This window comes from Vigna unguiculata, chromosome 9, assembly GCF_004118075.2.
Source record: "Vigna unguiculata cultivar IT97K-499-35 chromosome 9, ASM411807v1, whole genome shotgun sequence".
In the NCBI taxonomy this organism is placed as follows: domain Eukaryota; kingdom Viridiplantae; phylum Streptophyta; class Magnoliopsida; order Fabales; family Fabaceae; genus Vigna; species Vigna unguiculata.
In genome coordinates this window covers 28,057,318-28,129,406 of record NC_040287.1, presented here as the reverse complement: position 1 = coordinate 28,129,406, position 72,089 = coordinate 28,057,318, and the positions used below count along the sequence as shown (strand labels likewise).

Here is a 72,089-nt window from a genome sequence, read left to right as displayed (position 1 = left end):
TTAAAGATTGATTTAATTAGGATTTGTGATTATTGGATTTATTGAGTAAGTTTGGTAAAAGTGGCGTAAAAATTTATTTTAGTTGCATAAAATATTATTGGATATTCTAACGTTTGTTAATGCAGCTAGAATTTATTTTTGGTCAATTAATAGTGTGATTTTAAAATATTCAAAGTTACAAAAAATAAGTCCAAAATTAAGAAATTCTGAAAAAGAATAAATCAGGAGCTAAATGCACCCCCAGATTTTATTTGCACACTCCTGCAAAGTGGACCACCAAAAACCCTGTTCTGCACCCCCAGTTTTCACTAAGTTGCACCCCTCCTACCACTTAAACTCAACTCAACCAGATCATGCCATGTGGCAATCCCCACCTCTTAAAATTAGCCAACCAGAGCAAGCCACGTGGCAACAATCCTTGCACTAACAAGCTGTCCAATGGAAGGCTGCCACGTCATCATCTTCATCTCCCAAAACAGAAACCCTAATTTTCCTCAAACCCTAGCCGCCACCATCAACCTCCACGGCAGCCGCCGCCATTTCCGGCCACCACGATTCTGCAGCACCATCTTCTCGCCACCATGGACCAATCTCGACGGTAGCAGGTTCACGCACCAGCAGCCACGGCAACCACCGTCAGCTCGCCGCAGTTCCGTCACCACTGCACCACCTGTCACGGTCGCGTTCCACCGCACCTGCTCCAGCCTCGAATCCACCTTCAGATTCACGGCCACCGTGAGTTCTCCGTTCGCGCACTTGTAGCGAACACCACCGCGAGGAGGCACTCCACACCACACTTCATGTGCTGAACCACCGCGCCACTGTGACGCTCCTGCAACCATTCGCGAATCCAGATTCTGCGAGCAGCGCCGCCTCCATGTTCTCCGCGCAGCCATGAGCGAGAATGAGTCATAACAGTAGCGGAAACCGCAGCCACCGCAGCAACGCAACCACGTCGGAAAACACTGCTGAACCACCATGGAAGCACCTGCAGGAATCACGAAGCTGGCACGCAAACGCAACAGCAGCCAAGTCGTCGGAGCAGCCGCACCGTCACGAGGGAGGGAGAAGAGTGTGAGAGTGAAACCCTAATTCTGGAAAGAGACTCTCTGCGCCACGTGTCAGCATCTGATAGGACAGTCAAACTGGTCAACTGGTCAACTCTGGTCAAATGGTCAAAGTCAGCAGTCAACTCTGGTCAAAACTGCAAATATGGTTAAATGAGAGGGGCAGAATTGGAAATTGGACAGCAATTAAGTTGCTAATTAATTAAATAAAAATAAAAGATTTTAGCAACTGACAGATAAAGCCCAAAGTCCAGTGGAAGCCTATATAAAGAGACTTAAGGGAGCAGAAGCGGGACGACTTACAACTTACAGCTTAGACACTTAGAACTCTCTGGTTTTGGCAGATACCGTCTCCACCACATCTCTCATTCTTTCTTTTATTTTCTTTCCTTCATATCATCATGTATTCCATCAAAGCCATGGAGGGCTAAGCTTTTAGGGTTGATTCCACTGTAATTTCTTAACTGGACTCTGAGGTTAGATGAATTTATATGTTTTGTTATTTTGATTATTGTTGTGGTTTTTGTTTATCTATGTCCTTTGCTTCTTAATCGAATAGAAAATAATGATTTTAAATCTACATGCATGCTAATCATATGAGTTAAAAGGTTTTTAAATTAAATTGAGACTTTACTTTGATTTTGTTTAGAAACTTTCATTTGATTAAATAAGTTTTTGCCAATAATTGAGACTTTAATTTGATTAGAGGTAATTACTTTAACTAAAATTAGTCAAGACTGTATTTTGATTAATTAAGTTTTCTATTTGGTGAAGAAACAAAGGAATAGACATGATTAGGCATAGTAAAATTAATTGAGACTGTACTTTGATTGAATTTACTATGGACAATCTAACAATTCTCACTTTTAATTGAGACTGTACTTTGATTAAAAGTGAGGATGCCAACAAATGAATTGAGTCTTTACATTGATTGATTTGTAAAACAACAACAATAATTAATTTAACAATAATCTCTAGATAACCAATGAAGAATCTTATTTAGAAAAAGCAGTGGAATTGACCTATTTACTATTATTGTGTTTACAATCTTCCGTGTCATTTTCTTTGCACATCAAAATCCCCCTATTTTTATAGTTGCTAGTTTTAATTGCATTTTTAAGAATCAAATATTTGAGATCAATTCCGTATTCGTTGTGAGACGACTCAGGGTTATCTTAACCCTAACTATTTTGTTCACTACTAACTGGCAATACTGAAGTTGCTAAAGTAGTGGTAATTTGATCGCCTAACGACAGCGATATCAAATTTGGCGCCGTTGCCGGGGAATACGGTTAGTATTTCTTTTATTTTGATTCTGTTTTTATTTATTTTATTTTATTTTATTATTTATTTATTTATTTATTTATTTATTTTACGCATATACGTTTAATATAGTTTGTTATTTTGTAGTCTCTAGTTTTCTTTTAATATATTCCAAGCAAAGTTCTATTTTTGTTTTGATTAAGAATTTCTTTTAAGAAATTTTTTGAGACTAGTTTGGAAAACTCTGTCTAGGAAACACTTGGTATTTAAGTTGTCCATTATGACGCACCTCTCTTACCTGGGAGTAGACCCAACGACATCTTAACTCATTTCTTTCTTGAAATCTTTCTCCAAAACAAGAATAGGAAGAAAAAAAAACACACAGGGAAACACTTTCAGGTGGACTGCTTAGTGCATGACTCGGGCCAATCCGGGTCAATTTTATCAACTTGATTCAGAACTTGAAAGGAACTTGCGTAAATCACGTAGGAGACTTGAACTCAGGTGTTCTACTGAAGGAGCACCATCATCATCTGAACCTACCACTGAAAGTGTACCGCTAGAATCACCTCCGGTGATTAACATATCTTCTGATCCATCACCTGAACCAGAAATTCAAGAAGATAGAATGGAAGAAAGAACAATAAGAGAATTGGCTTCACCAGATGCAGCAATTACACAAAACATGTGCATCCAATATCCAGATGGAGAATGTGAGCTTAAGTCTGGGTTAATCCATCTTTTACCCAAATTCCATGGATTAGCAGGAGAAGACCCATACCATCATTTGAAGGAATTTCATGTTGTTTGTTCATCCATGAGACCTACAACAGTGATAGAGGAACATATCAAGCTTAAGGCTTTTCCATTCTCATTGCAAGATGCCGCTAAGAATTGGTTATACTACCTTCCGCTAGGATCTATCAATACTTGGGAGACTTTGAAAAGATTATTTCTGGAAAAGTTTTTTCCAGCATCTAGAGTTGCTGCTATTCGCAAAGATATTTATGGGATAAGGCAACAAGAAAGAGAAAGTCTTCACGAGTATTGGGAAAGATTCAAAAAGTTATGTGCTTCATGTCCTCATCACCAAATAAACGAGCATCTCCTCATTCAGTACTTTTATGAGGGATTGAGTATCATGGATAGACAAATGATAGATGCTGCAAGTGGAGGGTCATTGGTGGACAAAACGCCAACAAATGCAAGACAATTGATTGAAACTATGGCGTCGAACCATCAACAATTTTCCACAAGGAGTAATTCTATAACTCTATTGAAGGGAACCCATGGAGTAGAAGCTTCATATGTTGCAGATCACAAGAAATTAGAAGGGAAGTTGGATGACTTAGCGGCCATGGTAAGAACCTTGACAGACTTACAGAAAAAGCCTATCCCTTCTACTTTATGTGGAATTTGTGCTTCTACTAATCATCCTACAGAGGCTTGTTCTATGTTAAAAGAGACAGGGACGTTAGACAATGAACAGCCTCAGACATATGCTGCAAACATTTATGGCAATAATAGACCACCTCAGCAGCAATACAACCATGATTTGTCCTCCAACAAGTACAACCCAGATTGGAAGGAATATCCCAGTCAGAAATGGGGAAATCAATAGCCTCAACACCAACAAGTCTATGTTCCACCTCAACAGAGGCAACAACCACAACCAGCTGCAACCTCTGGTGGTTCAAACATGGAAGCAATGATGAAAATGATGGTTGACATGATGAAGGGACAAATCAATGACTTGAAACAGACGATGGAAGCAACCAATCAAAACTTGCAGAACCAGATTGGACAAATGGCAAATGAGTTAAATCAGATGAAGTCTCAACAAGGCAACATTTTTTTTCTTTGAAATAGTTTCTCCTTTTCTTCTCACATTGCAACATTTAATTTCATGAGCTTTGCTTCTTCTTCTTTTAATTCTTGATATGACATGTATGGTTGGGTGCAGCGGGTTCCAATTGTTATAATAATAATGGACTTGATTTATTATAAAAAAGGTGTGCAGCCTCGTATGGGTTCTTTAATATCTCTCTTCATGAAATATTTTGGTTCAACCTTGTTTTCTCTTTTTGTTTGCAACCTTGCTTTTCTCTTTCCATTTTGCAGCCTTGCATTAAGTGTTCCATTCGTTTCCTCCATTTAAGCCTTGGGTGCAGGTTCGTTATTGAGTTTTTGAAAAGAAAGAAAAGCCATATTATTATTCTAAAACCATAATTTTCTCTTTCTTCTTTTGCCTATTTTTATTTTACGTAAACACATGGATGTTAGTGTTCTCTTTCTTCTCTCTTTCTTTTCCACTCTCTTTGTAAGATCCCTAGCTACCCCTCCCAGAGGCTGTCAGGTTTACTACAGCCCGATGCACCCCAACCCCTCACCCTTCTCCGTCCATTCATACTGGGTGGGTTGTTGCCAGTGGGGATCGAACCCCCAACCTGACCTTTAACACCTCTGGCACACCAGCAGATGCTACCAGTTGCGCTGCTGGTTCACCGTGTTTATATATATATATATATATATATATATATATATATATATATATATATATATATATATATATATATATATATATATATATATATATATATATATATATATATATATATATATATATATATATATATATGCCTTTAATGTTAAGGTGTGGAGCACCTTATTACTTATTCTTTATTTTCAAATTAATAAATTTTCATATGATGACAAATGATTTATGAATTTTTGGGTGTCAATGTATGAGATATCAAAACTTATAATAATGTCTACCATGACTTTATTTGAAAAGTTAAGTTTTATAATTGAATATTTTTTAAATATCTTATTTAAATCTTCAATGTTTTAATTATATTGCTACTTTTTATTTGAATATAAAAATTTACTATTTTAGAAAATCAAATATATTGAATTCTATTTTTTATTTTATTAAATAAGACAATTCAAATTTTTATAATTTTAATTTTCATGTTTAGGTAAAATATTTTAATTATAATTAGACATAAAATCATCATCAAAAGTTAAAAAATATCATGCATGTATTAAAAACAATAAAAATTCGGGTGAGATTCACAAAAAAAGAAAATAGTATTACTGATATTAATTCAGAAAATTCTCACAAACGTTAACTCAGATTAATTTCAACCTACGTCTATAGATAAATAATCTCAATATCATCATCAATTTGCATGGATAGAAAAGTAGTATTGATCTTGATTAAAAAAATAATCTTGTTTACATTAATAAAATAAAATAGTCATGTCAATATTATCAAAGAAAAGCTTATTTAATCTTGGTCCAGGCCTATATTTTAATGGCGTTAGTTGAGAAAAGAAAACTTTACTTTAATCAACAAAAAGTAAAAAAAAAAAAAAGTATATTTAATATCAGCTAAAAAGACAGGACTAATGTCAATAAAGATGAATCATAATTACTTACATTAACATAAAAAAATTTGTAATAAAAAGCAAAAAATATTCATACTTGACTTCAAAATATGGAAAAAACTTTATGAACAATTGAAAAACTAATATCGAATTATGACACTTCAAGTCAACAATATTTTAACCAAATTGGATTAACAATATTTCAATTGAGATCCGATAACAAAATTGAATATATAAAGAAAAAGTATATAAATATGAGTAAAGAAATGGTACTTTGAAATTTAAATTACAATATTTTTATTAAATTTTAAAATTATTTATTTTAAGTGCTCAAAATATTTTTAGCAAGTTTTTGAATATATTTAATTATATATTTAAGCATTATATTTTACATTAAAATAATTTATTTATTTTCATAAATATAAATTATTCTCTGCAAATTTTCACGTGCACAATTTTCAAGTCTATGAAATCAAACATTTATAAGATTTGGAAAAATAAAAATGAAAGAATGTCAATTTGTTGATCTAATTATAAAAACAAATATAGACAATCGCTTCCTTCTCCGGATACTACTGTAAAGTATATAAAGTATAAAGAAATTTTTGAATTCAATTACACCAAAGTTAAAGGGTCAATCTTGTTAACCTGTTATCCTCCAATAGCAGACTTATCATCTGTTTAAATAGTTTAAGTAAACTAATTCAGTAAAAATTTGGTTAATCACATAATAAAGTATTTTATTAATTTTTGTGATTAAAAATTCTTAGTGATTATAGTAATCAATTTAATATTAATATAAAAAAAATTATTAATTATTAAAATAATTATTATTATAAATAAAAATTATAATTGATCTTTAAATTGATCTATTAAATTTTTAAAATTAAAGAAAATTGGTCACTAAAAAAAGTTAGCTATAAAGATTTTGTTAGGAATTTGTTTCTAAATTAGTCTTTAATTAATTAGTGAATTTAGCGATCAATTATAATTTTTTATTCGTAATAATAACTAATAATTTCTTATTTTGTAATTGATATATAAATTCGTTATTATAGTGACTAATAACTTTTAGTCATTAAAATTGATCGTTAATGAGACATTTTCTTGTAATGAATTTGATGTAAAATAGAAATTTAGAAACTATAGATTTATCATTTATTACTTGACCAACTCATGTAAAATGAACCTAAGGATCCATGGTATCATTATTTAAGTCTCCTCATAAAATTTGTAATTTCCAAACTACCCATCATCAAAATTATAATAAAAAATCTTATACATCTTTTTTAATAGGTTAAAATACATTTTTGGTCCCAATTTTCGTTTGTCAAATAAGTCCTAATTTTTGTTTTGTATTCAAATAGGTTCCAATTTTCGTTAATTTTGTTCAATTGGGTCCTTTTTTGTTAACACCATTTGAATCATTACAGACCATAAACAGTGACTCCTATGCGTCACTTCGTGGTTTTTTTGAATTTTTTTGAATTATTTTTAAATTTTTTAAATTTTTTTTTTAAATGTCCATGTGTCAATCCAGTAGCGTGCCACGTGTCAAAGTCAATGTTCTATAATCAATTTGGTCCCTATATTTGTTATTTTTGTTCAATTTAGTTCCAATTTTGATTAAAATTGACCAATTTTGTCCCTATCGAAGATGTGACCAAATTTAATTTTTATATCAAAGTTATAAGGATGTGAATTTTAATATAAATATAAATATATTTAATAAAAATATGTGAATTTTAATATAAAAATTAAATTTGGTTTCAATTTGGAGAGGGACCAACTTGGTTCATGTTAACAAAAATTGGGACTAAATTGAACAAAAATAACAAATATAGGGACCAAATTAAATATAGAACATTGACTTTGACACGTGACACGTTGCTGGGTTGACATGTGGACATTTAAAAAAAATAAAAAAAAATTCAAAAAATTCAAAAAATTCAAAAAAAAAAACACAAAGTGACAAGTTACAGTCATTGTTCATGGCTGTTAATGATTTAAATAGTGTTAGTAAAAAAGGATGCAATTGAACAAAATTGAAGAAAATTGGGACCTATTTGAACACAAAACCAAAATTAGGACTTATTTGACAAAACTTGACGAAAATTAGAAAAAAAAAATATTTAAATCTTTTTAATATATTTTGAATTGAGTGTTTTGGAAGGTATTTCTGGATTTAGAAACATCTTTTGAAACACTCAAGTTAGAATTTATAATTTTTTTTTTCTAAATTGAGTATTTAGAAAAGTATTTTTAGAACTGAAAAATGTATTTAACAAATCTAATGTGAAATATAAAAATATTTTTTAATTAAGTATTTTGAAAGATATTTTCAAATTCATAGATGTAAAATATTCTACCTGAAAAATATTTTTATATCCCAATTTTTTTTTGGAATACATTTTCATATTAAAAAAATATCTTCTGAAATACTCTATCTAAAATATATGTAAAAAAAATATTTTCTGGATCAGTAAATCCATAACCTTCTTTTAAATGACAACCCAATAGATTGAAATAGGCTGAATCATGGACTTTTGGGCTTTCCTTTTGACTAAAAGAAACTATTTTTCAGAAAATAAAATCACAATATTTATTTGCTAAAATAGGCATTTGTTATACTTACCATTTTTTTTATCAAGGATTTTCTAATTTGTTGATTGTATTTGAAATATTGTAATCAATTTCACACTAGATCGGATATCTTATGCAATAATGGTACAAAGATTATTCCCAAAACATGTGTAAGGGTAAAAAATGGTATTAAAATTCCTTAACTTTCTATTGAGAAGTAGTTATATATGTATGAAACAATGGCCATAATAAATAACTCCAGATTTATGGTTATTCTGAGCTTATTTTATTCGATTTGGCATTTCTCCAACTTCGGTTTTGAATATCTAAAAATAGTTGCCATTTTCTTTTATATTCTTTAAGTTGTCATTATTAATGGATATTAATACATATTTTAAAAACTTAAATATAAGTATTATAATATATTGTTGCAAATGACATCAATTGAACTGTGACACTTGAGTTATAATGCTCTTAAGTAAAAAGTGTTGCACATTAATTAATGACTATAGTTTTTGACCTAATGGTAAACATTCAATCCTAATCGTGATGCTTAAGCGCTCAATCCTAACATATATTGCTTTAAATTAAAAAAAAAACACACACACACACATATATATATATATATATATATATATATAATATTTAATATTGATAACATAACAATTGTGTTTTTTTTAATACTATAAACTTTTAATATTATTTTTCTAACATTATTTAATTAGTACCAATATTTAATGATGTTCCAATTGGGATTAAATTGTTAAATGTTTTATCCACATGCTATGATTGGTTCAATCACATATTTTAATTTTTAAAAATCATAGTAACTCTTATATGGTCAATCAATTTTGTGTTCAGACCTCATGTTGCGACTACTTTTCGAGTGAAATTGAACTATTTAAGAATCAAACTGTATACCATAATCACAAGTAATTAAACTCACGATAAAACGTGTAACAACAACAATGTAACAAAGTGGCCTATTAGTTTAGTTGGTTAGAGCATTGTACTAATAACGTGAAGGTTGCAAGTTCAAAACCTACATGGACCAAATTTGATGCTTTTTATATGTTATTAAACACTTACAACATGTTATGTAATATATTAAGATTCAGCTTGAAAATATATAATTTTAAAAATTTGGCTAATCACTACAATAAAGTATTTTATTATTTTTTGTAATTAGAAATTCTTAGTGATTATAGTGACTAATTTAGATACCAATATATAAAATAAAAAATCATTGATTACTAAAATAATTACTATTATGAATAAAAAATTATAATTGGTCTCTAAATTGGTCTACTAAAGTTTTAAAACCAAAGAAAATTTGTAACTAAACATTAGCTACTAAATTTTTTGCTACCAAATTGTTTCTAAATTAGTATGTAATTATTTAGTGATCAATTATAACTTTTTATTCATAATAGTGACTAACACCTTTTAGTCACTAAAATTGATTGTCAATGAGACATTTTCTTATAGCGAATTTGATATAAAATAGAAATTTAGAAACTATAGATTTATCATTTATTACTTGACAGACTCATGTAAAATGAACCTAAGGATCCATGGTATCGTTATTTAAGTCTCCTCATAAAATCTGTAATTCCCGAACTACCCATTATCAAAATTATAATAAAAAATCTTATATTGTTATAAATTAATGATCATCCATTGATTTGATATAGTTACTCATATGATTGACATGATTGATACTCATATGATTCATTACTTTATGTAAATATTTGTATTAACTAGTTGATTTGTTTCATGAGTTACATGTTGTATTTATAAATAGGATTCTTCTTATCAGTAATAATACACAGAAAAGTTGCTCCCATTTTCTCATTCTCTAATCTTCCTTTACTTCTTCTTCTCTCTATTATTAGCTATATTTTATAACACGTTATCAACAAGATGCTCCAACCAACTGAGAGCTAGTGGAAGCTTTTTCTCTCTAAGGACAATGTTCTGCGTGTCTCAATCCAGGCTCTTTCTATTCTTTCTTCATTAACAATTTTATCTTATATTCTTATTCTTGTGATAAGAATTGTTTGACTTTATCAATTTTCATCTCCGTTTTATTATTATTTTTATTATGATGGTGATTATTATTATTATTATTATTATTACTACTATTATTTTATGTGCTAGTTCTAAATACGTGAAATGTTGTAAAATTTGAATTTGTGACATTTGATATTACAAGGAAGAATTACTTGTATTAAATTTTAAATGTTGAAAAACATTTAGATGCAATGGGTATTGGTGATACCATTAAAGAAACAAATAAAGCATCTAAGTGCTAAGACTTTGGCAAGTGTACCAAGTTGCGCAAGTAGTAACCGGTAAAACCGGGATATTGTTTCCCAAGAGACTCGTGTATACTAAATAATCATGCAATTAATAACTAATTTAAACTAAAGAATGAATCCATAATTTGAGTTTTTGTGCAAGAAAGTAAATATTGGATAAACAAGTAAAATGTGAACTTGGATAATTGAAACTCTATAAAATGGAAAAGACTAGAAATGCAATGGATTGATATTGTCGGGCTTAGATTTCATCAACTTCATTATCATGCATATAAAACACTAAAACTCTTCTCTATTAAATTACTAATATCAACTCACAAGTCTACTAAAACCCCAATCCCTTAGTTGAATGAGCCTATGTTTCCTTATTAAGAGTCAATTTCTTGAATCCCTAAGTAAGCAAACCCACTTTACAAACTAGGGTTTAAGACAACTAATGGGTCAAGCTTCATTCCTAAATACAAGTTCCATAAGGTATCTTGTTCCAATTCTAGGTTTTAAGAGATATTTTCCAATACCTAATGACCCAAATATCATGCGATGAATGGTTAAAACAAAGCAAGCATTAAATAAAGAAACAAAGATACTAGCAATTAATGGAAGAAGCATATATATATATATATATATATATATATATATATATATATATATATATATATATATATATATATATATATATATATATATATATATTCAAATAATTCACAAATACATGAAAATTTAGTGCCTACATCTAACCCCAACAAAATGGGTTTAGCTATCCATTGTCATGGAGAGCACAAGCTTACAAAATGAAGGTGGAAGAGGGAGGAGATACAGAGAGGAAGAAGAGATAGTTTCCACTAGCCCTAGCACACCTTCAAGTGCTCCAAAGCGTGTTGCTCGAGCTCCAAAACTTCCAAGATCTGTTTCCCTTGCGAAAACACAAAGAAATAGGACCAACTTGCCACATCAGCGAAAGTGGAGCTTGGCGGAAGCCTCCCATCGCCAAGCGCAAGCAAAGAAGGAGAAAGTGGAATCCTGCAGGAGTCATTCGGCGGTCCCCAGATGTCGCCAGGCGGTAGTTATCTAGAACACTCTGGCGCCTAGCGCTAAGCTATTCCTGCTAGGCATTGACTTCCTAGAATTAGACTAGCACCTGGCGCTCCTCTTGTACCACCAAGCAGTGGCTGTAACATCCCGTCAGGATATTATGAATTTAATAAAAATAAAAATAAAGAATTAATTACACAGTAATTAATAATGCCTCATTTCCCAAAACACAGGGAAATTTAAAACTTTTAACATCGTATAATAGAACATCGTCTCATAGCTCATAAAGTGAAATAATGTTCCAGAGTCTCTCAAAAGTTTACATATCATTTAAAAATCCAAAACTAATAAACATAGTAATAAAAATCCCATGATCATCCCCTCTCCGCAGCTAAGCCTCACCAGCTCCACCTGCATCATCACCTGCTCACGTGTACCGTGTACACGATCATCGCCAAACACAAGCAGATAGGGTGAGCAAACAGAAGAAACACATAAAAATGTACCAAACACACATATACATGTATAATAAATAAAACATTTTATCACTAACATAACTCTTCCTATATACCGCATGGCCACAACGATATATAATATCCTTTCCTTTCCCACAACGCTTGCTCCATTCCCATCACATGGCCACTACCATGTACATCGATACACCTCGTGAAAGACTCGTTAACTTCCCTCCACATGGCCACCACCATGTATAGTAAAGTATATCAGGGAACCTCGTCCAGTTCTTTCACACAGCCACAACCATGTTAGTAGTGTTCTACATCTTCTTTTAAGTATCTCAATGTGCCTTGCTGCCACACCTATCGGCCACAACCGATAGAGCACGTGCCAAAACCATGCTATGGATCACACACTGTAACGCCAGGTGGAGTTCCCAAATACGAACAGAGTCCGTAACGTCCCAAGACTACCAAACTCGTCAGTGACTCATTGAGGAGGGCAATCCATAAGGACCCATCCGTACTGGCCAAAACCAGCACACTCACACCGGCACACTTGCCAACCCGAGCCGCAACTCAAGGTCCCTCGTGTTCATCCGCTATCTCGAGCCACAACTCAAGGAAAGTCATTCCCGGCCATAACCCATAGAATGCCATGTGCTTAACCCCTATCCCGAGCCATAACTCAAGGATAGGTTCCGGGCCACAACCCATGGAACACCTGCAAGCCTACCAAGAAGACATTTTAAAAGCCATGTAGAACACCTCTCTCAAGTTTCATCTCATCTTATAAACACAGCAGGTACACCTTCCTTAAACGTACATCTTCACCCTTGCTTGCTTAAATTAAGAGCCTTTGTTTAACCACTCCAGCCCACCTCTCTTAAGCTAGGCCCCCAACCTACGCGAGCCTCCAGAACCACTACAGCCTACGTATTCTCGCTTAAGCGAGCTCATGCTCGCTTGGGCAAGACCCTCGTTCGCCTAGAATAAAAATGCCTCGTCTAGGCGACGAGTCCCACAAAACCACAAACCTTCCCTCGAGATCTCGCTTAGGCGAGAGGGTCTCGCCTGGGCGAGATGTACTCACGCTCAAAACAACAATGAACCTCGCCTGCGCGAGTTGTTCAATCAAACCACACAATTGCACACGATTTCTCGCTTAGGCGAGTCTCACTCGCCTAAGCGAGATGAACCCTCGCCCAAACCCTAAAACCCTCCGCCTGAGCGATGGCCACGAGAAGATAGAGGGTACGCGTCCCTACATATCTCGCCTGAGCGAGAATTGTAGGTTCTACACTGATTCACGCACACAAACATTTCATCCGCGACCCAAAAACACAACTCAACCAATACCATTTCATCCAGCACACCTTGATAAACATATGAGCATAATTGGACACGAAAATATGTCCCAACAACCCCATTTGTTTACATAATTACAGATGAGTCAATGTATAACCTCATTATTTTCATGCTTTTAAACAAGAATCCAATAAAACAGTACCAATCCACCCAAACCCCCAATTCATCACATGACTAACCCGAAAACCCATGGCAGAAAGGCATCAACTTCATACAATCAGATCAGAACATAATATTACGGGTTCAGCTCCCCTAACCTGAAATTTCCCTGCTTAAAAGTTGAGATTAAAAGGTTCCTGTGACCTCTAAGGACTGACTTTATCACCACTTCTTTATAGGTCTTAATACTTGGTTAATGAAAAAAAACGAGAATGTGATTAAACTTTGGATTTTAACAACTAATCTTTTTACAAAAAGAGTAAAATTTTGACTCACCAAGGTTCGAACCCATGACCTTCCCAATGCCAAATCAAAGCTAAACCACTAGGCCAACTTATGTTTCTTGCTAATGTACACAATTCAAGCATTATCTCATACAAAAACGTGGCCCAACATATTATTAAAACAATAATAACAAACACACATAGTTAGCATACATAAGACTTGAACCCAAGTGCTCTCACACAAACTAAGTACTCTCAACCACTTAAGCTAGCACTTTTCCACATCATACATAACAGAATTTAATTTCATAAATGCACTACCCTCCCGCATTAATTAATTAAATTCCGCAGATCTTACAGTGGCAGTTACTTCCTTTTTATAACATTTTTTATTTTCTCCTTGCCATTCCTGGCCACTCATTTGGTTGAGTTTTTGGAACAAAACTTCTAATTTATAAATAGACACAAAAAATTGGGATTAGTAGTATAATTAGATCAATGTAACCCAAAATGTATTTATTCACAAAAGAAAAGTAAAATTGAGGATTAAGTAGGTTAAAGGCTATGGAAGAGATGATTTTGCTAATAAAATGTAACTTAGATAATGGTAAAAATTAACATTATCATTGAGCAACTAATTTAATCCTGCAACAACAATATTTTGAAAAAAAAGATCTCACAAATATTATGAATTTATTTCATGCCTTTGTATGGCTAAACAAAGCAATGAATCTTTTGATAGAAAATCATGAGATCCACCCAATTGGTTCTGCTCCTTTCCCATGAGTGAATGCAACAATAAATGTTTTGAATTTATTTCATGTCTTTGTATGGTTGAACAAAGCAATGAGCTTTTGATAGAAAATCATGAAACATATCCAATTGGTTCTGCTCCATTCCCAGAAGTAAATGCAACAATATTTGATTTATATTTTCATGATCGTGATATTGATTATGGACATGGTTAAAGAAAATTTCAAAGACATACTTTGTCACTAGAAGTGACACAATAATGTGAAAAAGGGAAAAAGAAAATGTGAAAATATTGACAAATAAGATGAAAGTATATATTATCATTATGATGGTAAAGATCATTTGAGTTCTACTTGTCGTACATCAAAGCATCTTACAAATAACGAGAAGAACATAGAAACACAATATGCTTATGAAGATGGTGATTTTGATTATGGCCATATGGATGCTACTTATCTTGATAATATTATTTTCTTTGCTAAACCAAATGGAAGCATTGATCACCTCATTGATTATGAGAATGTTAAAAAAGGTTTTTCTCATATTGATATTTATGTTTATATGAAAAAAGAATGTTGGTAGTAACACTAATGATGAGGATATGTGTCTTATTGATAATGCAACAACTCATACAATCCTCAAAAGTGATAATTTTTCTCTTGTTTGGTAATGTGATAAGTCAATGTTAGTACTATTTATGGTACTATAAATATAATTGAAGCCTCTGAAAGAGCTATTGTACTTCTACCAAGAGGTACAAGATTGCATATTAAAAATGCATTTTATTCTCCTAAATCTAATATAAACTTATTATGTTTCAAGGATATTCATCTAAATGAATATCATATTAAGACAAAAAATGAAGGATATATTGAATATCTTTATATCACTCAAATTGAGTCAAATAAGAAAATTGTGTATCGGACAAATTATCAACCTTCCCTTATGGCTTGTACTACACATATATTAATGCAATTGAGACACATATCATTGTAAGCCAGAAGCTTACAAATAAATATGAATTTCTTGTTTGGCATGATCGGTTTGGTCATCCTTGATATATCATGATGCGAAAAATAGTTGAAAACTTATGTGGATATCCACTCAAGAGTTAAAAAATATGATTAACAAACTTCTTGACACCAATGAGTTCTCATGTACTATACGTTCACAAAGGAAAATTGATATTAAGACCATCACCAAAAAAAGTAGAAATGAGTCAATCTCATTTTCAGAATGAATACATGGTGATATTTGTGGTCCAATACACCCACCATGTGGATCATTTATATATTTCATGGTTTTAATTGATACATCAACTAGATGGTCACATATTTGTTTATTATCAACTTGCAATCAAGTATTTGCAAAATTATTAGTATAGTTAAGAGCTCACCTCCAGATTATCTTATTAAGAAAATTTGTTTTGATAATACTGGTGAAATTACATCTCATACTTCTCATGAGTATCGTATATCAATTGGAATTGAAGTTGAGCATCCAGTAACACATGTTTATACTTAAAATAGCCTTGTGATATCATTACTAAAACTTCTAGAATTGATTGCAAGACCATTACTTATGAGAGCTAATCTTCCAATGGCTACTTGGGGATATACAATTTTTCTTATTGCATTATTGATTCATATCAAGCCAACAAGTTATCATAAATACTCTATTATGTAGTTGGTTTTTGGTCAGTGACCTAATATTCTCATGTAATAATTTTTTGGTATGGTGTATATGTTCCAATTTCCCTACCAAAAGGGACTATGATGGGTCCTCAAAGACGATTGAGAATATATATTGGATATGATTCTCCCTCAATAATAAAATATCTTGAATTATCAATAGAAGACTTATTTATAGTTTGACTTTTTGACTGCCACTTTAATGAATAAGTTTTTCCAACAGTAAGGCGAGAAAGAAAACAATTGGAAAAGGATATTGGTTAGAATGAATTATCATTATCTTGTATTGATCCTCGTGCAAAAGAATGTGATCTAGAAGTTCAAAGGATAATTCACTTACAAAATTAGTCAATCAATTACCACATGTTCTTACTGACAAAAAGGGTAATCAAATCATATACAACAACTGCTAATGCTCCAAATATATTTAATATTAATTCACAACATGCTTGAAGCGTGGTAGGTCTGTTGGTTCCAAAGACACACTTAAAGCGTGGTAAGCATATTGGTTCCAAAGATAAAAAGTTCTCAAATGAGAAAATAAGCTAAAATGTTTATGACCTAATAAAAAATGTGAAAATCCCAAAAGGTTCTTTTGACATAATGATTCAGTTATAGAAGAACCTCAGGTACCTGAAATTGTTCAAAATGATGAGATCTTAATAAATTATGTCATGAATCATATAATATGGAACCAAAATGAAGTCAACATTGACGAAACTTTTACAAATAATATAGCGATGAATGCTATGAATGACAATGAGGACCAATAACCAATGATCATCGAAGATTGTCAACAGAGATTTGATTGGCCAAAATGAAAATATTCAAAGAAGCATAATTAGATTTGCTTGCTAAACAAAAGGTTTTTGGGCCTATAGTTCGCACACCTGAGGGTGTGAAACCCATTGGGTACATATGGATTTTTGCACAAAAACAAATTAAGAATGGTGAAATTATTAGATACAAAGCACAATTTGTTGCCCAAGGTTTTTCAGAAAAACCTAATATTGATTTGTGAAAAGACATATTCAATTGTATTGGATGCAACAACATTACAATATTTAATTATCCTAGTTGCACAACAAGGTCTGATCTAATGGATGATGTTACATCCTATTTGTATGGTTCTCTTGAGAATGATATTTATATGAAAATCCCTAGAGGATTTAATTTGTCCAACAAGGCAAATTCTAAAGATGGTTGTTCAATAAAATTGAACAAGACATTTTATTGATTAAAGCAAACAGGACATGTATGGTATAACTTTCTTATTGAGTACTTATTAAAAGAAAGATATAAAAATGATCCTCTTTATCCTTGTATTTATATGAAAATATTAGAAAATGAATTTGCCATAATTATTGTTTATGTAGATGACATAAACATCGTTGGAACTCTTAATGAGCTCCCAAAGGCAATTGATTGCTCAAAGAAAGAATTTGAGATGAATGATCTTTGAAGGGCAAAGTCTTGTTTGAAATTAGAAATTGAGTATTTAAATAAAGATGTTTTTATACATCAACAGACTTATATAATTAAAGTGCTTAAAATGTTCTAAATGGACAAGTCGTGTCCATTATGCACTCCAATAGTTATGAGATCGTTAGATGTTGATAAAGACTCTTCCTAAACCTCAAGAATATGATGAAGATCTTTTTGGTCCAGAAGTACTATATCTTAGTGTTATAAGAGCACTAATATATCTTGCTAATTATACTTGACGTGATATTGGATTTACTGTAAATTTGTTAAGCAAGATATAGTTCTTCATCTACAAGAAGATAATGGATTGGAGTAAAAAATATATCCTATTACCTTAAGGGTAATAAGAATATGGAATTATTTTATCCAAATGATTCAAAATTGGATCTAATGGATCATGCAGATGCATGTTATTTATTGTATTCTCACAATGTCACAATGGTTGATCATAAACAAGATATTTGTTCACATGTGGTAGCACAATAATTTCAGGAAAGAGACCATAATAGCAACATCGTCAAAATTATGCATAATTTTTAGCATTACATGAGGTAAGTCGTGAATATGTTTAGTTAAGGTCTATAATTCAACATGTGCGAAAAACTTGTAGTCTATCCTTGAGAAGAATGGAATCAAAAATCGTATATGAAGACAATAGTGTATTGTTCAATTGAAAGGATGATGTAGAGATCCAAAAGATTCGTTCATGCAAAAATCTAGCATATTTATTTATAAAATCTTTGTCAAGAAGAAATTTTGAGCAATTGGTTCACAAGATTGGACTTTGTAATCTTAATGATGTAAGTTTACATGAAGGAGAGAAATAGAAGATGTAAAGAACAACATTATATAGAATGGTGTACTTTTTTTCTTTCACTAGGTTTTTATCCCAAAGGGTTTTTCCTAGTAAGGTTTTATCCAAATACATTCTCTTATTAATGGACACCCAAGTGGAAGTGTTATGAATTAATGATCGTTCATTGATTTGATACAGTTACTCATATGATTGATATGATTGATAATCATATGAATCATTACTCTTTATGTAAATATTTGTATTAACTAGTTGATTTGTTTCCTTTATGAGTTACGTGTTGTATCTACAAATAGGACTCTTCTTATCAATAATAATACACAGAAAATTTGTTCCACATTCTCTCATTCTCTATTCTTCCTTTATACTTCTTCTTCTCTCCATTATTGGCTCTATTTTATAACATATACATCTTTTTTATTATTTTTTGAATTGAGTGTTTCAAAAGGTATTTCTGAATTTAGAAACACCTTCTGAAACACTCAAGTTAGAATGTTTAAAAAAAATTATTATAAATTAAGTATTTCAAAAAGTATTTCTAGAACTGAAAATGTATTTTGAAACATCTAATGTGAAATATAAAAATAATTTTAGATTGAGTATTTTGAAAGATATTTTCAAATTCATAGATGTAAAATATTCAACCAAAAAAATATTTTTATATCCCAATTTTTTTGTGTTGGAATAAATTTTCATATTAAAAGATATCTTGTGAAATACTCTATCTAAAATACATTTAAGAAAATATTTTCTAGATCAGTGAGTCTGGTACCTTCTTTTAAAAGACAACCCAGTGGATTGAAATGGGCCGAGACATGGACTTTTAGGCTCTCCTTTTGGCTACAAGAAACTATTTTTTTCAGAAAATAGAATCACAATATGTATTTGCTAAAATAGGTATTTGTTATACTTACTATTTTTTTCAAGGATTTTCTAATTTATTGAATGTGTTTGGAATATTGTAATCAATTCTACACTAGATCAGATATCTTATGCAATAATGGTACAAAGATTGTAAGGGTAAAAAATAGTATTAAATTCCTTAACTTTCTATAGGGAAATGGTTATATATATATATATATATATATATATATATATATATATATATATATATATATATATATATATATATATATATATATATATATATATATATATATATATATATATATGAAACAATGGCCATAATAAGTAACTCCAAATTCATGGGTATTCTAAGCTTATTTTATTGGATTTGACGTTTCTCCAACTTCGGTTCTGATTATCTAAAAGTAGTTGTCATTTTTTATATTCTTTTAGTTATCATTATTAATGGATGTTAATACATATTTTAAAAGCTTAAATATAAATATTATAATATATTGTTGCAGGTGAGATCAATTGAATCGTGGCACTTAAATTGTTACGCTTTTAAGTAAAAAGGGTTGCACTCTGACTAATGGTTATAGCTTTAGGCCTAATGGTAAGCACTCGGTCTTAATCGTGACGCTTAAGCGCTCAATCTTAACATATATTGGTTTAAATTTACACACGGACACACACATACATATATATTGGTTTAAAATATACATGTCTAACGTTGGTATTATATATTGATAAACTAACGATAAAAGGTGTAACAACAACAACATAACAAAGTGGCCTATTAGCTCAGTTGGTTAGAGCGTCGTGCTAATAACGCGAAGGTCGCAGGTTCGAGACCTACATGGGCCAAATGTGGTGAGCTTTTTATTTGGTAGGTAAATAAATTATTCCTCCATGTTATCTGTACCAAACGGAGAACCCCAATTTTGTTGCCATCCGCTTTTATTCTTAGTTAGTTGTTACGCAAAGGGTTTAGGGTTTCCTTGATTGGGTTACTTTCGTTCTTCGAGTGGTAGATTTTTTCATATTGGAGGTAAAGTTTCATCCTTTCACCATTTTTGTTTTGGAGTGGTTTTTTTTTCAGTTGTGTTTAGGATTTTTTTTCGAATCCCCTAATTTTTTGGAATCCTTTGTTGTGGTTTGGTTTGTGTTGATCAAAGTATATGGGGTTATTATTGGTAAGGTATATGACATTGTTATGGACCACAACTTGAAACTAGTTCCCACTCAATCTCAAGCCAGTTAAATAAGATGAGTGATCAATTCATCCAACAACAAACATAAACTAACTCACAAACATATAATGACAACATACTTTGATAAATAAAATAGTACCAATACAAGCGAGTTCCAAAGGATTACATCTTGGCTTTAACACTTAGAGAGATTTAGCTCCTCATACTAGATGAGAACATTACAACACATGAAAGAATCATCTCTTTTTTACCCTCAAATATCTACTAATTACAAGGGTAAATGTCTAAAAGAACTCTCTAGGAGTCTCTCAAAAGAAACTTACAAAAAGTTTGTCAAAACAAGGATGCAACTCTGTTTTTATAAACTATCCATAGCAGTGTTCAATAGTGCACTTATGGCTCCAAGATTTCCTCCCTAGGCGGGTTTCCTTCATGGCTCAGGCCTCATGCTTTGGTGCTGCAGCTCCTGAGATAACTTCCTAGAAAAGATATTTTCATGGCTTAGCCTCAGGTTAGTGCTTGAGGTTTCCTTTTTCAATGGGTATGCTAATGTGGCTCGAGCCTTAAATATGCGCTCAGCTGCACTAGTGTCAATTTTGCCTAGAATTGCTTGACATTCACTCATTTTCTTTATTTTTTTCATTTTGATTCTTTGTTGATACTGGAAAATGCAAAACAAGCTAAACTGGTGTGATTTATACAGAAACTCGTTGAAATAAAAACAAGATAACTAAGTGTCAAAATCATTTTAAATTTATCACATATTGGACACTTATCAAAGATTTAACGTTGCCTTTCTTTGGAGGTCGTCTGTAACATCCCTAGGGAATATTACTTATATAAAATAAATAAAAGGAAACGAATGTAAAACGTCGTAATAATTAATATTCGCAAAACGAGGGAAAATTCAAAATATTTAAACATCGTGCAAAAGTTTATAAAACATAAATAACAAGAGTATTACAAGTTCCAAAAATTCTTATTCATAATTGAAAACATAACAAAACATAGTAAAAATCTCCTAGCTCTAATCCCCAAGCTAGCCCTCACTCCGTCACCTGAGCATCCTCAGCATCACCTGTATCAACATCTGCTCCCGTGTAACAAATCAAACGATCACCGCCATACACAAACAGAAAGGGTGAGCTGATAAAAATAAAGATACCATATATATAATACACAAGAAAAGTCATACACCCATCTTATTCAATCTACTTAGTTCTTGACCAAGACCTTAACCCCAAGGCTTTTCAACCTTCAAATCACACAAATGGTTAGCCTTGGACTTGGGAATATGATGCTCGCATAAACCTGCCTGCTCGTGGTTCTGCTTCTACGAACCTCCCCGCTCGTAGTTCTACTCTACGAACCTCCCCGCTCATAGTCCTGCTCTACAGACATGCCCGCCCATAGTCCAACACATGTGATCCACCAGCCCCATACCTCCCCGCACGTGGCATCTCTCAAGTGTGAGCACGGAACATACGAACCTACCTCGCTCGTATCCCCACACGAGAGTAACTGGATATGAACCTCCCTACTCATATCATCACATGTTAACCACCATCCATGAACCTGCCCGCTCATGGCACAACATCTCCCGATCCAAGTATAGTATCGTTGCATTAAAACATAACACAGACAAACCATAGACAGCCACGTTACCGCCTGGCGCAACCTAAATGCAGTCAGGCGAAATCTGCCCAGACCGCTTGGCGGCACAAGCCTCGCCGCCAGGCGCCAAGTGAGTTTAGTGCCTTTGTGGCGGATCATACCTTACTGCCAGGCGCTGTGCAGTGCAGGGACATCTCTGGAGGTTCTATCGCCTGGCGTACCAACCTATGCCGCCAAACGCTATATCAGTAGCGAAATTCTACTAGTTTTTAGCACCCAATACAACTTGGTTTACTACTAGATCCCAGCATCCAACACTACATTCATCCACTCATACACACTATCTTGGCAATTCTACAATCCTCATATGGTTTAATTTTCTATTAATCATAATGATTAAGTCCCTCAATCAAGACCTATACAACCACCAATCCAATGCCTTACAATTAGATAGTTTATTACTTCTACTCTGCATTGATATTAACACTTTTTCCTCAATTACCTTCCTACTAAGTGATACTGTCATTGAGAATTCCACAATCTGCTATATTAAATATGTCCAGGTTCAAAACCTATAACTCATGCTCCACACTCAATCATCTCAACTAAGCGATTTATACTTAACCAATTATTTTCATAGCCTTTCCTTCTTCAGATGCTATACCCAATTCCATGTACCTCATCTATGTATATGAGCCACTAATGACACCCTAAGCCCATAATCATGTTCACAATTGTTCAATACACTTATACCAGAACTATGCTTCCAAACTTGAAACTTTTATTTGGAATTGTTATTCTCTCTTCCTTTCCTTAACATTCCTACCAACACACCATAACATAGTCCTACTTTCAAACTTTTGCCATTCAACTACTCAATTCTCATAGGTATATTGTTCCTTCTAGTGTCATCAATTAAATTCTAGTACCACTCACTCACCCTAGTTTCTCTCTCTTTTCCCACCACCAAAAACTCGCAAACCATGGCCTATGCTTTGCCATCGCCTGACGGCTAGTAAAACGCCGCCAAGCAGTGTATCAGAACTCAGCCTAAACCTAGGCTTCTCCATACCTGCGAGAATTTCAGTCCACTACCAGTATCCATACCTATTGCTAAACACACCCAGATGCGACAATACATATATAATAGACTACACTTCTGCTCATAATTCAATTCATAAAGTTTTCTTAACCTCTACCAGCGCGTATGATCATGGGTTATCAAGCTCGAGTGGGTCTAAAACTCTACCATATCCACAATTTTGATCAGTTTCATGTTAACATAGCACCCAATAGGGTTTACACGTATCGATTCTAGGAATCACATTGACTTCCCACACAAATAGCATCAAAACAATCCAAAGACCGCAAGCCCTGTCGCGCCGCCTGGCGGATATTCATCCATGTTAGGCGGTTTAAGCCAACAAAAACAAAAACAATGCACAAATTGATGAACCGCCTAGCGGCTCGGGCCTCACCACCAGGCGGTTTCTGGGCAGAAACCAAAAAACGTGAAAACAGCACAACGAGGGAATGGGTTCATGCAATAGGGTTCATTCAATGAAACAGTACGTAATATAGGATTCAAACATGCGAAAGTAGCTCCCCTTACCCGGACTTCCTTGCTCAATTCACGTTTGATGTGCCTCCTTAGCCAATAATCTCCCCTTCCTACCCATTTGGCTGCCTCTTGACAGCTAGGGTTCCTAAGGCCCTTTCAATTTCATGCCAAAGGAAAATTTGGCAAAAACAGAGTAAATTTTGTTCTTAGCAAGGTTTGAACCCACACCCCATCAATTAATAAGTCAAATGCACAACCAATTCAACCAATTCACAATTATGATAATTTTTATAATTTTAGGATTTCATTACCACGTCTAGCATTTAAGTATATCATCATGATAATGCACAAATTAAAATAACACACAATTGGCATACATAAGACTCAAATCCAAGTCCTTTCACACAATTAAGTACTCTCAACCACTTAAGCTAGTACTTTTCCACATTATAGCACTCCACATTAAATACCTTAAAGGCTTCTATTACCCCCGCATTTATTAAATAATTATTTAACTAAGTATTTAATTTTCTCGTGTCGTACATCTTCCTCTACCTAGATTTCTAATAGTTTGAATTGACTCGTCATCTCTTTTTAGTAGTAGAATTTTTCCCCTCTTCCACCACATTAACCCAAATAAAAGCTAATTTCAATTATTTGCAAGTCAAACTTCCTCAAACGTACAAGAATTAAGGATCATCTGAGAATTTGTATGGTGTGAATCATTTTATTATAAGTCTTAAGAATTATTTCTAATAAGAGTAGTATCTTTTAAAGAAGGCATACTAGCAAAGCAACCAGAATGCACTAACACATGACTAGTAGTAATATCAAGATTATACACAAGAGAATACCCATCCTTAACACTAAAGTAATGTCTGACTTTTTGAAAATTAAGTTTTGAAATTATGATTCTATAACTGAAAAGTTGTTCAAATATCTTATTCAAGTATTCAATATTTTAATTATAATGTTACTTTTTATTTGAATATAAAAGTTTACAAATTTTAGAAAATTCAAATATATTGAATTTATTTATTTTTTTAATTTTAATAATATATTTATTTATTTTTTAATTTTAATATTTGTTTAGATAAAATAATTTAATTATAAGTAGACATAAAATCATCACCAAAAGTTAAAAAAATATCATGCATGCATCAACAAAAATAAAAATTTGCGTGACATTCACAAAAATAAAATATCGATATTAATTAAGAAAAATCTCACAAACGTTAAGTCAAGAATAATTTCAACTTACGTTTATAGATAAATAATCTCAATAGCGTCATCAATTTGCATTGATAAAAAGTAGCATTGATCTTGATGAAAAAAATCTAGTTCACATAAAATAAAATAGTCATGTCAATATTATTAAAGAAAATCTTATTTAATCTTGGTCTATATTTTAATTGCGTTAGTTGAAACCTCAACTTAAATCAACAAAAAGTAAAAAAAAGTATATTTAATATCAGCTTAAAAGACATGACTAATGTTAATAAAGATGAATCACAATTACTTACATTAACACAAAAGTTTTGGTAATAGAAAGCAAAAAATATTCATATTTGACTTCAACATATGGAAAAATCTTATTGAACATCAATTGAAAAACTAAAACCGAATTGATGACACTTCAAGTCAACATATTTTAACTAAATTGGATTACAATATTTCAACTGAGATCCGATAAAAAATAATAACTCATGAATATATTAAAGAAAAGTATGAGGAAAGAAACAGTATTTTGAATTTTAAATTATAATATTTTTATTAAATTTAACTTTTTTTATTTTAAGTGCTCAAATTATTTTTTTATCAATTTTTTTGAATTTATTTAATAATATATATTTAAGCATTATATTTTACCTTAAAATATTTTAATTCTTTTCATAGATATAAACTATTCGCTGCAAATTTTCACGGACACAATTTTCATGTCTATGAAATCAAACATTTACAGGATTTGGAAAAAAAAAATGAAAGAATGTCAATTTGTTCATCAAATTAAAAAAATTGTTAAATATGTTTTTATCCCTTAATTTTAGTGAATTTTGGAATTAGTCAATTTCAAAACTTTAGACCAATTTAGTCACTCATCTTTCGAAATACGTAGATTTAGTCTTTTTAATCAAATTTTGTTAAATTTATTTGACATTTTAAACACGTTTTATAATAGTATTTAACTTAATATTAAAGCAAAAATGTGTCAAATATTATAAACAAATCAAGTACAATCTTAAAATACGTACGAAATATCAAATAAAGATAAATGATTAAATTGATCTAAAATTTTAAAATAGATTAATTCTAAAATTTACTAAAAGTTAAGAGACCAAAAGTATATTTAACCTTTGAAAAAACAAATATAATCAATCTTTTTGTTCTCGGGACACTACACTAAAGTACACGGTAAACTTTTGAATTCAATTACACCAAAGTTAAAGGGTCAATCTTGGTAACCTATTCTCCTCCGATAGCAGACTTATCATTTGTTGAATTGAAATAGTTTATGCTAGTGATTTGATGCTCCTATACTGCAATGCAATTGATCCTATGGAGTTACTGTGATTAGAAACAGAACTTTATTTCTAACCAAACTAATTCAGTAAAAATCTGGTTAATCATTACAATAAAATATTTTATTAACGATCGATTTTAGAGATTAAAATTCGTTAGTTATTATTCGTTAGTTATTATAGTAACTATTTAGATATTAATTTATAAAATAAAAAATTATTAATTATTAAAATAGTCAATCATTATGAATAAAAAATCATAATTTAGTTTGTAAAATTTAGCTACTAAAGTTTTAATAACGAAAGAAAATTAATCACTAAATATTAACTACTAAAGTTTTTACTACCAAAAAAATTAGTTTCTAAATTAGTTAATTAATTAACGACAAATATAGCGATCAATTATAACTTTTTATTCAGTAAAAATCTGGTTAATCATTACAATAAAATATTTCATTAACAATCGATTTTAGTGATTAAAATTCGTTAGTTATTATTCGTTAGTTATTATAGTAACTAATTTAGATATTAATTTATAAAATAAAAAATTATTAATTATTAAAATATTCATTATTACGAATAAAAAATCATAATTAGTTTGTAAAATTTAGCAACTAAAGTTTTAATAACGAAAGAAAATTGATCACTAAATATTAACTACTAAAATTTTTGCTACCAAAAGAATTAGTTTCTAAATTAGTTAATTAATTAACGACAAATATAGCGATCAATTATAACTTTTTATTCATAATGAATATTTTAATAATCAATAATTTTTATTTTATAAATTGATATTTAAATGGGTCATTATAGTAACTAACAATTTTTAGTCACTAAAATAGATATTTTTTATAATGAATTTGATATAAAATAGAAATTTAGAAACTATAAATTTATTATTTATTACTTGACCAACTCATGTAAAATGAACCTAATTAAGTCTCCTCAATGAAGCCAAATGGTGGTCAACAAAAATAGATGAGACGTTCTTGTCATCTAGGTTTTCAAAAATGCATGCATATGCTACTTACTTTTCAGATTGTTAGAAAATATCACACAATGGATTGAGAAAACTTGATTCTTAGCATTCAATGTTCACTAATAAATCTTTGCCTTCTACGAGAGGGAATCTACACTATTCTGCAAATTATCACAAGGGGAGAAAGGATTCATCACACTATCTTTTCAATCATGCATCATTTTCCTTTTTGTTAACTTTTCCATGCAATTATCAGATTGGAACTTAGGGTAGTGAATGCGAATTTATGTTATTTTGTCTTATAGTGTTTTATTGCAGGTATAGTCAACATGAGTATGAGACAAAGACCCTTCCCAAATTCCTAATTGTATCCGAAAGCCATCAACTAGCTATTTTATTTTTTGATTAAACATTCATTAAAAGAAGAGATATTGAAGAGAAAATACATATATATAGATTCTAGATAAGAAAAAACTATGAAGAATTCTTCATGTGAAACTTGAAATTTTGTAAAATGTAAAAGTGTTAGATCATAAACTGATCATCGAAAAAAATCTATTAAGATTGGTCAAGGATGGAAAAAGTTTTGTTATGATAATAACTTAAAAGGAGGATACCGTCTTCTGTTTCAAAGTGGGAGCCAAAAAATTACATAAACTTTAAAAGTTTTTGCTAATGAGTAAACATATTTTATTTTTGTTTTAAAATGTTGTTTGTAGTGATTTTTGGAATGTGCTTCTATTTACAAGAATGAAACAGAAGCACAAAAGTTCTGAACTTTCTGATATTTCCATTTTCATCTACAATTAAGTGTTGTTTATGTATATTTGACCTGTACTTATGTGTTCATTTATTTGATTCATTGATGCTTTCACTGGTATTTTATCACATTATGAAAAAACTTATGTATGTCATGGATTCATAAATTTAGTCCTACATTTTGAAATATTCATATACTTTTTTCAAGAAAAAAGCTATTTCAACATGGAAGTGGTTTTAAATGTGAAATATTCATATACTTTTTGGAGTACATTTTCATATTAAACTATTCTCACTATTAGCACACATTTTTTTAAAAACATATGAAAAAATAATTCATTAATTCAATAAAAGGCATATCATTTATACTTATATATATGTTATTTGAAAAGGTTATAATGTTAATATATACTAAAACAAAATTTAGGGTGTTGCCCCGGTATACAAACTAGTTTGATTTAATGGTGAGGTTTTGAGAAGATATTCTTAAACTTGTCTTGCGAAAGGTTGGAAGTCAAGAAAATTGTTTGTGTTTATTTTTCTTTTAGGGCGTTTCTTCCTTCACTTTACTTTTCTCTTTCCGCATCTCAATAAAATATGTAATTCCCAAACTACCCATAATCAAAATTATATAATAAAAGTTTTTATACATTTATTTTTTTTAAATTAAATTGAGTATTTTAGAAGATATTTTCGGATTTAAAAACATCTTTTGAAACACTTAAGTTAAAATGTATAATAAAATTATTCTAGATTGAGTATTAAAAAAGTATTTTTAAAGCTGAAAATATATTTCAAAACATATGCGAAATATAAAAATATTTTTTAATCGAATATTTTAAAAGATATTTTCGAGTTCATAAATGTAAAATATTCAATCTAAAAAATATTTTCATATATCAATTTTTTTGTTTTGGAATACATTTTCATTTTAAAAAATATCTTGTAAAATATTCTATCTAAAATATATTTAAAAAAATATATATTTTTTGAATTACTGAATACGAAAGAAATATCTTCTTTTAAATGACAACTCAATGGATTGAAATGGGCTGAATCATGTACTTTTAGACTCTCTTTTTGCTACAAGAAACTATTTTTTCAGAAAATAGAATCATAATATTTATTTGTTAAAATAGGCATTTTTTATACTTACTATTTTTTTTCTTTTTCAAAGATTTTCTAATTTATTGAATTTATTTGGAGTACTGTAATCAATTTTACACTTGATCTGATATCTTATGCAATAATAGTACAAAGATTATTCCCGAAACATGTGTAAGGGTAAAAAATGGTATTAAAATTCCTTAACTTTCTATTGGGAAGTAATTATGTATGAAACAATGGCCATGATAAGTAACTCCAAATTCATGGGTATTCTAAGCTGATTTTATTGGATTTGGCATTTCTCCAACTTCAGTTAAGAGGATCTAAAAATTGTTATTGTTATTGTATGGTTGGAACCAAGCGATCTCAAGAGCCTTCAGCCTTCTTCATCCTTTTCTCCTCCTTTTATCACTGATCCTGATCCACCGTCAGAAGTGGGGTACCTGCAAGCACTCCGATGCTTAAGTCAGAAACAACCCAAACTTTCTAGGCACTATATGAATTTTAGATTAGATACCCCCTGTCAGTCAGTGAATTGTTCCTTATATTACCTGGCATTATTCCCGACTTTATTACCTACAGGGCGGTTTTCTTCTCCCATTAAGCACTAAGGAATCTAATCAATGTTGTAACTGCCTAAACCTTAATAGTAACATTTCCAAATTCTCATTGATGTTGAACTTTTAAGCTCTTGGACCCGTGTGTTATCTTCACCATCATTAGAACATATCTGCTTCTCTGCGCTGCTAGCCCATTACGTACCAGGTCCCTTAGGTCGAGATGTATCAGGCCCCTTAGGCCGAGATGTACCCGGCCTTTCAGGCCTGGATGTGCTTGCTATCCTGTTAGGCCACGGAACGCGCATTGCCTCTAGTGGCCCAGATGTACCTGACCACTAGGCCGTGGTGTACACGGATACTGGGCCGGGGTATATGTATCTATCTGCACCACACTGAGTCTATCTTCCTTTCTCCCCATCTTCCTCTAATGAATGTGCCTTATCTTGAACAACACCCTTTTCCTGATGTGCCCGTGTTCGAGTACATCCCTCCCAGGCTTCCCTACTGTACTTAATTAATGGGATGTACACAGACACCCTATACAGTTATCATTTTCTTTTATATTCTTTTAGTTATCATGATTAATCAATGTTAATACGTATTTTAAAAACTAAAATTTAAATATTACAATATATTGTTGCAGATGGCGTCAATTGTCTCGTGACGGAGGTCAAGTGGGTCGGGTCACAATCAAATTGTGACGTTTGGACTGTTACGTTCTTAAGTAAAAATAGTTGTGTTCCAACTAATAATTATAACTTTTAGCTTAGTGGTAAGCGATCGATCCCAACAATTGGAATTAGAACCAAGGTCATGAGTACAATTCCTAATGGACAATTCTTAACATAAGAATTTTGTTTTGTTTATAATACTATAAACTTGTAATATTATTTTTTTTCTACCATTATATAATTATTATCATTATTTGATGATGTTTCAATTGGGATTAAACTATTAAATGTCTTATCCACAGAGTATGATTGGTTTAATCACAAATTTTTCTTTTTAAAATCATAGTAACTCTTATATTGTGAATCAATTTTGTGTTCAAACCTCATGTTAAATTAAATTGTTTAAGAATCAAATTGTATACTAGAATCACAAGTTATTAAACTGACAATAATATGTGTAACAACAATGACATGATGAAGTGGCCTATTAGCTCAGTTGGTTAGAGCGTTGTGCTAATAATACGAAGGTCGCATGTTCGAGACCTGCATGAGCCAATTGTGTTTGCTTTCCTTTTCATCCCTTTTTTTTATTTTTTTCTATTTGGTTCAAAGTTCCTATTTCCAATAGAGTCTTCATGAAAAACTTATGTTCTCTTTGACTTCTTTTGCCTTCCGCTTTTGTTCTCAGTTAGGGGTTATTGGTTGACGAGGCCTATTAGCTCAGTTGGTTAGAGCGTCGTGCTAATAACGCGAAGGTCGCAGGTTCGAGACCTGCATAGGCCAAATGTGATGCTTTTTATATATGCTTAATGCTTTTTATATATGCCTATTGTGTTTGCTTCCCTTCTCATCCTTTTTTTTATTTTGTTTTATTCATTTCAAAGTTCTTATTTTCATTAGTTTCTTCATGAAAAGCTTATGTTATCTTTGGATTCTCTTGCCGTCCACTTCTGTTCTCAGTTAGAGTTCATTAGTTAATGAGGCCTATTAGCTCACTTGGTTAGAGCATCGTGCTAATAACGTGAAAGTCGCAAGTTCGAGACCTGCATGGGCCAAATGTGATGCTTTTTATATGTGCCTATTGTGTTTGCTTCCCTTCTCATCCTTTTTTTTATTTGGTTCAAAGTTCCTATTTCCATTAGTTTCATGAAAAGCTTATGTTCTCTTTGGCTTCTCTTATCTTATGCTTTTGTTCTCAATTAGGGTTTATCAATTAACGAGGCTTATTAGCTCAATTGGTTAGAGCGTCGTGCTAATAACGCGAAGGTCGCAGGTTCAAGACCTACATTGGCCAAATAATGATGCTTTTTATATATGCTTATTGTGTTTGCTTCCTTTCTCATCTTTTTTTATTTTGTTTTATTTAGTTCAAAGTTCCTGTTTCCATTAGTTTCTTCATGAAAAGCTTATGTCCTCTTTGGCTTCTTTTGCCTTCCGCTTCTGTTCTCAATTAGGGTTTATTGGTCAATGAGGGTGGGTTTTCTTTCATTGGGGGGACTTTCGTTCTTTTAGCAGTGGTTTTTTTTCATCTTGGAGGTAAAGTTTCATCCTTTCGCCATTTTTGTTTTGGAGTGGTTTGTTTTTAGTTGTGTTTAGGGTTTTCTTTAAATCCCCTGATTTTTTGGATCCTTTGTTGTGGTTCGTGTTGATCAAAGTATCATTGTATAGGATATATGACTTTGTTATGGAACACTCTATTACCACTACAACATGAACTCGGACCATTTAGGAAACACATTTATGTGTCTGAGTTTTCTATGACCAAAATATGCACACTGAATTTGTGCTTCATGAGTTTTGTAGTGGATATTCTTAGACATTGATGGAGTTGTTTATTTACACTTTTTTGCAATGGTCACAAATGTTAAAGGTGTATATACAAATTTTTCTAGATGGATTGTTTGATTACAAATGTATACACACTTTGTGGATAAAAGTTGATGTTTAACTGTATTTGTAGAAAGTCATATATTATATATATGAAAAAAGTTGCAATACATTTGCCACATAAATAGTCTTTTTTTTGGTGTTTAATACTTTGGCATTATTTTAGGAATTGTTCAACCCCTGGTTTGATTTATTTTGTTGATTCTATCGTGTTCTGTCATTTATGCCATGTTATTGTATATTATTGATTTTGGTGATGTTGTTGTATGGCATGTCTAATTGGTTTATGTTGTTGGTTTCTAATTTGGTGAAAGTATTGAGTTTTTATTACATCTGGTTAGTTTCTGTTTTGAGTGACTTGGTTAGTGTTTCAAGTTATCTATAATGAGTAAGGATATTGAATATGGTAATTGCTCCATTAAGAATAAGGTCTATGTCGCTATGATACATTTTATTTGTATTTGAGAATTGAATAAGTCCTATTACTACAGTTGTTTGTTGACGTTTGTAGATACATTTGAGGCATTCATGTGGAATAAAATATGTTGGGTCTATTAATAGGCAGTTAAGAGCATAAGAGAATTTTTTTATTGAAAGAACGTGTTTTGGATGATTTACACTATTGAAGGAGTCTACGAAATTATCTAAGAACCTTCTTAGTAAATTATGTTCTAAGTGGGATGAAAGGAGTAGATGTTTTGAAATTAGATCCCAATTTATTCAATTTACTTTAGTAGATGTTTGTTTAGGACTTTGGCTTAGGGTGGTTGGTCCAAAATACAATTTAAAGAAATATAAGTGGATAGTAATTGTGGAAAGATGTTTAAAACTAACAACATTGATTTAAAAATGTTCTATGACTTCCTTTTGTAAAATTGTAAGGAAATTTTTGTACCTAAATTTTGTAAGGTTTATATATTGTTGGGCATCTCTGAATTTTTATTGTCAAATCGTAATGGTAAGGATTTTCCCAATTTTGTTTAAGGTTGTAGATGATATTGAAGGTCTTAGAAAATTAAATTAAGGTGTTGTTCTTTCTTATTTAAGAGAGGAGGAAGTAAAACAAATTGCCATGTAGATGGATGTGTTCATTTGGTGTAGGTATGAATTTATTACTTAGTTTTCTATGTAGGTACTTGGGAAAACTATGCATGTTGTAATGACGGATCTAGCGGGCCTTGCGATGAAATCCATGACTATGTTGATAAAGTCAATGCATCAACCACGGTTAAGATTCGAGAGTGTGATAATTCGTACTCCATTTGCCACCTATTAGAGAAGAAAGTTTCATAAATAGCTATATATATAATTTTTTTTCTTGTTTTTCGTGTGTTGTGTAAATGTTTATCGAGGAAGTTTTAAATGACGAGTAAATAGTTTCTCGCAACGGTTAATATGAAGTATAAGTATGAAAGGACAACGGACACCACTACAAGATTATAACAACCAATGACGAGGTAGATGGGTAACCTAGGATTAGGATATGGATTTCTAAACATTGCTTCTCTCAGTCCAAGTAAATTATTTAGGATCACATAACTAATTAAACAAGTTCTTTGCTTGCCTTATTATAGAACTTGGAACTGAAACAAAAGCTAATTCAATCTCTAATATCTTCTAAAAAGCTTGATATCCCTCCATCGAGATTCCATATAGGGGGAAGCACCTTCCTGTGCGTAAACCCCAAACTTCATGTAGTGAACGCCGGCTCCACGACCATTTCCATTAAATTTCCGGATCCCGTCGATATAAATCTTCACGTTGTTGGCACCCACGTCATGGATGACGTTGAAACGGTGCCACTTATTATAGATGTTTTGTTGTAGAGTAGTTGACTGGTAGTGAGTGAGAGATCCACCATAGACCCTAGTCTGAGAGGTTGTGGCATGGGTGGCTCCACCGAACACTTGTTGGATGCATGTCCCGGTTGTGCCACTGGGGACGTAGAAATGCCCTTCAAATTGCCACACACCAGATGTATAATCGTACCCCTGCAAAGTCAAATTTATTCAGGATTTTTCTAGGATGTAAATTGTTGTTAATAGTTCAAGTGTGAGAGAATAGTTAAAGTGTGAGTTAAAATTCCACATTAAATAAAATAGAAAAGACTAAAGACTATATAAGATGAAAGTCCAACCGTCTTATTGTTTTAAGTTTTTTGGTTAAACGTTGTATAAAATAACTCGTATGTAAAAGACTAATGTTATATGTATAAATCAAACATAAATGAATATAAATGAAAAATGATATTCATGAGACAATCATTTGAAGCTTAGTGGGTATACTTCACTGCAAGATGATTATGATTCATGATTATGAAGAGTATGATGGATAGGGAAATAGGTGGAAGTTAGTCCTATACCGTGATACGAATCTCAGTTCGTGGTGCTGTTTGGCTGGTAGTGGTGTGAGGCTTGTCTGAGTTGTATACCCAAAGTCTGTGCACTCCATTTATAAAGGTGTAACGGTCGCCTTGTGAAACATCATAAGGCTTTTGGACCTGAAAGTTGGAACTAGTTAATGAAAGTTGGGTGAAGCCATCTGTGGGATCGGCAGCAACCAAGGAAAGAGTTGTGACACAGAGGAGAAATAACACAAGGGTTTGATGGAAAATGGGGTGGGACACCATTGCTGCAGATGAAGATGGTTACTTCTTTTTCCCCCAATGTTGTAAAGTGGGTAGTATATTCGAGGAAGGTTTCATGGACATGAGTATTTATACAACATATTATTCATACTCAAATGCTTCACATCACATTGCATCTTTATTCATTTCTCATTCATGCATCTCTTAACTTATCGTTTAAAACTATGAAAACGACACTTGGGATTTCAAGGAGGGCTTATAATTAACGAAAGGAAATTCAAGTAAAATAAATTAGTTTTTTTTGTAACATAACTTTAACTTATAAATTTTACACTTTTTCATTGGAATTATAGTTAAAGCATACAAAACTTAATTATCTTACCTTATGAATAAAAATAAAAAAAAAAACCTTATTATCTAATTATGATCAATTTATGACTTACCGATGTATCAATACACTATACAGTTTTCACTTTTAAAAGGATTATGATTGAAAAAAAAAAATCACATTCAATGTACAATTATTATTTTATTACGTATAATATTTTATTTACTAAGAAAAATGGATATATATTTTTAATGAACAGTGATGTCAAAATATATTTTTCTTTTCAAAAGAGCATTATATATTCAATGTAAAGTTATAAATCTAATCATTAGTTAATCAAATATAATTTTGTTATGAATTAATGGTCGTCCATTGATTTATACAATCACTCATATGATTGATAATCATATTATTCATTACTCTTTATGATGTAATATTTTGTATTTACTATTTGATTTTATATCCTTTCTGGGTTACCATATTGTACCTATAAATAGGACTCGTCCTATCAGTAATGAGACACACATAAAAACAGAAGTTGCTCCCTACTCTCTCATTCTCTATTCTTCCTCTCCTTTGTCTCTCTTATTACCTTTATTTTATAACACGTTATCAGCACGAGGGTTATCCAACTGAGCGTGAAGGCATATTTTTTTTTTTTCTCCCTAAGAACAACGCTCTATATTCCTTAACCGAGGTTCTTTCTAATCTTTTTCTCATTCACAAACTTTATCTCATTTTCTTTTTTTTTGTGTAATGATAATTGTTTGATTTATTTTTCTCTGTCATATTATTATTATTATTATTATTTGATTTTAATAATTTCATACATGAAATTTGATTATATTAATATTTTATGTGCTAGTTTTAAACACGCGAAACGTTGCAAAATTCTCTGTCATAATATTTTTATTATGACGATGATTATTATTAATATTATTATTTTGATGATGATGATTATTATTAATATTATTATTTTATGTGTTAGTTTTAAACACGCGAAACGTTGCAAAATTTGGATTTGTGACCCTTGATATTGTAAGGAAGAATTCCTTATATTGGATTTTAAATGTTGAAATATATTTAGATGCAATGGATATTGGGATACCATTAAATAAAGAAATAAAGCAACTAATTTGCTCATAACAAAAATATTGTGAAAAGAGACTTCACAAATATTGTGAATTTATTTCATGCCTATGCATGGCTGGCTGGACAAAGCAATAAAGCTTTTGATGAAAAATCATGAGATCCGCCTAATCTGCTCCATTCCCAGAAGTGAATGGAGCAATCAATATTATGAATTGATTTCATGCCTTCTTGTGGCTGAACAAAATAATGAGCTCTTGATGAAAAATCATGAGGCCCGACCAACTGGTTCTGCTCCATTCCCAGAAGTGAATGCAGCAACATCTGATCCATATAATCATGGACGAGGTCAAGACCATAATAATAATCGTGGTCGTAATTTTGGCCGTGGTCGTAGCCATGGTCGTGGTCGTGGTCGTGCTATTAATCATGGTCGTGGACATGGTTATAAAGGAAATTTTCAAAGAGAAACTTCATCAACAGAAGTGGAACAAGAATGCGAAAAAGGAAAAAGAAAGGGGTGAAAATAATGGCAAAAAGGCTGAAAATATATGTTACCGTTGTGGTAGTAAAGGTCATTGGACCCGTGCCTGTTATACACCAAAGCATCTTGTTGAACTCTACCAAGAATCACTTAAAAAGAAGAATGTAGAAACACACTTTGCTTATGAAGATGGTGATTCTGATTATGGTCATATGGATACTACTCATCTTGATATTGGTGATTTCTTTTCTAAACCCGATGGAAGCATTGATCACCTTATTGGTGATGGGAGTGTTAGAAAATAGTTTTATTTTATGATTAATTTTTAAGACAATGTTTTATATTTAATTCATGTTGCTTTTATATGTACAAGTTTTTATGTTTTTATGAATAAAATCCTCTATTTTATTTTTTTTTTCTTTCTCTCCTCTTACAAAGTAATCTCTAATATTGATATTTATGTTTATATGAAGAATGAATATTGGCATTAACACCAATGATGAGGATCTGTGCCTTGCTGATAGTGCAACAACTCATACAATTCTCAAGAGTAATAAATTTTTCTCTACTTTGGTAATGCGAGAAGTCAATGTTAGTACTATTTCTGGTACTACAAATATAATTGAAGGCTCTGGAAGAGCTACAGTACTTCTGCCAAGAGGTACAAGATTGCATATTAAAAATGCATTTTATTCTCCTAAGTCCAATAGAAACTTATTAAGTTTCAAGGATATTCGTCTAAATGGATATCATATTGAGACAAATAATGAAGGAGATGTTGAATATCTTTATATCACTCAAATTGAGTCAAATAAAAAATGTGTATTGGAGAAATTATCAGCCTTCTCTTATGGCTTGTACTACACATATATTAATGCGATTGAGACGCATGTTATTGTAAGCCAGAAGCTTACAAATAAGAATGAATTTCTTGTTTGGCATGATCGGTTGGGTCATCCTGGATATATCATGATGCGAAAAATAGCTGAAAACTCATGTGGACATCCACTTAAAAGTCAAAAGCTTCTTCAGTCCAATGATTTCTCATGTACTGCATGTTCGCAGGGAAAATTGATAATAAGACCATCACCAGAAAAAATTAGAAATGAGTCAATCTCATTTTTAGAACGAATACAAGGTGATATTTGTGGTCCAATACACCCACCATGTGGATCATTTAGATATTTCATGGTATTAATTGATGCGTCCACTAGATGGTCACATATTTGTTTACTATCAACTCGAAATCAAGCATTTGCTAAGTTATTAGCACAATTGATCAAGTTAAGAGCCCACTTCCCAGATTATCCAATTAAGAAAATTCGTCTTGATAATGCTGGTGAATTTACATCTCATGCTTTTAATGAGTATTGTATGTCAATTGGAATTGAAGTTGAACATCCAGTAGCACATGTTCATACTCAAAATGGACTTGCAGAATCATTGATAAAACGTCTAAAATTGATTGCACGACCTTTACTTATGAAAGCTAATCTTCCAATGACTACTTGGGGATATGCAATTCTGCATGCTGCAGTATTGATTCGCATCAGACCAACAAGTTATCACAAATACTCTCCTTTACAGTTGGTTTTTGGTCAACAACCAAATATTTCTCATTTAAGAATTTTTGGGTGTGCTGTATATGTCCCAATTTCCCCACCAAAAAGGACTATGATGGGTCCTCAAAGACGTTTGGGAATATATGTTGGATATGATTCTCCATCGATAATAAAATATCTTGAACCATCAACAGGTGACTTATTTACAGCTCGATTTGCTGATAGTCATTTTGATGAATCAATTTTTCCAACGTTAGGGGGAGAAAGAAAGAAACTGGAAAAAGATATTGGTTGGAATGAATTATCATTATCTCATCTTGATCCTCGTACAAAAGAGTGTGAACTAGAAGTTCAACGGATAATTCATTTACAAAAATTGGCCAACCAATTACCAGATGCTTTTACTGACACAAAAAGGGTAACTAAGTCGCATATACCCGCTGCTAATACTCCAATCAGAATTGATATTCCTGTTGGACAATCTAATATAGCAAATGAATCTCAAACACGCCTAAAGCGTGGTAGGCCTTTGGGTTCCAAAGATAAAAATCCTCGTGTGAGAAAAAGGAAAAAAAGGCAAGATGGCCTAATCGAGGGGGTAAAAGTCCCAAAAGATTCTTTTGACATAATCAATGATTCGGTTCCAGAAGAACCTCAGGTACCTGAAATTGTTGAAAATGATGAGATCTCAATAAATTATGTCATGAATCATAAAATATGGAATCGAAATAAAGTCAATATTGACGAGGTTTTTGCATATAATGTAGCAAAGGATGTCATAAGTGACAATGATGATCAAGAACCAATGACAATTGAAGATTGTCGGCAAAGAAATGGTTGGCCAAAATGAAAATATGCAAAGAAGCATAATTATATTTGCTTGCTAAACGAAAGGTTGTTGGACGTATAGTTCGCACACTTAAAGTTGTGAAACCTGTTGGGTACAAATGGATTTTTGCGCAAAAATCAAATTAAAAATGATAAAATTGTTAGATACAAAGCATAATTGGTTGCTCAAGGTTATTCACAAAACCTTGTATTGATTAGTGAAAAAACATGTTCACTAGTATTGGATGCAACAACATTGCAATATTCGATTATCCTAGTTACACAACAAGATTTGCATTTACATCTAATGGATGATGTTACAACCTATTCGTACGATCCTTTTGAAAATCATATTTATATGAAAATCCCTGAAGGATTTTATTTGCCCAACAAGACAAATTCTAAAGAGGGTTATTCAATAAAATTGAACATGTTCTTTTATTGATTAAAGCAAGGATGTGTGTGGTATAACCATCTTATTGAGTTCTTATTAAAATAAGGATATGGAAATGATCCCTTTTGTCCTTGTATTTATATGAAAATATTAGAAAATCAATTTTTCATAATTATTGTTTATGTAGATGACATAAACATCGTTGAAACTACTAATGAGCTCACAAGGCAATTGAAAGAATTTGAGATGAATGATCTTTGAAGGGCAAAGTCTTGTTTGAAATTAGAAATTGAGTATTTAAATAAAAGTATTTTTATACATCAAGAGGCTTATATGATTAAGGTGCTTAAAATGTTCTAAATGGACAAGTCATGTCCATTATGCACTTCAATAGTTGTGAGGTCGTTAGATGTTGATAAAGACTATTCTTAGACCTCAAGAAAATGATGAAGATCTTCTTGGTCTAGAAGCACCATATCTTAGTGTCATAGAAACACTAATGTATCTTGCGAATTATACTCGATCTAATATTGCATTTGCTATAAATTTGTTAAGCAAGATATAGTTCTTCAACTACAAGAAGAAAATGGTTTGGAGTAAAACATATACTTCTTTACTTTAAGGGTATTACGAATATGAGCTTATTCCATCCAAATGATTCAGATTCAGACCAATGGGTTATGGATATGCATGTTATTTTACATATTCTTACAATGTCACAATGGTTGATCACAAACAAAATGTTTGTTCACATGTGGTAGCACAATAGTTTCATGAAGGTATATGAAACAAACCATAGTAGCAACATCGTCTAATCATACAAATTACGAGGAAAGTTGTGAATATGTTTGGTTAAGGTTTATAATTCAACATGTGCAAGAAACTTGTGACTATCCCCGAGAAAGATGGAATCAACAACCATATATGAAGACAATAGTGTATTGTTCAATTGAAAGGATGATATAGATATCCAAAAATTCGTTCATCTAAAAATATGACAAGTCTATTTGTAAAGTTTTTGCCAAGAAAAAATTTTGAGCAAATGACTCACAAATTCGGACTCACCTTAATGATGTAAGTTTACATGAGGGGGAGAAATTAGAAGATGCAAAGAACAATATTATATAGAATGATGTACTCTTTTTCCTTCACTAGGTTTTTATCCCAAAGGGTTTTTCCTAGTAAGGTTTTAACGAGGCACATTCTTTTATCAATGGACACCCAAGGGGGAGTGTTATGAATTAATGGTCGTCCATTGATTTATACAATCACTCATATGATTGATAATCATATTATTCATTACTCTTTATGATGTAATATTTTGTATTTACTATTTGATTTTATATCCTTTCTGGGTTACCATATTGTACCTATAAATAGGACTCGTCCTATCAGTAATGAGACACACATAAAAACAGAAGTTGCTCCCTACTCTCTCATTCTCTATTCTTCCTCTCCTTTGTCTCTCTTATTACCTTTATTTTATAACAAATTTATAATTTTAAACACTAATTTATTAAGTAGTAAAATAATTCAAAAGGAATTTATGCAATTTCACTTAAAATGAAGATAGAGACATCTATACCTATATATTTATATACTTATATATGATGAGATACCTCTTTTTTGTATATTTTTGTATAGATTATTTTTATTTTTAGTTTCTTTTATAATATAATTATTAACTGATTTAAAAAAAAAATTAACTAAATTTTTTATAAGTAACTACTATTTTGAAATAGTTTGTATAAAATTGTCACATATTTCTTTTTTTTCAGTTTTTTATTATATTTGTAGTTTTTACTATTTTTGATATTTTCATTATCTTTTTCTTATGTATTAACTTAATACATTTACATATATTATTAATTTATAATACATTAAAAAATATTTAAAAACTACTACACAGTACAATAGCTCTTTTGTTTATGCTAATTACAAATAATATAAAACAATTGGATATTGTTATTTTTTATGATATATCAGTACCTCCTACATTAAGAAATTATTATTGGAATAATGATATGTTAACAAAATTATACCAACATCCTATAATAATTTTTATTCATTTTTTAATTTATATTTTAATAATTAATTTAATATTTTATTATTGTTAGAGCAGTTAAATAGTTATAACACCACGGTCGTCAAAATGTAATTTTTTTTGAAATTGAAATATATACATAATAGGTTTACGAAATTAAGTCTTGAAATTCTATTAACATCAATTTCTTGTATAATTAGAAATAAAAACAATATATTATATTACATCTATCAATAAAAATAAAAATTTATGAGACATTCACTGACAAATAAGATAAGATCATAAAGTGAATATATATATATATATATATATATATATATATATATATATATATATATATATATATATATATATATATAAAAGTAAATGAGATCGTTAAAAACAATAGTATTATGAATTTAAAATGATTTATGTTAAATGATCAAATTATTTTTATCAAGTTTTTGAATTTTTGAATTGTGTATTTAAGCATTATATTTTACCATAAATTATTTGATACAAACATTTAAATATGTGCAACAAAATGATGATAGAATGTCAATTTGTTTATTTAATTACAAAACAAACTGCTGCACACTGCACTGAAGCACACGGCAGCTTTTGAATTTAATTACTCCGAAGTTAAATGGTCAATCTTGGCGACCTATTATGAGTTTAAGTACGGTGTTAAAGTAAATTAATTTGACATTATCACGGATTAAATTAAAAAAAGTTAATTTATTCTGATTTAATTTTTTGTGAATAAAATATTTTACAATCCGGTCTAATCTATTATGTGTTAGTAGATTAACTCACTTATGAATATTTCTTTTTTATAATTTCTTTTATATATTTATTGCATTATAACTTTACAAATAAATTAATTCAATTTTCAAACTATTTAAATATTATTGAACAACATTCTATCATTTCAAAATATGAAATTGTGTATTTATATAATTAGAAACAATAAATAACTATAATAAAAAAATTAAAAATTAAAAAAAAATTTGATGAGTTAAGTGAGTCAATCCATCTTTAATCCGGTTCAAACTTATTTAACCCGTAAATTAAGCAAGTCGAGTTCAATTCAACATATTCTAAAAAAGTTAAATTTTTCTCGACCCAATTTAATTCAAACCCATAATAAGTCAAATTTACTTGACTCAGCGTTTAGAACCTATTTTAGCATTTCTTAATAGTTTGTTTATGCAACTGATTCTTATACCGGAATTGATCCTCCCATAAAATAGAGTTACTATGATTAGAAATAGTGCTTCATTTTTAAGCGAACCAATTCAGTAAAAACTGGTTAATTAGATGTAAAATAGAAATTCATAAAGTAGACTTATCATTTAGTACTTACTTGACCTACTCAAATAAAATGAACGAACCCGAATGATCAAAATCAATCGTATCAAGTCTCTTCAAACATGAAGCCAAATGGTGGTCAACAAAAATTAGTTGAGGTGTTAACTTGTGATCTAGGTTTCAATAATGCATGCATATGGTGCTATAGTGCTACTCACATTATAGATTGTTATAAAATATCATCATCTCAAGTTGCCCTTGTAATCACACAATGGATAGAGAAAGTTGATTCTTAACATTAATGTTTTCTAATTAATATGTGCCTTCTTACCGAGGAAATCTACATTATTCTGGTAATTACTTTAAGAGGAGAAAGGACTCACCTCATATCCTTTCAATCATGCATCATTCTCACTTTTTTTTTTTATCCGGATCATGCTAAGCACACTCTTTTAAGATATAATGAAAGAGTATTGGATTTTGTAAAAGTTGAAATATTAAATGAATTTTGACCTGAATAATCATTAGTGTATTTTTACTTTATTTAAAAGATAAAAATATTTTTCAGTGTTATAAATTTATAATTGATAATTTTTGGTTACACAAAAAAAATTAAAAAATAATTAAATAATAACATAACTTATATTTTAATGTTGTTAAAAATTAAAATATAATTAAATGTAAAAAAAATTAAATTAACAGAAAATAAAATATATTTTTTTAATAAAAGATAATTAACATAATATTTTTTGTATTATAAAACAAACAATATTTAATTTTTGTTAACTTTTTATGTTTAATTATATTTTAATTTTTAGCAATATTAAAATATAGTTATATTATTATTTTTTAACTTTTTTATCAAATAAATTATCAATTACAGATAAGGATGTCAAGGGGATGAGTAGGGTACGAATAATAGCTCCTCCTTATCCTATCTGCTGGATAAATATTCGTCCAATACATATATTCATATCCGTGCGGTTATCCGTTATGCGGGTACCCGTATATTTTTTTTAATATCTACGAATATCCATATGTACCCGTGGATATTTACAAAAAAAAAATTAATATTTAACATTATATTTTAACAATAAATTCAAATAAAAATACAATGCATAACATTTATAAATTTCAAACAAAGTACAAATAATTTATGTAAATAGTGTTGACTGACAATTTACAAAGAAATAGAGATTTTTTAAGACTAATTGATAAAAAATAACTCATTTAAATTCAATATGTTAATGTTTTAATCATGTTTTTTTAATTCTTTTAATTTAAATTAAAATATAGCGAATATGGGTACCTACGGATACAGATATTATGATACTTGTACTTGTCCCGTTAACATGCGGGTATAAATGATATTCGTACCTGTTACCAGCGGATATCCATTTACAATATCAATTTTTTACTCATTACGGATTTTATCCAGAGATATTTACGAATATAATTTTTTTACATCTCTAAATATATATATATATATATATATATAATATTTATGAATATTTTTATCTTCTAAATAAAATAAAAATACATTAATAATTACAAATTATAATTTATTTAATATTATAATTATTTATACTTTTACGAAATTTAAAATTCATTAATTATACTTTAAAAAGTTTCAGACACCGACTAGCATTTTTGTTTGTTATCATTATTGTAGGTAGAGTCAACACGAGTATGAGAGAAGACCCCTCCCAAATTCCTAATTGCATTCGAAAGCCGTCAAACCTTTTACTTTTTGACCAAACATTAATTACAAGAGATGTCCCATTGCATATATAAGATATTTTTTTTCTTTTGGATAAATACAGAGTATCTTTCATTCATGAGGCAGAGATTTATTTCTCAAAATAACAATATTTATTTGTTTTTACTCCATATCATATTAACGTGTCATGAGTGAAGAAACGATACAAATATATTTCGCCGATTACACTTTCAAAAATAATTATTAAATCATTGTACTTCTTTTTCGAGTTTTTTTTGACAAAAATATATTTATTATTATAAATGTATTCAAATATGTGGAATAAAGTGAAATGTCTAAAGCTCAATCAGTTATTTCTAAAGATATAATTTTTATCGATAAGTTTTCGGGACAAGAAAATCTTTAAACAATAAAATTTATAATAATAAAAAATAATTAGTTATTATAATAACTAATTTAAATATTAATTTATAAATAAAAAATGATGATTAAAATAATTTTAAAAAATTATAATTAATTTGATAAGTAAAATAATTTTTATTTTAATTTAGTCACTAACATTAATTATTAAAAATTTTATTAACAAAAAATTGTTTTTAATTAAAAATTTGATCTCAAAATTAATTTATAGAATTTATCACTCAAAGTTTTCTTTTAGTGTTTAAAGTTATTAGTTTGAGAGTTGCTGCATAATTTTTTATACTATAATATCACAAAATCTACGATCCATTTATTATAAAATAATTCTGTGATGGACCGAATTTTATAAATTCTAGAATACATTATACAAGGGAGTGACGGTTAAAAAAAACATATTAAAAAATTCTGGTAAATGTAATAATAGTCAGAGATTAGTCTTTATTTCTATTTTTATAAGGTCCAACTTTTTCCTAATATTTTAAGGGCTACCTTAAAAATTGTTAGGCCTAAAAGTTGGTCTAAAGGATAAAACTCATTCTTAAGTCTGTCCTAACTCACACTTTTTACTTCTTTCAGAGAATCTTGAACTACAATCGTCAACCCCTCTGTTAGGGTTTGTTTCCTCACCATTGTCAAGTTCGTTCGAGCTCTTTCCTACTCAACGTAAGTTACCCTTCGTCTCGTACCATCCCTCCCTGGTTATGTTTTCGTATTTTCCCAGTTAGGGTTCTGTAGGGAGCTCATCTTATGTTTTATTCCACTGTTTTTCCTAGGGGTGGGCAAAAAATCTAATTCTATTGATCCAATCCACTTTTGCTCCAATCCAATCCATTTATAATCCATTTTATTAAAAATCCAATCCATTTAAAATCCATTTAATGGATCTGGATTTTAATCTAATCTACATTTTATATATTTTATGGATTGGATATCCATTTTATAAATCAAGATTTTTAAATATGGATAATCTAAAAAATCCAATCCAAATTTTCAATTTAAATTTTTAGTTGGGTTAGACTAAAGGTTGAGATGGAGTATGCTAAATTCAGACATGGACAGGCCTTGCTCGACGACCTATACGAATCGGGCAAGCCCGACAACCATAAGAGGTTGGATAGGCCTAAAGATATGAACCGGCTAGGCGGGCCGACAAATCGAACGAGTCAATCGAGCCCAACGATTCAAAAAATTCAAGTGAGCCCGATGATCCGAACGGGACAGGCGGGCCCAATGACCAGATGAGCCAGGTGGGCCCGAAGACCCGAATGGGTCAAGCGGGCTCGAAGAACCAAACGGATCAGGTAGGCCCAAAGACCCGAACAGGTCAGGCGGGCCCGATGACCCGAACGAGTCAGGCGGACTCAAAGAATCGAACGGGTAAGGCGGGCCCGAAGACCTGAACGGGTCAGGCGGACCCGAAGACTCGAAAGGACCAGGCAAGACCAATGACGAAAACAGGTCAGGCAGCCCAAAGACCCGAACGAGTCAGGCAAGCCCAAAGACCTGGACGAACCCAACGGGCTCGAAGACCCGGATGGGGCGGATGACCTGGACGGGTCCGGCGACCCAGACGGGCCAAACGACCCGGACAGGTCTGACGACCTACATGGGCCTTACGACCCGAATGGGCACAACGACGAACGAGTCGGACGACCCGGATGGGCCCGATGATCCAGGCAGACCTGACGACTCGGACGGGCCCAACGACCCAAACGAGCCTAACGACTTACACAGGCCTTACAACCTAGATGGCACGATTACACGAACGAGCGCATCGACCCGGACGTGCTCTACAACCCATACGGGCTCGACGTCTTGGACGAGCCCTACGACCCGGACAGGCCCGACGACCTGAACTGGCCTGACGACCCGGACATGCCCGACGACCTGGATGGGCTCGACGACCCTGACGAGCCTGACGACTCAAACGTGCATGACTACCCGATTGGGCCCGACTGTTTGGACGGGTTCGTCCGGGTCGTCTGGTCCGTCCGAGTCATCGGGCCCATTCGGGTCATCCAACCTGTTCGCGTTGTCGAGCCTGTTAGTGTTGTCGGGCCCGTCCGGGTTGTCTGGCCCGTCCAGGTCATCGAGCTCGTTTGGGTTGTCCGGCCCGTTTGGGTCGTCCTCGTCATTGGGCCCGTCCAGGTCGTCAGGCCCATCCGGGGCATCCAGGCCTTAATGATTCAAGTTTTAAAAAATTCAATTTAAATTTCTTTTATAAAAAAATGGATTATGGATTTTGAACTCTATCCAAATATTTGGATTGGATTTAAATCTTGATCCAAATATTTGGATATGGATTTTTAAAAAATCCAAACTACTTTTGCTAAAAAAATGGATTTTGGTCAAAAATTTAATCCAATTATTTAGATCTAAAATGGATGTGGATTGGATTTATTAAAAATCCAATCCATGCCCACCCCTAGTTTCCTAAATTATTCCGGAGCTGATGTGCTCACTCTTGTGGTGTCGAGGTCCCCTGCTAAACCCTTTTCAGTTAAGGGAAGCTAGAACCCTCATGTTTGTTGGTGTGATTATGGTTGTTTTGCGTTTGTTTCATGATTGGTTGAGTTGTATGCTGCTGTGGATGTATGAGCTGGTTAGCATTTTTGTTTGGGTATGAAATATGAATGTGGTAGGGAGAAAAAGTGGCGAGGTTCGACACACTCGCCCAAGCGAGCCTGTCTCGCCTAGGCGAGACTTGCAGGAACAGATCAAAGCTGCACTCGAGCTCTCGCTCAGGCGGAAGCCCTTGTTTTGAGCGAGACACTATCTCGCTCAGGCGAGAGACGCTCGCTTAAGCGAGGACGCGTGAGAGCTCTGGGAATGTTGCTCCTGTTTTAGCCCAAGTGAGGAACCTCACCTTTGGGTGAGGGGTTGTCTCGCTCAGGCGAGGAGGGCTCCCCTAAGCGAGCCATGCGAAAGCCTCCCCATGCCCTATCGTGATCTCGCCTAAGCGAGGGTCCACCGCCTAAGTGAGGGCACTCCTCTCGCCTGAGCGGGGACTCTTGGCTTGAGCGAAATCTGCGACGAGTTGTGTTGTTTCCTTCACTTGGCTAAATGAAATGTTTGATTTATGATGTACCCTATATAATGTATGAGACTTGCGAAATGAAATGCATGAGATAAGTTGTGGTTATAAATTGGATTGATATGATTTCATGATCTCGACATGTGAAACACATGAGATGGTTGGTGTTAAAGTGGCATGGTATTGGCATGAGATGAAATTCCACAACTATGGTTTGAGAGTAATGAAAGGGTATGGAACCACTGGGAAAGAAATGAAAGAGGTGAATTATAAAGAGTTGATATGTGATGTATATGTATATGTGTGATAAACCTTTCTTGATTGGTCTGGTATGCTTGGTCTGTGTCAGTGCATAATTCCTTGAAAATCTCTAGGTGGGATTTCAGGGTCGTGCTTCAGTGGTCGGGACGTAATTCCATGGCCCCTGTTAGTGGGTGTCCATGGTGGTGCCCCATCTATATAACTTGGTAAGGATTCAAGGTAAGGATTGCATCCTGACACTCTAAGGAGTCAGTTACTCTCACTTAGAGCAGACTGACTCTTGTGGTGAGAGTAGTAGGAGGCCTGAAACTCATTAAGGGATAACCTTGTGTGTGATGGAATTGATTCATTATAACACTTGTAACACATAGCTCGGGGGTGAGCAGAGGTATCCACCACAAGTGCAAGCATCCGCTAAATTCGACCAGGTTATATGTATATAATAATAATTATTAAATCAATAATAATACTAAGACAATATATATAAAATAATGAATTTTAATCAAAGATCAACAATTATAATAACAATAATAAATAAAAGATAAAAGGTAAGGAGTAGAAATATCCTGGGTTGAGGCATGCATAGCGCTATCCTTAGAGAGAAAACGTCCCTACTGCACAGGGCTAAACAAATACACACTCATATGTGTTTCAAATCATATGCGTTTCTCCCCCAAGATACAACAACCCGTCAGATCGATCGAGTGCAGCGAAGGATCTCCGAACCTTATGAACACCATTGTCTTAAAGATAATATAGAGAAGAAAAGAATAACACTTTTAAGAAAGACTCTAGTGTTTGTTTTCTCTATTGTTGTTGATGTACTCTTGTTGTCTTTCCCCATGCACCTATGTGGTATTTATAGGTAGAAAAAATGAGACAAAGAAGTAAATAGTAATAAGAATATAGTCGTTAGCCATAAATGACATTAACCCATAAATAAAGGTCTATAAAAACATAAGTAACAATAGAATTTTTATTTTAATTATTTATTTTTTAAATTATATTAAAATATTTCTAACATCTGGATTAGTCGAGTCGAGTCTTAGTGTATTGATTGGAAGGTCATAACATGTTTGGATGATATATGTATATTGGAATGTGAAGGCATATCTGATTGCATGATAAAATCTTTTTGGCTCTACCTTACCCTTTGCTTGTTTGATTGTCTTGTATGTGATTCTTCTCTTTTGCGATGATCATCAATTTATTGATGTGAGCAGAGGCGAGAGGTTCTCGCAGTCAACAGGGAAATAGTGATTCCGCTGCGTAGCCCGCCTAGGCTGGATCCTGTTTTGTGGATTTTCTTTTAGGGTCACGGCCCATGTAGTATCTCTACCCTTTAAATTCCAATTTGTTTACTGTTGAATATTTATACCTGGTTCAGTTTGACTCCGTTACGCGTTTTGGAGATTTGTATGGAATTACTTTTGAACTCCGTGACTGTACTACGATACTATTCTAGTGTGATGCTTCCTTTATTTACATTATTAATTAAGTGGAGCGTTACAATTTTCATCTTAAGTTTACTATAATAATTAATTTATTTAATATTTTTAACGAATAAGTAAAATTAATTGTTACAAATTTTCTTCTAGTTAATATAGGGACTTGGGATCAATATGGCATGAATTTTGCACATAGACGCAGTGGCAGAAGTTCATAATAACACAGAGAGCCACTGCTCCCCATTATTTTTTTATTTTATATATATATATATATATATATATATATATATATTAAATTAGATTTATATATTATTATATTATTTATATTAAATTTTAGAAATTTTTTTATCTTTTTATTTATATATATTATTTATTTATATATCTTTATTATTTAAAAAATAAATTAAAATAAAATAAAACTAAATTTGATGGATATTAATTAATAAAAGATATTAAGGTTTTGTCTCTGGTCATAATATTCTATCTGAGTAAGTTATTAAGAAAATGTAAGAGTAGAAAAAAAAAAGAGGGTAAAGCAACGTATGAAATATTTAATAGAGAATGATTTTTATGACGCTACTATATCTCTTGAATCAAGATTAATATTTTATGATCTATGTATTTTAGATGTATGATTTTTCTAATATTTCTTTCAAATTAATGAAACTAATTATGATTTTAAGGATTTTTTTTATGAAATTGACATTAATCTCAATTATATTTTTTTTTTTAAATTAGTATAACTCTAAATTATGAAATTTATATATTTTTTATTTTCCGTTACGTAATGAATGAATTGAATAGCCTTGAATTTGGAATGGAAATTACAATACTCATGTTCCATGAATTCAATGAATTAGAAATATTAGAATTTTAGAAGTGTATAAATGAATTACTGTATGAAAATACTTTTAAGTATTGGAAATGAAATTTTTTTATATTTAATTAAAAATAATAATTTATATATTAAATAATCTAATTTAACACCCTAAATGTATAATTCAAATTCCACCACTGTATCTTGTGTAGATGCACGTTGATATGTGAGTAGCCTCACCCCTTATTTTCTTTTTTCAACTTGAAACCTTTATTAAGATTAGGAGGAACACTCTTTGGTCACAATTCTTCTATTAATTTATTTTAGTACTTTTATTTAAATAAAATATACATATATATTATTATTATTATTATTAATTATTATTATTAATTATTATTATTTTATGGTGTTCTGACTTAAAGTTTATTAAAATAATATTGTTAGAGTTACATATTATATTTGAGATATTATTTATTATAAAACTTAAAATTTTATCATGATTTTACCTTAAAATGACATCTCATAAGTTTAAGGAAGAAAGGTGTATTTAAATCATTATTAGTCTCGATTATTAAACTATATAAGACTATTAATTGTATCAGAATAAGCCTCCACTAGGTTAGAGTTGCATTGTATTTTTTGAAGGAATCCTACTTAGGATTTTTACGAGAAAATCATAAGTATTAAAAACTAACCTTTTTCACGTGAAACAAAAATACTAGAAAATCAATTTCCTTTTTGACTATTGATTTTTTGGTAACAAAACCACTTTCAGAAATTTCCATTGGATTTGTTTCCTAAATTTGCATAGATTGGTTTAAAGGCAATTATCAATTGGATTACTAGATAACTTAATTATCTTAATGAAGATTTCAAGTTTGAAGATCTAAGTTTTGAACATTAAGCTTTGATTGGACCTAGGCTATGATTCATGATCAAAGTCTATTTAGTCCATTCAATGATGATAGTACAATATATAAGATTGATCTTAAAGAAGACTCCTTATAAAAGGATAATTGCTTTGATCTCAAAATAGTATCATTAGGGTCAATCACCGCATTTGAGGTATTATCTACTTTGAAACTCAATTTTATCATGATTTTGTCATTAAAAAGTGTCTTAGGGGTTAAGGGAGGAAGACATATCCCCATTTCCTTTACACCTTGATTGCAAGGCACTACGACCAATTGTCCCACATTGGTTATGATTTGAAGTCAAGGATTAAATACAATTCCCTTCATTAACCCTCTGAAACACCTTTTAAGGATCAAACCGTAATGGAACTCCAAGCTTCTAAGCACGTAATACCATCAACACACTTAAGATCTTAACATTGCATTGTATGTGGGAATGGAAGAGTGATTTAAAAAATGAATCATCGTTTCCCTTTGACCTTAATTGGGGGAACACGATTTAGTTTGAGGCTACTTATACAAAAATACATATAATAAATAAAATTATTTTTAGTTTTATTTATTCTATAAAAATGAGATGATTAAATATGTTATTACTTTTTCATTACTAGTTTTTTATGTTTTTTGTCTCTATTGTCTTATACATTAGTGCAAAATTTTCATTTCAAGACTCATTTTAACAATGGTTGAGAAGTCATTATTGTAAGAAAATATGTGATAATAATTTTGTAAATAAAGTGAACTTTTCAACAAGAGTTGATCAATGATCTTCGTTAAGATAGAAAATGAAGAAAATGACAACAATTTTATTACATATTGTCGTTAAATATCGAAAACAAAGAAATAATGACAATCATTTACAAAATCATCATTTTTCTTTTATTATAACTCAAAATATGAACATTTTCTCCCACACTCATTTTTACTCTCATTTTATCTGATTTTTCTTATCACATTGCACTGCTCTGTTGTCATCGCTGATCAATCAGGTTGTCCAGTCACACCAGCCATCTGTAAGACCCGTGACATTTAAATAATTAAATGAATAATTATTTAATTAATACGGGTAGGGGAGCCTTTATGACATTTAATGAAGATTGTTATGATGTGGAAAAGTACTAGCTCATGTGGTTGAGAGTACTTTAAATGTGTGAAAGGACTTAGGTTCAAGTCTTATGTATGCCATTTATGTGTTATTTAATTGTTATTATTTTAATTATGTGCATGACCATGTTGAATGATAATAAAATCTTATAATTATAAGAATTATCATGAAACATGAATTGGTTGAGTGGTTGTGCATTAGGATGACATTGGTTTGGTTATGAGTTCAAACCTTGGTAAAACTAAAGTAAATTTTCTTTTTGCTAAAATTAGTTTTGGCATGAATGTGAAAGGGCAGAGGAAATCCTAGGCTGCCATTAGAGAGGACCTTGTGAGGAACGAAATTCCAGAGAGAAAATTGTGATTCTGGTGTGAAAAGAAGAGTTTTGTTGGAAGGAATCAAAGGGAGGGCATTGGTGCTCAAGGGAAGACTCATAATTCAAACTCTAAGCAAAGGAAATTCTAGGTTAGGGGAGTTTTTCTCGTTATTTGTATTATGGGTGAATAATGACATGATCTCTAGTATGAATTGCATGAGTATTATCTGTTTCTGCATGAACTGTTGTGTTTCTGAAAAAATTCCAAAAACCGCCTGGCGGGCTATGCATAGCCCGCCAGGCGACTCATTTGATTTTCGTGTTTCTAGGTTCCTATTAGAGGAACCGCCTGGCGGTACATACCCGACGGCCAGATAATGCATAGAATTTTTACCCAATTCTGGGTTTTTGGATGTAGGGCCTGGCGGTATTGACTGGACCGCCAAGCGACGCGAGCTAATTGGTCATTTTTTGTATTTTCTGGGTGATGGGTCGAATCTGATCGGAGGGAAAGTTAACTTACTCTCTAAAGGTTGGGTCTGATGTCAAACTGTGGGGATATTAATGTATTTTCGGGCATAGTCGAATGAAACAGTGTAAGGAGGCTCTAGGATTGATGAATTGTGAATTGTTGCTTAAGGAATCAATTAGCAGAAATTGAATTTGGGTAATTTGCTATTATCAAATGGAAAAGAGTAGTATAATTAGATTGTTAAATAATGGGAAGTGTGGGCGAAATTGTATTGAAGGAATTATTGGAGAGAAGAGTTGTGCTGGTGCTGAAAATCGAGGAAAAATTGCTCAGAACAGTATACACCGCCTAGCGGCACGGGGCTGGCAGCCAGGCGCCATATCAGAGATGTGAGGGGTGCTCTGGTTTGTGAAAAACGCTATTTTTCGTACTTTTCGTGCAACAGGAACCGCCCGGCGGTAGTACAGTCTCACCAAGCGCCACCTTCCACTTTTGGGCGCTAGGCGCTACCACTTTTTTCTGATTTGCGTAGTTTTTGTAAAATTGCATTTCCTGATTCGTTAACCGTCCGATTTAGGTGAAATTTTGACAGGTGGTCCATAACATATGGTTCGTCATTTTGAACGGTGGAGATTTGATTTGGAGGTCAGTAGCTAGAGATATACGTTACTCAATATTTCTGATTTTGGAGTCTTTAAAATGCATGAATAACCTCTAGATAATTACTAGTAAATTCTAATGAAGCATGATTGGGTTATGTGGTAGGTCTCTATTAATTTGATTGTTCCTTTGGATTAGTCACATGTGGAGAATTGGTTATTGGTGAATGCATGTGTGACGATACTAATTTGCATTGGTGTTAGGATCATGTGCTTAAATGGTTAGAATGTTGCTACTTATACTTGTTTGAGCATGCGTTATTCATAAGTTAGAATTGAATGCTAGCATGGGTTTAAAGGGGAAGAATATATATGAAATGTGAATGGATTGATTTTACTTTGTTCTGGGTGCTTAAAAAAACTAGTACTACGCAAGTACTGGTGTAGTGCCTGGCAGTGGTGTTTGACCGCCAGGCGATGGCTACAAAATAGTAGAGAATTGAAGCGTGTTGTGCCTGACGATAAGGGTTGTCTCGCTAGGCGATACTTGCGGAAACAGTAGCATCAGAGGCGCTTGGCGGCACGTGTCCCCTGCTAGGCAGTCTAGAAGCCTTATGCGCCTGGCGATTCGTGTGGAGCGCCATGCGATTTTTGATGAAGCAAACATTGTGTTTTTTTTGCTTTGGATGTGCGTGGTCTATGAGACTTTGGGCGATATCTCAAAGGTCAGATGCTGGAGTATTCCTGGAGTTGTGGCTCAGGATGGAGGGTAATACGAGCATTCTTTGGGTTGTGGCTTGGAATAGCGAGTGTTCTCGCATGTGTTCTACAAGTGGTGGCTTGTCGGTTGTACAACAACGATAGCTTGAGATTATCAACCAAAGACATAGAACATGGATTACATGGTGGTGGCCATGTGATATGAGATCAAAGGATGAGGATCCTTAGTTTTTGTGTGTTTTGTTATATAAATTGATGCATATGTTTTATTTTGTTAGCTCACCCTATTTGCTTGTGTTTGGCGATGATCGTGTACGTAGTACACGGGAGTAGATGATATTGCAGGTGGATCTGGTGAGGCCTAGAGACGGAGTGGGGCTAGTTTTGGGAGAATATTTTATTAGAATTTTTATGAAGTTTTTTTATGCTTTCAAATAAATTCTAATTATGAATATTCTAGACTTGTGGATAATTACAATCTTATTTATACTTATGAATTTTGGTTTATTGTGAAAGTAATAAAAGTTTTTAATTTTCCCGCGTTTTGGAAATATCAGTTATAATAAATTATTATTTACTTCTTTATTTTATTATTTAAATCCGTAATATCCGGTCGGAATGTTACACCATCCACTCTACTTTGTTATGAAATCATGTCATCCTACCATAAAGAGTCACACCTCTTCGTTTGGTTGATCATGTCTTTGTCTCCTCCTCGTTGCTTATGGTGTTGACAATCGTATTGTTGGTTTCACATTATGAATAAGTTTTTTAATTTGTATTTATTTTTGCTATATTATTATTATTATTAGTTAATTATATATGATTTAAGAAGAAATTATATTTTGTTTATTAATTTAGAATATATTGTGAAATATATATATATATATATATATATATATATATTATTGAACATGTTGGTATTAGGTCTAAAAGTGTTCAAGCCCCGAAAAATATTGTTAGCTTGTGGAGAGTTATTGTTTTAAGCATTAAGTTACCCCTTATTTTAAACTTATTCATTATTCTTATTTTCTCGTTTGAGGTTTAATATACTAATTTTCCTAGTATTCCTCCAATTTCAAAAGTGTTTCTATGTTAGGCTAAACTTTATATAAAAACAAGTGAAGATTGTACCGGCAACAATTGTATAGAATTTTGCATTGTTCGATTAGACAATTTGTAAAAAGTAATTACTTTTTATTAATTGATTAATACATAACTTATAATCAACATTTCATATATTTTTACTTAATTTTGATTCATTTTATTTTGTGTTGATCTTTAGGTGCATATTTGATTGTGGAGATTCAATGTTATCACTTTATTTTGTGTCACCTGAAGACTAATGTGAAATGTTGTTGAAATTTCATGAAATATAAGGGATTATGATTAAAATTTATGTACTATTTAACTATAATAAATGTCGAATAGGATAACGTCATACCATTGGGAAAAAAAATGTGAAATTTACATACATCATACAAAACATAATCCAATGACACAAAAACATAACATAGTCCAAGTTAGATTAGTTTAGCACATATAAGTGATTCTTTCGAGAGAATGTTATAAGAACTTATACAATTTGCACAACATATGTCAATAATAGTGACAATTGAGTAAGGATAAGGTGTCCTTGTGTGAATTGTTTAAATGAGAGGACATTACATGTTTTAGAAGTTAGAGAACATGATTTATGACAAATTATACAACATAAACATGGCATGATAAATTGTTACACTACCCAAGTGTATACCAAATTGACGGGTTTGTTGATTCGATAATGGATGATAGATTACAAAATATGATCCATGATATTGGAGCATAATGTGTTGTTGAAGCAGTGTATGGAAATATGTGTATTGATGATGCAAAGATTCCACTATATCATGATTCAACTAACTTCACAAGATTATCAACAGTGTTAAGATCGATGAATTTGAAGGAAATGAATGAATGGATCCATAAAAAGCTTCCCAAAATTGCTTCAATTGTTGAAGGAAATGGTTCTAAAAGGAATACACTACCTACATGAAATTATGAGGTAAAGGAGATACTTTGTCCAATGGGTATGAAATATAAAAAGAAATATTAATGTCTTAATGATTGTATTTTATTAGAAAAGAGTTTAAACAGTGAAGATGTCCCAAGGGTGGATTGTCACATTACAAGATTAAAGATGGTCAACAAGAGAATGATGATGAGGTCACAAAGGATGATCTTCTTGCCAATGCAATTTGGTATCTTTCAATAATTTCAAGGGTTAATTATGTGTTTGTGAATCCAAATGATGCTAAAAACTTTATATGACCCTAGCGAAAACACAAGCATTGTCGCGCCTGTGGATTCGCATTTTTTATTTTTTATAGAAATTTGAGTTAAGATCATAATATTTACTTTCATAGTATATAATTAATTTTTAAAATATTTCTTAGATAAAATAACTATTAAAAGCAAAAAAGGTTTTTAGAATAACAGCTAAATGTAAACTATTTATAAAGTAATTATTTCTTAAAATAATAAGTAAAATTGGAAAAATAAAATATGTACACAAAAGAGGTTTTTAAAATAATTGTTACAAAAGAAGTTTTTAAAATAACGGTTGAAGGTAAACTATTTATAAAATAATTAATTTTTAAAATAATAATTAAGGATAAAACTGGAAAAACAAAATATGGACATAAAAGAGGGAATCTGCCTTATATATTGTTATACATATATAGATGTTAGGAAATGTGATAGAGATTAAATGGTTCTTGTTTATCATTTTATTAAGTAAAGTATTATCTATAACTATATATAAAGGGGATTCCTTCTTTTGTGTCCACATTTCATAATTCCAACTTTACCCTTTATAATTTAATTATTTATTAAATTTTTAAAAATTAACGGTTACTTTTACAAGTTTTTATAAAATTATTTACTTATCTCCTTTTTCTTTTTTTCTCTTACTATTCATCAACAGTTATTTTTCTCTTATTTTCTCCGTACATTTTATTTTATTTTTTATAAATATACTTTTATTTTGTTTATTAAATTAATAACATTACAATATCATCAATTATTAATATAATTCAAAAAATGCGTACACACAGGCGCTATCGCGCCTGTGTTTACACTAGTTTTTTATAAAGACTATTAGGGTTAAGAAACCGAGTAAAATATAAATTAAAAAAAAAGTTTTAAGTTCTTCGTAAAATTAAGTATTTTCAATTGAATCCCTATTAAATATTTTTTTATTCATTGAGTACTTAAAATTTATATATTTCTTATTCAAGCTTTTATTACAGTCATTAACTTAGTGGCTAACGTCATTGTTTTCTTGTTTTGTCATCTTTTTTAGGTGTGTCACTACAAGAAAATCCTCAATTAGAAATCAATTTTAAAAATCAAAAATAGTTAGTCACTATAGTGACCAATTTAGATATCAATTTACAAAATTAAAAATTATTGATTGCTAAAATAGTCACTATTATAAATAAAAAATCATAGTTGGTCAGTAAATTGATCATTAATTAATTGGAGACAAATTTAGAAACTATGTTATTTTGGTAACCAGAACCAATGTAGCTAATTTTTAGTGACCAATTTTCTTTGGTAGCCAAAACCATAGTATCTAATTTTAAAGACTAATTTAGTGACCAATTATAACTTTTTATGCATAATAGTAATTATTTTAGTAATCAATAATGTTTAGTTTTATAAATTAGTATCCAAATTATTGGTCACTAAAATTTATCACTATTTCAAAATTTTCTTGTAATGTATGTATGACTTAATAAAGGTAAGGTTTTGTTGTGAATATAAATTATAGTTGATGTAAAATAATAAATAAATTTTATTTCTTTAATTTAAAACATGTTGGATGGAAATATAACCTAAATTTATATAGAAAAAAATTCATAATACTTAATTAAGTCATCGGAAAAATTAGGCTTAAATACTAATTAGTTTCAAATTTTTGTTGAGTTTTTTCAATTCAGTTTTTTTTTTTCAAACAGGTCCCAATTTTAGTTAATTTTATTCAATTTAATATTTTTCATTACGTCATTTAAATAGTTAATGACACAATATACATGGTGGCCATTCCATCTTACGTGACCCATTTTATGTAATATCTTACTTGTATTTTTGTTTTTAAATGAAAATCATGCAAAATCATCCCCAATCTTTCCCAATTTCAAAGGCTATGATTTTCTTCATTCTTGTTGCCAAAACTTATCCTTTTCTTCCTCTTCTATTTATTCATTCATCTCACACACCACCATTCCATCCTTTCTTACACCTTCATCTTCTCCATCTTTCATTCTTTCCTCCTCCTCAGTAACCATTATCATCTTTATTCATTTTCTTCACTTCCAACACCAATCCAAAAATCAGAAAACCCACCCATAGAGAACCCACATCAGAAATCTATCCATCTCCACCTTCTTCCATTTTGGCTCTACACAAAAATTGATTAATGCTTCCTACAATTGATCTTTTTATCTGTGTTGAAGCTTCAGCAGTGGCGAGCAACAACCTCTTTGTTGTCATGGCAACAATCTCCTCATATTAGGGAGAAGTGTTCTCTTCCCAGGTTTCTGGCTATGTGGAACCATTGAATGACACCCCTGATATCGTTGTAGTGATCGAAAGCATTGATAAATCTACAGATGTGGAAGTCAGCGAGTTTGTTGGAGTGGCGGAGAAGGGAGTAGGCGATGGAGAAGAGCTAGTGGGAGAGAAGACGAGAAATATGGGATTTGGGGATTTAGGTTTTGAAGGATTTAGATGATGGAGGCTATGAGGTAGAGATTTGGATTTGGAATAGAGGATGAAGATGAGAGGAAGAATAAAGATGGAATACTTGAAAGAAAATAGTTTTAGTGTTGAAGGAATGAAGAAGGTATTTGATTCAAGATGATGGAGAGCGGTAGGAAAGTAGGGATGGCAACCGGGCGGGGCGGGGACGGGTTTCGCTATCCCATACCCATTCCCGTAGAAAAAATTTATCTCCATCCCCATACCCAAATCCAATGGGTATCAAACTTTTGTCCCATCCCCATCCCCACCGGGTAACGGGTATAATCTCGTACTCATACACATACCCGTTTTCTTACTACAATATTAATTTTAATTAATTTTTATAAAACAATAAAAAATTATGGTAAAAGAAACATAATATTATCAAGGCTTAAATAGTCATTTGGTCCTACTTTTGGATCAGTTTTTTCAGTTTGGTCCTACTTTAATTTTTTTGTTCAATTGGGTCCTAAATTTCGATAATGTGTTTCAATTAAGTCCTTCGAGCTAACTCCGTTAAAAATTTTAATAGAAAATTGTGTACGTGTCAGTTTGCTATTGACGTGGACACTGTTCAGTTACGTGAACACTGTGAATGCATCGGTGACATGGACTATGGTTTAATTGAAAAAGGGATTTAGGGTTCATCGAGAAACCTTCTTCTTCCCTTGTCCACTCTTCATTTGCTGTCCACCCTTCACCAAAAAGTGATGTCTCGTGGCCCATCGTCGTCATCCTGCAACAGTTGGGGGCAACATGGTGGTTCTAGGGTTCTAGGCGGAGCACCCATGTGTGATTGCAGAGAGCTTGCCGTAGTACGGACAGCACGAACTGCGAAGAATTTGGGTAAAGAATTTTGGGGTTGTGTCAATTTCAAGGTTTGTTTCATATGAGGTTTAAATTGAAGTTGTTTATGTTATTTAAATTGACATTTTGTTTAATTTTTTTTTTTAACAAAGAAGAGGGGAAGATACGGTGGGGTGTAATTTTTTCAGATGGTGCTTTGAAGATAGTGTTGATGAAAGAGATGCTGTAATCATTAGGCAAAGGAAAAGGATATATGGTCTGGAGAAATCAGTGAGAGTTTGGAAGAAAAGATTTCAGTTATCAATAGTTGGGATGTTGTTTCTGGTTTTAGTGAACATAGTGTTAGTGATCTGTAATTTTCATGGGGTTTTTTAATAAAAGTTTGAATGTACTTCCCATTGGGGAAATGTTATTTAGTAGTTAATGAAATTGTTTGGCACAATTTCTCAGTCCATTCCTTTTCACAGTTCCAATTCATTTCTTGTTCAAGTTAAATGCAAGTATCTGATTCTATGAATTTAAAAGTTAAGTTTATTTGAAAGCAAAAAAATAAACCAGAATCACAACACGAATTGATGATAACATATGCTTTGATTATAAATTTCAAACAACAATGTTTGTCAACATACATTCCAAAATACATTGCAAAAAGTGCACTATATAAGTTGGTCCAAAATAATGCAGTACATAACAGAATAACTAAGAAGTAAATAGTTCTGTACATAATGTCATCCAAAACAGTGCACTACATAATATCAAAGATCATAGTTCAAAAAACGTGATCATGGACATGGCCTTCGGATTTGCATTTTTGACATCATCTTTCTAATGCCATAATATGGTGTTGGAGTGAGTGTTGGAGTTGGCGCTGGAGATGGTGATGGAGTACGTGCTAGAGTGATTGCTGGAGATGGTGCTGGAATGAGTGCTGGAGATGGTGTTGGAGTTGGAGTAGGAGTAGGTGCTGGAATAGGTGCTGGAGTGATTGTTGGAGTAGGTGCTGGAGAGGACATTGAAGTTGATCCTTCTTGTGGTTGACTTTGTTGTGTTGGTGCAGTGGGTCGTTCTTCACAGCCTTGGATAGGGAGTGATGGACATGTATTTCTCTTATGGCCAAGTTGTCTACAAACTGAACATCTTTTCCTATGGCCACCATTCCTCATCTGTGTGTTATCTTCTTTCAATTCCCAACCCTCTAGCCTTCTTTTTTTCTTAGGTCTCCCTGGCAATCTTCTTTCTCGTGGTGGTAATACGTCAGGATACTCAGTTCTCTCCCAAAAAAGATTTCCATTAACAGGGTATACTATAGAGTTGTAAATTTCTTCATATGATGAACGTAAAAACCAGTGTGGAATGAAATCTTTCGCCTTCAGATTCAGAAAGTTCATGGCAGCATGGGAGTCCACTATCGCAACCGGAATCGCAACGAGAAGGCAAACCGAAAAGGAAAATGGGTTTAAAAAATATTTGGAGTCGCCACCATAGTTATTTCTAGAAAACTATGGAAAACCATGAAAATAAGACAAGTCTGTGAAAAACCAGATTTTTGGATCCGGGAGTGGATTACGTGTAGAGAAGGTGTTAGCACCCTACAGCGCCCGCCCAAAGGCAATACCTTTAATTAAAAATGTAAAGTTGATGTGGTTTTCAAAATATTGATCTTTTCCCAAAAATAATAAGACAAAAAAAAGCTAAAAAGAAACAACAATATTTTTTTAATTTTTTGGGTCCAACAAGGATTGACCTTGCTCCTACGTATTCTCATTAAAAATGAGAAATCAAGGTTACGTTGGAAAACAATTTGAGAAAATGATTTAATTATTTTTGGAGGTGAACCTCACAAGGACTGGCCTTGCTCCTATGTATCTCACATTAGAGAATCAAAGATCACATAGTTCTTAAAAGATATATGTTTGAAGGAGTTTATGTTTTTATATTTTGAAAATTTATATTTTTTGGTATTTTTGAATTACTTGAAAAATGGTGTCACACGACGCGAATAGTCGAACATACACCAAAAGAAAAGAAAACTATTCTATTTTTGGTATTTTTGAGAATGAGTGTCACACGGTGCGGACGACCGGACAGACACAATAAAGTGAAAGAGAACATTTTTTTCATTTTTAGATTTTTTTGTATTTTTTGTAATTTTTTTAGATTTTTAGACACAATAAAGTCAAATATTTTTTGTTTTTTTTTAAGAAAGAAGGAAAAAATTAAAAAGGAGAATTTATTTAAAGCGAAAAATAAAATATGAGAGTGCAGGAGTAATTAGTGAGAGGTAGTAAATGAGGTGTACTTAGTAGAGATGGGAGTGCAACGAGTAAAATAAGAGAAACAAGTCTAAAACAAGTAAAGCACAAATAGGTTGTGTGGTTAGTAAAGAAACAGTGGTGCCATCAGCAAATATTGGGAGGGGTGTGTATAGTGAAACAAGGGCTGAAAAAGTAACAAGACAACCCATAATAAACAGGGTGTGAGAACATTAAAACGGTGCTATAAGAAGTTCATAGAGTGTCCAACGCAAAACCACTCTTAAACACAAAAAGCAAAAACCCTAGAGAGACTTTCTTCTCCTTCACACCAACCCTCACTCACGGCCAGAGAACCTCACTCACTCACGGCACCAACAAAACGACACCCACCTACGCTGCACCCGTTCCGACGAGCCAGGGACGCCGACGACGACGCTGACCACCACCTACCGGTGACACATCTCCTTCTCCCTCTCCAACGCGCGAAATAGTCCTATGGCCAACCAAGAACCAGCTGCCACGCGATCTCCGTCGAACCTCCGCCTAGCCGCACCTTTGGAGCTCGTCGCCGCTCAACCAAAGGCCATTGCCGGCGCCACGAGACACGAGCCACTCTTTCCAACTCCAACGTCTCGACCTCGCAAGCTTCCCGGTCCGTCAGAGCCACCGGCGATGGCGCCAATCGCTACCAGAAGCGTTGCCGGCCTCCGCTGCATCCTAAACGTCTCTCGTTCTTCTTCTCGCATCAACCACGCTAAGTCTGGAATCCACACCGCGAGCCCCGCTGTCGCGCCCCCAACCGTGATTGAAGTCGCTGCTGCTCAGTCCGTTCCAAGTTCGACTCGCCGGCGGTGATGCCGCCGTCGATTTTTCTCTCTTCTCTTTTTCTCTGCTTTGATGTTGGATTGTGATGATGAAAGGATGTGTGACAGTGGATACGAAGGGATGATGATGTTGAAAGGGATTGGATCTGTCTAGGCCTTGGAATGAGTTTGTGTGTGATTGGGAAGATGAAACGTGAATATTTGGCCCTGGCTCCAATTTAGTGTGAACGGAGATTCTCTGTTTTTTTATTATTTTTGTGCAGGTAGAATATGAAGGTGATTATGGTTGTATGATAATGGTGAGGAGTTACAGTGATGCTCGCGGTGTTGATGAAAATGAATATGGAATGGGTCTGTGTCCGAGTATCAGCAGCTGATTCAAGGGTGAAAGTGTTGGTGGATTATGAACGATGGTGATGGAAAAAATGAAGAAGAAAAGTTTGATGTTGGGTAAAGCTATGAGTCTGTGCTTGAAGATGAAAGTCGAAAGGGATGGTGGCACTGGTTAGGACTGAGTGTGGGTGTTTAGTTCTTGGTAAAGGACAAGAGTGAAATGTGATGCCGCTATGAGTTAAAGATGAATGTGTTATATTTTATATAATTTTATTATATAAAATTATTATTCTCTATTTTATTATTATTGTGGATTAACATTAATAAATAAATAATATTATTTATAAATATCAATTATGTGCATAATTGTTATTAATTTATGGATAATATATATTGGGTTTCTGATGAACGATTCGTGATGGGTTGGATTGTTCAATGAACGGTATGGTCTTAAGTATTTAGGAACTTGTTGAGAGGTCCCTGGTCTCTGCTGGTAAGGTTATAAAACTGACACCCATTAATCAGTTTTTTATGAGACACGTCAGAATATATTTGTAAGATGCGCTCTAGAAAAACCTACCAGAAAGAGAGCAGTATAGTCTCACACATAAATAATTTCTAATCTTTCATTGATTCGATTTTGGAAGATCAAGTATCACTTTTATCTATATTGTTCTTAATTACTGATCATCAGGTACGCTTTCGCAAACTGCTCTTGTTATTAGGAACTACTCTTAATATTACAATAATATATTATATCGATAATTTGATGCTTCTTATGATTTATTTTGAATTCATAATCTAACAATTGGTATCAGAGCATGTTAGAATTATGATTACGTATGGTATCCGATTGCATCAACTTTAATCTACTTCTTTTTCCAATTTTGTGACGAACCCTAATTCAAAATTTAGGGGTTTCATCCCGATTAGTATTCCCGATTAAAAGGTTTCAAACCCTAATTTGTTTTTTCTTAAGAATTTATACGCCTCTTGTTTGAGAATTAAGTTCTGAAACTTTGTGGTAAAATTCCCAAATTTGTCTTTCATCTTTTTCGTGAGTTTTCAAACACTGCAATCCCAAAGAGAAAAAAAAAAGTTTCCGAACCCTAATTTGGGAAAAATCCCCTATCTGCAAAACTCAGATCTGTTCGAACCACTCTCCTTCAATCTCGAACATTTCTTCTTTGTGCATTGGAGGTACTATTCGTGATGGAGCTTCCAACCTTAGCGCTGTTTTTCGTCGTTGATGGTGCGTTGCTGAAGGTGGAGGTGCGCAATTGTTGCTGCGATGATGGAGGATGCTCTCGCGGTGGTGACTGTTCTGGTTGCCACAAATGTCGCCTGTAATGGCGCTGTGTGAACGCAGGAGAGCTCACGGTCGCGTTTGTGACAGCGACTCGAAGCGCTTCTGTCATGTCAGTCCTCGTTCGTTTTCTGGAACGATGGGTCTGGTGGCTAGCGTTGGAACGTTCGGAGTTTGCGATTTGGGTTCTCTGTTCTGGCAAGATGGTTTGTTTCGGAGGCACCCTTCTTCTTGCTTTGGTGGCGCTGCTCCTTCGTCTTCTTTGGCGCAATCGCTGAATCGCTGCCACCGTGCAACCATCGTAGATCCATCTTGGGTTACCAATTTGTGGCAATTCCAGGATCCTAATTATGGAATTTTAGAGATTTCATTTTCTTTGAACCTTATGCATTAATTCAGTTTTCTGGTGACTAAGAAATTGTTTTTGGATGATGTTACGAAAGCTGTGATTTGGTTTTATCATAGCATGAATACATGTGATTGGAAAGACTTTTGTCCTCGTGCTAATGGTTTTGCATTGGATTTTGCCGTCAATGGTGGCTCGCGGAAGAGAGAGAGAAAGGGACTTGTTGATGTGGTTTTAATTGAATTTTTATTACAATTGCCACTATTAGCTGCAAGCTAATTTATTAGAATTGATGCAATTGAATTGGATGACTTATGTGAATTGCATATAAATGTATTGCTTTATGGGTCATTAACAGATGCTGTTTTGATTTTAAGATTTAGGGTATTTAAGTTTCTTAATTGCTTATTTGAATGGCTTTTGTCTTGTGAAAATCTTTTTACTGTCGATGCAATTATCGATGTGGTTTGCAATCCATATGACCCATGCACATATTCTGTTACTAGAATTAAAATTCATGTTTCGTGTATATTTTGGATGCACTAAAATGATGCATGCGTGTTGTTTGGGAGTTGAAAATAAAGTGCCATATAGTTGTTGGATACGTGGGTTATTGCTTATAATACATGTGTTAATTGTATTATGTGAATAAGAGTGCAAAAGGAAGCAAAATATGTGAATTTGGATTTGGAATCATGACCATTGAATTGAATTTTTTTTATTATTCTATTCCCATGTAACAAAATTATTGGAATTGGGATGAGAAAGCCGTGAACAGAACGGAAAATTGAAACGTTGCGTGACTTTTTTTGGATGGATAGCATTTGGTAATAATTGGTGTACAATTGATTCATGCATTGGAAGTTGCGGCTGCACACCAGTATTGCAATGTCTTTGAATTAAGTAATGCAATTAATAATGCCCATAAGTAAAATCTATTGCCACACTTTTTATTTTGATTAAAATTTGATTCCAGTGTTCAATTGGATGTCCGTGCATGAGTTTGAATTTCATTTTTCAAATGGAATTCAATTAGGGACATTTTAATTTTCACTTGTCTTGTATTAGGTTCCTTTATGGCTAATTGAGTGGTTTGATCGAAAAATAAAAGTCCAATTTTAGGTGAATGTGAATTGTATAAACAATTTATTTTATTATTATAAATATATTTGGTTTTGGTAAATAAATAAATATTTAATATCATGATAGTTTGGTATTTTATGAGCAAATTAAATGTTTAGCATTTTATGACCTTATATTCCAAGTGACATCTTTTAAGTAGATGGTTTGGAAAAAATGTTAAACAGTTGTGTTTATGTATATTCATGCATTTCAATTTCAATTGTTTTGGATTTTGACCGTCACATGATGGTGATCATGTGGTCGAAAAATCGTGTCATTATGTTGTATAAATTGCCGAAATATTTCTTTTAAATATTATTATTTCATGCATTATATAATTTTATTGTATTGGGTTAGTGGGAGTCTGAGATGTACACCCTATATTATTATGGTTTTCATGAGATGTAAATTTATTAATGATGTTATGTTCATCGCATCTCTTTCGGCATATAAAATGCATGAACCATTTTGGGATCACATATTTATTATGTTTGTTTTTATTTTATTTTATTTATTATCCATTATTTTTGAAATCTAAGCATATGATATGTATCCCTATCGGATATTATCTTTGTGATTCATGCTTATATTTCTTAATTGGTATTTGTGTTTATGTTGTAATTGATATAATTAATTTATTTATTAATGTTATCCAAGTGGGAGATTGTTATATTTTATATAAATTTTATTATATAAAATTATTATTCTCTATTTTATTATTATTGTGGATTAACATTAATAAATAAATAATATTATTTATAAATATCAATTATATTGCACAATTGTTATTAATTTATGGATAATATATATTGGGTTTCTAATGAACGATTCGTGATGGGTTGGATTGTTCAATGAACGGTCTGTGATGGACTTAAGTATTCAGGAACTTGTTGAGAGGTCCCTGGTCTCTGCTGGTAAGGTTATAAAACTGACACCCATTAATCAGTTTTTTATGAGACACGTCAGAATATATTTGTAAGATGCGCTCTAGAAAAACCTACCAGAAAGAGAGCAGTATAGTCTCACACATAAATAATTTCTAATCTTTCATTGATTCGATTTTGGAAGATCAAGTATCACTTTTATCTATATTGTTCTTAATTACTGATCATCAGGTACGCTTTCGCAAACTGCTCTTGTTATTAGGAACTACTCTTAATATTACAATAATATATTATATCGATAATTTGATGCTTCTTATGATTTATTTTGAATTCATAATCTAACAGAATGTTGTCATGTGCAGGTTGCAGGAGAATGAAAATGGAGATGATTGGTTTCGACAAAGGTGAATGAATGAAGGAAGGGAAATGACGCACACAACAGATTCAATGAGCCAGATAAATGACACGCAAAAATTCAATATATGACCACATTCTCAAGCACACAACGGGTTCGGCTCACTTAACCCACGAGTCATGCGAGTTCGAGCCGAGTTACAATGAGTTGACCCACAACCCACCTTATTTAAAAAAAATCTAACTTAATAAAAAAACCCTAAATTTATTAATTTTCTTTACTTATTCTTTGTGTCTAGAGTTTCACAACCTAGCTGCCTTCTACTTTTACCCTAACCTCTACAACCTCTCATATGTCCTCTTCTCCCTCTCATGCCTAATTGATAAATTCCACAAGCACTACGACTACTTCCCACGATGCCTCCTCCATCATCGTTCGCGATCTCGTTGGCAACACATCACTACTTTTGAGGTTCTTCTTCCTTCATTCTTCTCATTGCTTTTGAGGTTCTCTCTCATGGTGGTTCTTATTCGTCAACGCTCCTTCGATTTACGTCGTCAATGGTTGATGCTTCATTGTTCCTCTATGTCTACATTGATGTTTTGCTACATCATTGGTCTCCATTGCTCCTCTGCCTCACTACTCCTTCAATCATCCTACGCTGCAATCGTTCTCTATCTAAGGTTCATTTGTTAAATTTTTTTATCTTCCTTTGTGGTGATCTTTGGTGTTAGGAGACAAATGTGGTTGATGTGGCTGTAGTGCCTTTTTCTGAGCTATTGGAATGTTGTTATTAGGGATGACAACATGTTGGGTCGGACACGGATAGCGCCTACCTGCAACCCGACCTGCCAAAAAAAATCCACCCGCTACCCGTCCATTTACTCGTTGGGTATCCGCTTTAAAAAAACCCGCGAATATTTTTAAAACCCGCGGGTACCCGTGGATACCCGATACCCGCAAATATTTAAAATATATATATTTTTTATAATTTTTTTAATATAAAATTATAAAAATAAAATATAAATTAAATTAAATTTTAATTATAATTAAATTTGGACATAATAAAATAATGTTAATTTTAATTTTAATTAAATTTAACTTAATAAAATATAAATTAAATTTTAATTTTAACTTTTTGCAGGTAACGGGTATCCGCGGGTACGAATAGTATGATACCCGTACCCGACTCGTTTATAAGTGGGTATTAAAATACCCGCTACCCGCGGATAATAAATACCCGTAGGTAGTAACTATCCGCCACGAATTTTATCCGCGGGCGCAAGTATTTTTGTCATCCCTAGTTGTTATGCTATTTTAAGTTTTGAATATATCTATGTTATTTTAAGTTTTGCATAAGAATGTTGTTCTACTATATATGGTTCATATATATTACATTTTCACTCCCAATGGTTATGATTCATGGTTCTAGGCAAGTTTTGAAATGGTTTTGGTTCTAATTTTGCTCCCACAAATTAATTTTTCTACTTTGATTTTCTTTTTCCAAAAATTAATTTACAACATAGAATTTGAAAATATTTATGAAAGTGTCAATGTCAATGGTTCTGATTTCTGGTTCTAGACAAGTTTTGAAATGGTTTTGGTTCTCATTTTGCTCTTACAAATTAATTTTTCTATTTTGATTTTATTTTTCCAAAAATTAATTTACAACATAGAATTTGAAAATATTTATGAAAGTGTCAATGTCAACTGCAATGTTGTTAATGATAATATAAGTAATAAAAAAACTTAATGGGAAGGAAAATGCTATTGGTTTGTGGTATATTTTTAGAGTTAAAGGATATTGAAAAGAAAAATGGTTGTGATTTGGAATGGTTACGATTATAGCTTGTTTTGCAATGTTCTCTCTAAAGCACCAGATTTGGAAGTTTAACTTTTAGTATTGAATGATGTTGTTGCAGAGTTTGTGGAGACTAACACTCTTTGAATGTGGACTAATTGCACAACTTAGGGGCTGTGTGGTTCACAAGGACTTTGTTTTTTAACATTTGTCCCTTCAAGGTCTTGTCATACTTGTGTCAATGATGGTTGCTGCTGAACGAGACCAAATTATCTTGTTGTTGACCCATGATAAAATATTTTCAGTTTTTTATTTTCTGTTCTTCTTCTACTAAATGTCATATATTGAAGCCTCAAACCAGAAGGAATATAGCAATCTCAGAACTTCTTCTACAACAATCATTGTGATTTTGTTACCAAATGAATGACTTAAATTGTTATTGTGTCCCTGTTTTGTGGTTATGATATACTTATATTTGAAATGAATTTGCCTATTAGAAGTTTGTGGTAAAAGATAAATTAATTAGGAGTTGGATCTGTGCTAAGGAAGATATGAATATTTGAAAAATGACAATAAAATTATTTTTTATTTCTGTGTGGGTTAATGAGTCAATCCACCAACCTACTCACTCATTTTTAATCTGACCCGTGGTGGGTTAACCCATTGTAATATACATTTATTAATTTGAAAACAAAGAATAAGTAATAAGGTGCTCCACACCTTAACATTAAAGGTATATATATATATATATATATATATATATATATATATATATATATATATATATATATATTTATATATATTTATATATATATATATATATATATATATATTTATATATCACTATTTAATGTAACATTTTCGACATACTCCTTCGTATCAAAGACATCAAACGTGAAAATAAAGAAAATTTTGACAACAAGTAATATGATAAATCCAATAACTTCTTGGACGAGCTTTAAGTTTAACTTAAACTCACAAACTGACTTAGAAGATGAAGTTTGTACCCCATTATTTTGTCATATAATCAATAGATATAAAATCTTCAATATAAATTGATTTTTTTTTATAATTGTGTTTTAATATTATTTAGAAGAAATTGAAACTAATAATTTAGGAGATTAATTTGATTACTTAAAACAAATTTGAATTGTTTATGATAATTTAGGAGAGCAATTTTATGTATGATAATTGGAATAATTTAAAATTTAATAAATTGGAATTGTTTAATTAAAATAAAAAATTGAAACAAGTAAAAGTAATTTAAATTTAATATAAATTTCTTGATTTTTTTTAAAATTCTTTATCCTAATACATTTTCACCGTACTTAAAAAAAATGGTAATTTTGGATTCATTTATTTTATTCTATTAATAAGAGAATTTTAGCAGTTAACTTTATTAGCATGTTGATTACATTAAAATGGTAAGACAAATTCTTAAATGTAATAGTGAAAGGGTGAAACTTGTTCTAAATGAGTTAAAATTTGAACCGTGGTTCTCTTATGTATTTATGAATCTAGCAGACAAAAAAAAATGGGAACTTATCATAAATGGGACATTTATGACATCACAATTTGGAATCTCCTAAAAATTACTGTATAACTACTTCAATAGTAATATTTTTCAATTTATAAAGTATAAAGTATCCTAAATTGTGTAATTTGGAATAGATTTTCGGATTAAATAATTCATAATACTTTTAGATAAGAAAATATATTTCAGATTCTGCAGTTAGAACATGTTTCAAGATTATGCCAATTTAAAAGTCTAAAACATGGACATTTTATAATTTTGCAATACTTTGATGGAGGTGGAAGAAGAAACAATGCAGGTGGAAAAAGCAATTGCCCAGTTCCAATACTCTATTCCAAAGAAGGTAGCGAATGGCCCAATTGGGCCCTATATCTGTGTGTCTGCAGAAGAAGGAGCGAGACCATTCCATGCTGGAAGCTTTTTTCTGCACTTTCTTTTTTTCTTCCTGCACCACAAACTTGATCAAGTTACTATTTTACCCTCTCCTTCTTCTCCTATGCAGGCCCTTGTTCCCTGCATTACTAGCGCCGAATTTATTGTTACATGGAGGATCTCTACAGCAGTCGGGGTAATAAACATAAAAGAGTTAAGGTTAGAGGTGCAGTGTGAAGAAGGTGAGTGTTGAGGTGCAGAAAAAGAAAAAGAAGAGAGGTGTAAGGCGATTTTATTGAAAATTATACAGAAAAAGAGGAATATTAAAAATTTTGGTGCAGGATAAAAATATGGGGGTGCAGGAAGAACAAGCCTTCCACGCTCTAGGATATTATTGCTACAAAGCCCAAAATGTGGCTACGGCTTAGGAATAGCTTGAATAACCTAACCACAAACTCACCATTTCATATATTTTTTACAGATGATTTTTACACGTAAATATATGTAAATATATGTATATAAAAGTAACAGGCTACAAATCCTAGCATTGATTATGATAGATCAAAATTAAAATTTTAATTTTCCATACGGAAAATTTAATTTCCAAGTTTA

At 32.0% G+C, this 72,089-nt stretch overlaps 1 protein-coding gene and 5 non-coding genes across 6 annotated transcripts; 5 read left to right on the top strand and 1 right to left on the bottom strand.

Annotated features, from left to right (window-relative positions):
* The first annotated feature begins 20,243 nt into the window (after nt 1-20,243).
* TRNAI-AAU lies at nt 20,244-20,317 on the top strand. The gene has a single exon. It is a non-coding gene; the product is annotated as a tRNA-Ile (tRNA).
* Nucleotides 20,318-30,915: 10,598 nt separating this feature from the next.
* TRNAI-AAU lies at nt 30,916-30,989 on the top strand. Its single transcript has one exon. It is a non-coding gene; the product is annotated as a tRNA-Ile (tRNA).
* A 154-nt stretch (nt 30,990-31,143) lies between these two features.
* TRNAI-AAU lies at nt 31,144-31,217 on the top strand. Its single transcript has one exon. It is a non-coding gene; the product is annotated as a tRNA-Ile (tRNA).
* A 198-nt stretch (nt 31,218-31,415) lies between these two features.
* On the top strand, nt 31,416-31,489 carry TRNAI-AAU. The gene has a single exon. It is a non-coding gene; the product is annotated as a tRNA-Ile (tRNA).
* Nucleotides 31,490-31,654: 165 nt separating this feature from the next.
* On the top strand, nt 31,655-31,728 carry TRNAI-AAU. Its single transcript has one exon. It is a non-coding gene; the product is annotated as a tRNA-Ile (tRNA).
* Nucleotides 31,729-33,672: 1,944 nt separating this feature from the next.
* On the bottom strand, nt 33,673-34,991 carry LOC114164649 (citrate-binding protein-like). The gene is given in 3 exon segments (XM_028049386.1): nt 33,673-33,999; nt 34,001-34,312; nt 34,684-34,991. Coding segments are annotated over 3 exon segments (657 nt in total). The 5' UTR covers nt 34,951-34,991; the 3' UTR covers nt 33,673-33,921.
* Between the last annotated feature and the right edge of the window lie 37,098 nt (nt 34,992-72,089).